Genomic DNA, 72089 nt, shown 5'->3' with positions numbered 1-72089 from the left:
TAGTATACAATATTTGAACATATATGCATATACTATAATTAAATATGATTTGATAGTAAAATAATCAAAAAATCAGGCATAATGTAAAAAAAAAAAAAAATGAAACAATTGTAAAATAACTAAATTTGATTAGTCGAAAGTTAGCCCACTCGATTCGGACCTCGTATGACCAAATTGTAAGCTAAGTTTACTAAATAGTTTGTTTATATTATAACATTGCTTTTAAGTAGGGAAAAAACTCTCGGGGAGAAGTTTTTGGGGACCATTAGATCCGGCACGTCTAGTTCGATGTGATGGACATGTTGGGACTGACCACACTCGGTTTGGACCTCGTATGCCCGATTTGGACACTTGATGCTTAAAAATGAACGAAGTGTAGTAAGTTCACCTTTACGCATATAATTTTCAATTGGCATGGATTTTTTGGGGACCGTCAGATCCGACATGTCCAGTTCAATGTGACAAACATGTCAGGACTGACTACGCTCAGTTTGGATCTTGTATACCCGATTTGGACACTTGAGTGCTTAAAATGAACTAAGTTTATTAAGTAGTTTGTTTCTATTCTAAACTTTGATTCTAAGTGAGGAAAAAGCTTTCGAGAAAGAGTTTTTGAGGACCATCAGATCTAGAATGTCTAGTTTGATGTGACGGACGTGTTGAGACTGAACACGCTCAGTTTGGATCTTGTATGCCCAATTTGGACAGTTGAGTGCTTAAAAATAAACTAAGTGTACTAAGTTAGCCTCTAAGCATATAATTTTCAATTGGAATGGAGTTTATGGGGACCGTCAGATCCAACATATCTCGTTTGATGTGACAGACGTGTCAGGATTGACAGAACTCAGTTTGGATCTCAAATGCCCGATTTGGACACATAGGTGGTTAAATTCAACTAAGTGTCAATTGGCATGGAGTTTTTAGGGACCGTCAGATCCTACACATCTAGTTCAATGTGATGGACGTGTCAAGATTGACCACACTCAGTTTGGACCTTGTGTGCCCGATTTGGACACCTGAGTGCTTAAGAATGAACTAAGTGTTCTTAGTTCACCTTTAAGTGTATAATTTTCAATTGGCATGGAGTTTATGGGTACCGTTAGATCTAGCACGTCTAGTTTGATGTGATGGACATGTTGGGACTAACCGAACTCAATTTGGACCTTGAATGCCCAAATTGGACACATGAGTGGTTAAATTCAACTAAGTGTACTAAGTTCGCCTCTAAGCATATAATTTTCAAATGGCATGGAGTTTTTGGGGACTATCAGATCTGACATGTTTAGTTTGATGTGATGGACATATCAAGACTGACCACGCTCAGTTTGGACCTCGTATGCCCAATTTGAAAACCTGAGACCTTAAAATGAACTAAGTTTACTAAGTAGTTTGTTTCCATTCTAACTTTGCTTATAACTAGAGAAAAAGCTTTCGGGTTGGAGTTTTTGGGGACCGTTAGATCCAAAACATCCAGTTCAATGTGACAGACATGTCGGTACTTACCACACTGGGTTTAAACCTTGTATGCCCAATCTGGACACTTGGGTGCTTACAAATGACTAAGTGTAGTAAGTAAGCCTTTAAGCATATAATTTTCAATTGGCATGGAGTTTTTTGGGACCGTCATATCCGACATGTCCAGTTTGATGTCATGGACGTGTTAGGACTGACCACGCTTAGTTTGGACCTCGTATGCCTGATTTGGACAATTGAGTGCTTAAAAATGAACTAAGTGTATTAAGTTCGCCTATAAGCATATAATTGTCAATTGGCATGGAGTTTATGGGGACTATCAGATCTGGCACATCCAGTTCAATGCGATGGATGTGTTAGTACTGACCGAACTCAGTTTGGACCTTGAATGCCTGATTTGGACACATGGGTAGTTAAATTCAACTACGTGTATTATGCTCGCCTCTAAGCGTATAATTTTCAATTGGCATGGAGTTTTTGGGGGTTGTCAGATCCGATACATCTAGTTTGATGTGACAGACATGTTGGGACTCACCACGCTCCGTTTGGACCTTGTAAGCATGATTTGGACAACTGAGTGCTTAGAAATGAACTAAGTGTACTAAGTTCGCTTCTAAGCGTATAATTTTCAATTGGTATAGAGTTTAAGGGGACCGTCAGATCCAACACCTCCAGTTTGATGTAATGGACATGTTGGACTAATCGAAATCAATTTAGACCTCGAATGCCCAAATTGGACACATGGTTGGTTAAATTCAACTAAGTGTACTACGTTTGCCTCTAAGCGTATAATTTTAAATTGGCTTGGAGTTTTTGAGGACCGTAAGATCTGGCATGTCCATTTCGATGTAGCAGATGCATTGGGATTGACTATGCATGGTTTGGACCTCGTATGCCCGATTTGGACACCTGAGTGCTTAAAATTGAACTAAATTTACTAAGTAGTTTGTTTCTACTCTAACTTTGCTTCTAAGTAAGGAAAAGCTTCCAGGGAGGATTTTTTAGGGACCGTTAGATCCAGAATGTCCATTTGATGTAACAAACGTGTCGGTACTGACCACGCTCTGTTTGGACCTCGTAGGCCCAATTTGGACACCCGAGTGCTTAAAAAAGAACTAAGTGTAGTAAGTTTGCCTTTAAGTGTATACTTTTCAATTGGTATGGAGTTTTTGGGGATCATTGGATCCAAAACATCTAGTTCGATGTGATGGATGTGTCACGACTGACCACACTTAATTTGGACCTCGTATGCTCGAATTGGACAGCTGAGTGCTTAAAAATGAACTAAGTGTACTAAGTTCGCCTCTAAGCATATAATTTCCAATTGGCATGGAGTTTATAGGGACTGTCAGATCCAGAATTTCCAATTCGATGTGACAGACGTGTCGATACTGACCAAACTCAGTTTGGACCTTGAATGCCTGCTTTGGACACATGGGTGGTTAAATTCAACTAAGTGTAATAAGTTTGCCTCTAAGCATATAATTTTCAATTGGCATGGACTTTTTGGGGATCATTAGATTCGGCATGTCCAATTTGATGTGATCGATGTTTCAAGACTGACCATCCTCAGTTTGGACCTCGTATGCCCGATTTGGACACCTGAGTGCTTAAAATGAACTAAGCGTACTAAGTTCGCCTCTAAGCATCTAATTTTAAATTGGCATGGAGTTTATGGGGACCGTCAAATTGGCACATCCAGTTTGATGTGATGGACGTGTTGGGACTAATCAAACTCAGTTTGGACCTTGAATGCCTGAATTGGACACATGGGTCGTTAAAATGAACTAAGTTTGCTAAGTAGTTTGTTTCTATTCTAACTTTGCTTCTAAGTTAGGAAAAAGATTCTATCAATTCATTGCATACACAATATATATAATAAAATATGAAAATATAACTGCATATTTACATTGTGTAATTTAGAACAACTTAATTTCAAAACTCCCAACACAAATTTTCCTACTGCACACTAAGTATACTTGATCTAATGAAAGGAGGAGGCACTCGCAACATCTGGACGAGATTGGCACAACATTTGTTCCATTTGTGCTTGCCAGTTCTTCATTGCTTCCATCTCCACTTAGACGATGGACACCTTTGATTTCCAAGTAGACACCTCTTCTTTAAGCTATTGGTTTTCCATTTCCACTGTTTGCACCCGGAGAACCATATCCTCCTTTTGAGATTGGGCTTCCCTATGCACTCAGTCAAGCTTGGAACGAGACACCATGGTTGAAGTAGATGCCAATGTTGGGGCAATCTATCCACTACCAAGACCATTCAACCAGCCCCCTGCGCGTTCCCCAAGCACCTACCTACAGATGTCCTCATCTGAAACTGGCTCAATCCCCTCTAAAACAGGTGCATTCTTCAGCTCAATCATCCTCGCCTATTTTCAGTCATGAAAATGTAGAAAATGAAGAAATAAGAATACAACTTTGACGTTTTGTATAAAATAATGAACTAAATAATATATTTGACGTACATGTTTCCTCTCCGCACCTGGGCACCACTCCCTCGATGGCCTCTGATGTGTCCTTTGATAAAGATCTGACATCGGCTCCAGGTTGCCAGTCTTGGGATCATGCTATATTATCATGTAAAACATAATTAATATTAATTAGGTTTGGTGTAATCATAAATAAAACTTGTCAGGTAATGATCAGACATATAAATATAGAAATGACCTTTCGATGCCTGACAAACAGCTTCGACCCACCGCAATGCGTCGTCTCTAGTTTGTTGTGGTTCTTACATTTTTCTTATAAATAGCCTATGAAAAAGAAAATAATGACTTTTCATTAATTAGCGACATCAATACGACAAAGCAATTATAATAATACAAACACATCACCTGATAGGCCTGGTCATGGAAATGGTGACACACCACCTCCCAATCATCCAAGGAGATCATATTGAATGGGTGAGCCTCTACCTGATCTCCCATTGCCCTAAAATGCTTGTGCATTTTAGTGCGAAAAATTTTCAACCGAGCGCACAACTAAGTGATCACCACCTTTTTGACATGGTCGACGCTGAAAATGTCCATATCAAACTTTACTTGTATATGAAATACATATAGAATGTTAGACATTTAATTGTGTAGTATATTAAAAGTGAAAGAAATGGTTTAGAGTTACTTACCAAGATGCGCTCGTGTATAACCAAGCGCTACGCCTCAGTCACATTTGGCCATCTAAAGCAGGTGACTGGAGCATATTGTTGGCATATAATGCCGATCTCCTATGTCCAACTCGTGCACCAATCATTTAGTGGGGCCGTGAAACCTGGAGGAATATCGATCCGGATTTGCCCTCCCCCCCATTCCTCTCTAAGTTTTTTTTCATGACCGTGTTCTTTGTTGCACCACGACCTGACCTCGTCGTCTGTGTCCCCGACGATGTCGCTGTTACAAGATGAGTTAATTTCGAACAATACCGTTATCATTAACGTGTACGGCCATAAATATATTATTTTAAATCAAATACTCATAACCTTACCAACGCTGCTCATCATGGTGGGCAACTCACCCTAGGTGTGATGCCTAACTGATGGATCAACATCCTCGGGCAGGGGTCCTGAGGGCTCAGACGATGTCGTATGAGGATCGATGTCCTCCGCCGGTCTCGAGGACATTGGATCATCCTCGGGGGACAATTTAGTCGAGCGCCTAGATGTAACTTGATGATGATGACCTCCTGGTGCCACGTCTGCAAAATAATACAAAGGTAAATATAACATGATTTGATATTAGATGAATGCATAATAAATATGTTTTTAGTTATTTACACATGTCACATACATGGTGACAACATAACATGCTTACCCCCCTATATGTCCTCAATATCGATATCATCCTCATTTTCTAATATGTCTTCCTCTTCACTAAAGACCTCGACCAAAGTTTCATCTTCCCCATCAATTTCATCATTGTCGATGAAGTCAATGTATTCATCAGATTCAAATCCAATGTCAGCAGTCCATACAAGTTCTGCTATGGCACCAACCCTACTCAATGATATAGGATCGGTTCCTTCCTGAGCAACGTTAACAACAGATTGCGTTGCTGCACTAACAAATGGCTCATCATCTTGGAAAGCATCCTCGCTAACACTCTTCTCTACATCTGCAACTTCTGTAATAGCATACAAACTTTGGGGAGGAATTTTTTTGGGTCACATGTCATTTACCCTTTAATTTTGTGTCCTTAAGGTAGAACACTTGTTCTGCATGCGTCACTAGCACATAAGGGTCGTTTTGATACCATGTCTTGCTAAAATTGACATTGGTAATGTAATGACCCAAAGAATAATGAAATTTAAATATTTAAGAGGAAGGGAAATGGAAATAGAAACAAAAGGAGGCAACAAACTTGCGTTCGTCGATGACATTGCACTTTGGGAGTAATAACTGAGGAAAATTATCAGGTCTTCGTCGATGAACACATGGGATTCATCGACGAGGGTATGAGAGGGCCACGTTGACGAAGACAAATTTCGTTGACGAGAAGATATTGAGAGAGGATTTTGGGGAAATCTGAAATTCGTTGACAAAGGTGCAGGTTCATTAACGAACTTACTATAGGACTTATCGACGAGGTGACGTGTGTCGTCAACGAATCCAGCCCTATAAATAACCCAAAACTCATATTTAAACACAGAAATTAAGAAAAATCACTCCCTCTCTCTCTTCCTTCGGTTTCTCTCACCTCTCTATTTGATTTCGGTTCTGTCGTTCGCCAGATCGACGATCTGAGGCCACCACGGCACTCCTAGGGGAGTTCTCTCCAAATCTGCCGGAGCGAATCATTGGTGGAAGTTAGTCGAAATTCATCCCTAAGTTGAGGTAAGGTTTTTTATTCCAAATTTGGTCTTACTGTAGTTATAGGAAATGATATTCATGTGAAAATATCAAAGTTTAGTTGTGCAAGTTAATGTTTTTAGGGAGTTGAACGAGGAACCCTACGAGTGTAGGACCGAAAATTTTACGGGGTTTCTTTCAGTGTCAGGTAAGGGAATAAACTAGAAGTTATTTTCCATGCAAATTATTATTATTTATCAGTAAATTTATTTTCAGGAAAGCATGTATTGTATTTGTATATTATGAAGGAAATGCACATTTGGGGAAAACACTACTATTATGTTGAAATGTATATATATGTATGAGATACCATAAATTATGATTTTAGAATATAATGTATGGTTTTATTCAGCAAATGTGTGGCATGAATATTACTTTACATGAGAAGTATTATGATACGACAATATTATGGATGAAGTATGTTTTTTAGAGATTATGAAAGAATACAGTACATTATGATTTTAAAGTACATAATAAATGATTCATTTATATAGAATGATATATATGAGATATTTAGCGCAAGGTCATGATTGATAGCCGGTGCGAGGCTGTGCTTTACGTATGATTTCATCGCGAGGCCATATTTATAAAATATTCTGCACGAGGTCGTATTTATGAAATATTCAGCGCGAGGTCGTATTTATGAAATGTTTGGCACGAGGCCGTATTTATGAAATTATAGAAATGCTATCAATCTAATTATGTTAAATGTTATATTATCATGTACTACATGTTATCAAAACCCTGATGTTAGTTTAGTTCAGTTTCAGGAGCACGATACCGTAGCTTGTAGATCAGATATCTATATTCAGATTAGTGCTAACCACCCCATGAGGAGTTGGGAGATAAATAGTTGGTGTGGCTTTCGGTGTAGAGTTGTAGACGTCCACCTGACAGTCCGAACCAGGGTGTGGCGGGCCCATCGTACTTACGAACATTTTTTACTTGGTAGTGGTCGGCCAGCCATTATTGGGTCCCGCCTTTGGCCTGCACAACCCATCATGGGGGGTAATACATGACATCAGCTAGCTATTCATCCTGAGTATGTTTTCAGTATTATTAGCTATACCAGACAGTTATGATCATTATGATGTATTAGAAATATGAAAGTATATGTTTTTGCAATTATTAAATGATGAATATTTTCTGGTATGAAGTTTGTACTGTACATCTATATTATCATTAAGTATTCATGTTGCCACACAACTGTATTTAGTTTATTTTTCCTTATTGAGAAGTGTCTCACCCCCGAACATTAAATGATTTTTAGGGAACCCAGAAAGACCGGCGGATCGAGGCCGCCATTGAGATAGAGTGGTATTACCCTGTTAGGAGGGTAAGTTCTTATCTAGGGGTGGGATATTCATATTGTAGGTCCTTAGACATAAGTGTATTTTTGGAAATTTTTGGAGACCGTATATATAAATACTTTGCTTTGGGAATACAGTTACCTCTAGTATTTTGTATTTTGTGGTAATGAGGTTGACGATTTATATTTACTACTGCCTAGGTTCCGTTGTGTATGACAAGTGTCCCTACTACCCACGGGTTCGGGTTGATTGTTTTATTTATTTTTCTTTTCTTATATGAGTACATAAGCAGGTCGTTATAGTTTGGTATCAGAGCCTAGGATACTAGGTTCTGTAGACTTTTAGAGTGCAACAGTAATAATACCAAAGAGTATAGGATAAGGGGATTTGAGGTCTAGTTTTGTAGTTTAGATGCAAGACTTCCGTGGTGGTTTGTGTGATTTTCTGGGATGATAATTTCGGGAAAGTCATGGTAAACTATCGTCGGGTTGGGTATCTAGGTTACAGGATTGAACCTTAAATTAAGATCAGGAGAGATGAATTAATTAGGAGAATATATTATATGAGTTGGATGATATGTATAGGGAAGGGGTTCTAAGTTAGGTTATTTATTTTTTAGGATGGACCCAGGTGGCAATAGTGCCCACGGTAGTGGGAATGAGGGTGCTGGACCCTTAGGCACTGCGGGCGGTGATTCAGATGCAGTTTTACGCAGCGTAGTACAACAAGTTATGGCCGAAATTTCTAGAAGTTCGAGGGAATAGGGTGGTCCATCAGCAGGCCACAGTAGCTCGATCGAGAAATTCATTAAGATGAATCCTCTGGCTTTTTTAAGGGGAACAGATCCTGCAGTCACTAAAAACTGGGTGTAGGAGATCAAGAAAATATTTGCAGTGCTATAGTGTTTAGAGTAGCAACGGGTTCTATTTGCTACCTACTGACTGATTGGGGAGACTAAGAGATGGTGGTCGGCGGTGAAACTTTTAGAGTAGTAGAGGACAATACCCATGGAGATGACATGGGAGCGGTTCAATAAGACATTCTTCGACAGGTATATTCCGGCTTCGTCCAAGGAAGCGAAGATTGAGGAGTTCTTGAGTTTGAAGTAGGGACAACAGACCGTACAGCAGTATGTGACGAGGTTCATTGAATTATCTCACTTTGCCCCGTACATTATACCAGAGGAAGCAAAGAAGGTACAATAGTTTGAGAGAGGCCTAAGGAGAGAAATTTATAAGTAGGTGTCGATACTGAAGTTGCATGATTTTTGCTGAGGTGGTGGATAGAGCCACTATAGCAGAGATTGGAGAGCGGTTAAAGGTTGAGGAGTAGAGGCAGAATAAGAGATCCGCACCTTCCGGTTCCTAGCAGGGAGTCGGCCGTGGTTCATGGAAGAGCGGTGGCTACTACGGAGATTGGAGGCAGGAGACCGAGAATCGCAATTTCTAGGGTGTGCAGTCATCTCTAGCTTGCCCGTCTTGCAGGCAAAGACACATAGGGGAGTGTCGTGCCGGGAGAGGTGTTTGTCATCAGTGTGGGGAGCCAGGACATATGATGAGGGACTGTCAGGCTCAGATTGGTGCTGCTCCTGCTCCTAGACCTACTCAAGGAGGCTACCAGGCACCACGTGGAGGCCAGTAGAGGAATATGGCTCCAACTAGGGTCTTTGCTCTAACGTTGGGTGATGCTGAGGCAGCCGACGACCTGGTGACAGGTACGATTAATATGTTTTCATTTAAATTTATTGCACTATTTGACTCAGGGGCTATGCACTCATTTGTATCTTTGGGATGTGTTAAATTGTGTGGGGCTAAAACACAGTTACTAGATATTAGATTGTTAGTAGCTACGCCGACTGGGTCAGCGGTGAGATGTAGTAGGGTACTCCGTGGTTGTCTAGTTGATGTTCAAGGGAGGAGGGAGGATTCTATTTGTTGATTTGGTAGTGCTAGACATGCATGGTTTTGATATTATTTTTTGCATGGATTGGCTAGTAGCTAATTTTGCCAGTATAGATTGTCATGCGAGAGAAGTAATTTTTAGACCACCAGGAAGACCAGAGTTCAAATTTACAGGGTCACAAGTGCAATCTCTACCTCAGATGGTTTCAGCTATTCAGGCGAGGAGACTGCTCTTGAGTGGTTGTTAGGGATTTGTGGCCTTCATGAAGGAAACAACAGGAAATGAAGTGAAGCTCACCAGTATACCAGTAGTAAAGGAGTTTACTGATGTGTTTCCAGATGAATTGCTGGGTTTGCCACCTGATCTTGAGGTAGATTTCCCCATTAATCTTATTCCAGGTATAGCGCCGATCTCTAAAACACCGTACCAAATGGCACCAGCAGAGTTATCCGAACTGAAAGATCAGTTGTAGGATTTGCTTGATAAGGGCTTCATATGACCTAGTGTATCTCTGTAGGGGGCTCTAGTGCTATTCGTGAAGAAGAAGGACGGGTCTATGAGGATGTGCATAGACTACAGAAAGATTAATAAAGTGACCATCAAGAACAAGTATCCTCTACCCCATATAGATAACTTGTTTGACCAGCTCTAGGGTACACGTGTATATTCTAAGATTGATCTCAGATCAGGCTACCATTAGGTAAAGGTGAGAGTAGAAGATGTATCGAAGACGGCTTTCAGGACTAGATATGGACATTACGAGTTCCTAGTTATGCCATTTGGCCTGACGAACGCTTCTGCGATATTTATGGATTTGATGAATAGGATCTTTCATCCATATTTAGACCAGTTTGTTGTTATTTTTATTGATGATGTACTGGTTTATTCGAGGAGCTATGAGAAGCACGAGATACATTTGAGACAGGTTTTGTAGATGCTTAGGGAGAAGACGTTGCATGCAAAGTTTTGTAAATGTGATTTTTGGCTTGAGAAAGTTGTGTTCTTGGGGCATGTTATTTCAAGAGACGAAATTTTTGTAGATCCCAGCAAGATTGATGCAGTAGTGAATTGGACTAGACCGAGGAATGTCCAAGAGATCAGGAGTTTCTTGGGGTTAGCTGGATATCATCGTCGTTTTGTCGAGGGGTTCTCGGCTTTATTAGGGCCTCTAACACAATTGACTAGGAAGAATGCCATATTTGAATGGGATGACAGCTGTGAGCAGAGTTTTCAGGAATTAAAGTAGAGACTGGTCACAACGCCAGTATTGATCATCTCGTATAGGGGTGAGGGTTATACTATCTACAGTGATGTGTCATTGAAGGGACTTGGTTGTGTATTGATGTAGCATGATAGAGTAGTAGCATATGTGTCTAGACAGTTGAAAGAATACGAAAAGAACTACCCTACCTATGATTTTGAATTGGCTGTAGTGGTACATGCATTGAAGATTTGGAAGCACTACCTGTACGGCGAGTAGTGTGAGATTTTCTCTAATCACAAGAGTTTAAAGTATTTCTTTACTCAGAAGGAATTGAATATGAGACAGAGAAGGTGTTTAGAGTTGATTAAAGATTTTTATTGTACCAACAATTATCACCAAGGAAAAGCAAATGCGGTAGCTAATGCGTTAAGCAGGAAGTCTACGAGACCAGCGATGGAAGTTATGGAGATTCAACATCCGATCATGATGGATCCAAAGAGACTAGGCATAGAGTTGGTAGAGAATGATCCTCCAGTATGTATCGCCAGTTTAGTAGTACAACATACTCTGTAGGAAAGAATTAAAGTTGCTTAGAAAGAAGACCCAGAATTAGTAAAGGTGATGGACAGAGTGCAGAGTTGTCAAGGGGAAGAATTCAGTATTGCAGACGACGGAACTTTGCGGTCCCATTCCAGATTATGTGTTCCAGCCGATACTGACATTAGGAAGACTATTTTGGAGGAGGCTTATGGATCTTTGTATACGGTTCATCCTAGCAGTACGAAAATGTACAGGGATCTACGAGAGTTTTATTGGTGGAGTGGTATGAAGAGAGAGATTGCTGAGTATGCAGCCCAGTGCTTGATGTGCCAGTAGGTAAAAGAAAAGAACCAGAGGTCGGAAGGTCAGTTGCAGCCACTATTTATCCCAGAGTGGAAGTGGGATCATATATCCATGGATTTTTTTGCAGGGTTGCCATCGACATCGCATGGACAAAATGCGATTTGGGTGATAGTAGATCGGTTGACTAAGACCGCCCATTTTCTTCCTATCAAGATCAACTATTCCCTCAGCCGTTTAGAGGAGATTTATGTCCAGGAAATAGTTCGTTCTCATGGGTTGCCAATATCCATAGTGTCAGATCGAGACCCATGTTTCACGTCACGGTTCTGGAGAAGTTTGCAGGAAGCTTTAGGGTCTTAACTATCGTTTAGCACGTCATTCCATCCTCAGTCAGACGGGCAGACTGAGAGGATGATACATATACTAGAAGATATGCTCCGAGCATGTGTTTTAGATTTTGGGGGGTAGTTGGACTCAGTTCATGCTGTTGGTATAGTTCGCATATAATAACAGCTTTCAGATCAGCATTTGTATGACACCATTTGAGGCACTGTACGGTAGGAGATGTCGATCTCCATTGTATTGGGACGAGATGGGTGAGCGGCAAGTTGTGGGGTCAGAGCTGGTACAACAAGCATACAATAAGGTTTGACTCATCAAGGATAGAATCAGTGCAGTTCAGAGCCAACATATGAGTTATGCCGATAATCGCCGTAGGAATTTAGAGTTCGATGTGGAAGATCATGTATTTTTTAATATAGCTCTGTTAAAAGAGGTTATGAGGTTTGGTAGGAAGGGTAAACTTAGCTCTAGGTTTATTGGTCCATTTGAGATTTTAGAGAAAGTGGGGCCGGTGGCCTATATGCTAGCTTTGCCACCTACACTATCCCGTATGCACGACGTATTCCACGTATCTATGTTGAGGAAATATGTCCCAAACCCTTCTCATATTATCAGTTATGATGAGTTAGAGCTCAATGATTCGCTAGTCTATGAGGAGGTTTAGAGCTCAATGATTTGCTAGTCTATGAGGAGGTACTAATGCAGATTCTGGACAGAAAGGAACAGGAACTACGTAATAAGAAGATTCCTCTAATAAAGGTTCAATGGAGGAATCATGCATTAGAAGAGGCTTCTTGGGAGCTTGAGGAACATATCAGACAGAAATACTAGCAATTATTCCAAGAAGTCCATACGTGATTAAGAAATGTGAGTAAATATGTAATGTTTCTTTTGCAGGTACATGTAATATTCTAATAGTAAGTGGTATTTTAGTTTTGGGGGAATTTTCTTTTGGTTTATGTAATCTCCCAAGACTTGAAATGTAACCACGGTATTCCTCTGCCATAAGTGAGGGCAAGTAATAAAATAAGTAGACCATTTTGCCTATTAAGGGATGATGAATTATATGGATAATAAATTTCGAGGACGAAATTTTATAAGGAGGGGAGAATGTAATGACCCGAAGAATAATGATATTTAAATATTTAGGAAGAAGGGAAATGGAAACAGAAATAGTAGGAGGTAGCAGACTTCATTGACGAACGCTTCGTGTTCATTAATGATGTTGCACTTTGGGAGTAATAACTGAGGAAATTTATCAGGTCCTCATCGACGAACACAGGGGATTCATTGACGAGGGTATAAGAGGGCCTCATCAATGTAGAAAAATTTCATCAGCGAGAAGATACCGAGAGAGGATTTTAAGGAAATCTAAAATTCGTCGACGAAGGTGCAGGTTTGTTGACAAACTTACTATAGGACTCGTTGACGAGGTGACGTGTCTTGTCGATGAGGTGACGTGTCTCGTCGACGAATCCAGCCCTATAAATAACCCAAAACCCGGATTTAAATGCATAAATTAATAAAAATCATTCCCTCTCTCTCTCTCTCCCTTCGATTTCTCTCACCTCTCTCTTCGATTTCGGCACCGTTGTTCGCCAGATCGACGATCTGAGGCCACCACAACGCTCCTGGGGGAGTTCTCTCCAAATTTGCCGGAGCTGATCGTTGGTGAAAGCTAGTCGAAATTCATCCTTGAGTTGAGGTAAGACTTTTTATACCAAATTTGGTCTTACTGTAGTTATAGGAAATGATATTCATGTGAAAATACCGAAATTTAATTCTGTGAGTTATTGTTTTCAGGAAGTTGAAAGGGGAACCCTACGAGTGTAGGACCGGAAATTCTAGGGGGTTTCTTTCAGTATCAGGTAAGGGAATAAACTAAAACAGTTATTTTCAATGCAAATTATTATTATTTATCAGTAAATTTATTTTCAGGAAAGCATGTATTATATCTGTATATTATGAAGGAAATGCACATTTAGGGAAAACACTGTTATTATGTTAAAATGTATATATGTATGAGATGCCAGAAATTATGATTTTAGAATATAATGTATGGTTTTATACAGAAAATGTGTAGCATGAATATTACTTTACGTGAGAAGTATTATGATATGACAATGTTATGGATGAAGTATGTTTTTCAGAGATTATGAAAGAATACAGTACATTATGATTTTAAAGTACATAATAAATTATTTATTTATTCCGAATTATATGTATGAGATATTTGACATAAGGCCGTGATTGATAGCTGGCGCAGGGACGTGCTTTATGTATGATTTTGGCGTGAGGCTGTGTTTAAATATTTGACGTGAGGCCATATTTATGAAATATTCGATGCGAGGTCATATTTATGAAATGTTCCGTGCGAGGCCGTATTTATGAAATTATAGAAATGTATCAATCTATTTATGTTAAATGTTATATTATCATGCACTATATGTTATCATAACTTGGATGTTAGTTTAGTTCAGTTCAGGAGCACGATACCCGTAGCTTATAGATCAGATATCTATGTTCAGATTGATGCTAAACACCCCACGAGGACTACTACGAAGACAGAATGAGTTCCCCTCCAAGACACGGGGGTCTGGGGGCAACGCCCCCCAAGACAGTATGGCTTATCCAATGTGAATGGTGGGAACGATATGTCAAAGATGGCCACTAATGTCAAAGACGACCACTAATGTCAAAGATAGTCACTAATGTTAAAGTAGACCACTAATGTCAAAGTCAGCCATGGTAGGTGAGCTACCACCACCTACCATGGTAGGTGAGCCACTCATGTGCTTCTTCCACAGACTAGAGGATATAAATAAGACTCCCTCGCCGAAGCACTATACACATCTCGATTGCAAAATTGTGTCCTCTTTTGCTTTTCTATTTGTTGTCCTTTCACCATTAAAACTCATTTAGTGAGTACATAGTTGGACAGATTGTTGTAATCCGATTGTTGTAATAAAATTTTATGTTATCTCTTCAATCATTTCTTTAAAGCAGGTCTTGGTGTTGTTATTCTACATTTTTATCAGAGCTAAAGGCTACTAAGAAGAAACAACTATAATTGTTGAGACGTTGCAATGGTAGGAACTTCATCTTCCATTACTGCATCTCCACCAGCACTTTAGATACGTCCACTGGCATTCACAGAAGGAAAGGTAGACGACACGAACTACACTTTATGGAAGTTCAAGATGAGTGTTATTCTAGATTAATATGAACTACTTGATACAACTCAAGGTATGGATCCAGAACTGATTGGCATGCCTGATCCCATTAATCCTAAGGTAATCATCCCTCCAGATGTTGCCCTCATCAAAGCATGGAAAAGGCAGAATGTAGATGCACTTTGTGTTATTGTCACAAGTGTATCCAATTTTGTACTTATGTTGATCCAGCATACATCCAAGGCTGCAGATGCTTGGAATGGTCTAAAGAATCAATATGAAACAAGGAACCAGACACACATTCAGAACTTGGAAAATCAACTTGTTGCAGAAAATTAACATGACAGAGAATTGGCAGAAATATTCATCACCAGAATATAAAATCTATGTGATCAGTTGGCAGCAGTGGGCATAGCAAAGACCAGTGAGGAGTTAGCTCGAAGATGTATTCGAGTGCTACCATCAAAATATGATAATCTGGTAACTGCTCTTAACATGCAGATTAGAACTTCTACACTAACTTTTGAGGAATTTTGTGCTTTATTGCTAGAGGAGGAGATGAGGCTGAGAACCAGAGAAAATGAAAGTAGTAGTGCTTTCACCGTGTAGATCAAATGCAAGGACAATAATGTTGAAAAGAAGAAGGGAAAAAACAAAAAGAGATTTTCTAGTACGTGCTACTACTGCAACAAAAAAAGGCATGCAGCCAAGGATTGCAGAAAACATATCCACGATGAAAAGAACAACACGTTGAAGCCTACGTGGAATGTTAGACAGGTAGCAAATTGTGCTGAATCAGAATTAGGTCTTTTTATGATTACAGAAGAAATGTGCTCAACTGCTCAAACAGTACCAGGAGATTGCTCATGGGTACTTGATACACATGGATGACCACCAACTTGACCCAAAAGCTTAAGCCTATTGTGTCTTGGGCTACACCATGCATATAAGCACTCATCAAATACTCACTTTTTCTAATGTGGGACAAACTTCACAAGTGGAATTCTCAACATAAACAAGAAGTTTCCAACATGAATTTAGGAATATTTTCATATTTTTGTAGGAGATTTGACATATATGTTTTATTTAATTTTGAATTATTTATATTTGTAAAATTTCATATAATCTTAGATGGTGTCAACCATGTTCCACGTACCAAAGCATGCACCCAGCTAATAACAACGGACAATTATAATAGTATGAGTAGATTCTTTGGTTCCTTGTTTATATTTTTTCTTTGGGGGCGGGAGGTAAAGTGACTGGGAGAAGCATCTGATGGGCATCGGTGTTACGCAAACGCTTCTGTAGGTGCGTACTTGTTCTCCGAAGTCACGTTATTCGAGTGATGCAGAGAGCAAAAAGGAAGATAATAGAATGCCCACTGCCCTGATCAACAGCGAAAGAAGAAGAGAGGAAGGGGCCAGGAAACTGGCACACTGGTGCAGCACCAGTACTGCGACTTATCAGTTCATTTAAATTCGGGGAGCAACTAGCATGAGCGAGAGCAAGCAGGCAATTCATTAAGAAGATGAAGTAATTAATTCAAGATTGAAATTAATGGGTGTATTGCTTTCGCGTGGTAAGAAAAAGAGCGGCGACGACTCATTCTGGAGCGGAAACAACATCAATAGTAATAGAAGTAGCAGTAGTGCTGGAATTGGAAGCAGCAGCGGAAGCATGAGAAAAATAAGAAGCATGGCCCAACCACACAACACCGACAAGAACAAGAGCAAGCAGTCTTCTTCTTCCTCTGTAATCAGCAGCAAGAACAACAAGTACTCTTTCATTCCAGATTACTTCACTACCCTTGACCAGGTACTACTGCTTACTCCATCTATCAATCTCTTCTTCTTTCTTCCTCTTCCTCTTCCCTTCCCTCTCTTTCTTTCTATTCCTTTGCTTTTGTCATAACCTGACAAGTACCAACACACACATTTTCCCTCTCGTTAATTTCCATGAATTTCAAACTAAACAAAGCTTGCGTGCATTTAGTTTAGGAATTTAATTTTAGGCAGTAAATATATGACATAAACGCTCCTCTATGAAATATCATCGCACTGTTTCAGTTATTTTCTAATTTGCTGCAAACCCTAACTTATTAATTAATTGGGGATCATGTTTAATTGATCCATGTTGTTGAATGTTGGTGGCCTCAATTCATTCTCACCTAACACTCCACCCCCTCAACCTCCAACAAACCGCAATGATTGAAGTCCTACTCTGTTTGCTTGTCACACCCATTCGGGCCCATCTCAAGAAGCATTTTTCTTAGCCACTACTAAATACTAAAGTCAATGTCGAGTGTGGGTAATAATAATTGATTCTTGGTTAGCCAAATAGAGGCGAGGAATGAGGAGGGCACATCTTTTTTGGAGTGGGGCTTTTCTAAGCATAATGTATGGTCGGTCGTGGTTCCCCTCCGGCTAATGGAAAAAAGAAAAGAGCAAGTGGGTGTGGGGAACACACCACGTCTCTTTTTCTTCTTGAAACTAGTTAAAGTTGCAACCAAGGGTATAATCGGTTCATATCAAAAATCGATTTTCTAAAACCAAAACGGAACCAATGATCCGTTCACGGATAAACCAGTTTTTTATGATTTGATTCGATTTCCACTCTATTTTTAAATACAAAATTTATGTTCTTAAAGATAGGAGACTCGGCAAATGAAAAATATTTGCAAGCCTCAGAGAGTCCCGAACATCGCATACGCGGAAGCTTTGTATATCATGTTGTCCTTTTAAAGAGTCGAACCCCAAATCTTGCCCACTGAACTGTAGACAAGTTAAATAAATGCCCCCTAACCAATGGGCTAATGGAAGGCCTAGATGGAGCTTTATAGGAGGGGGAGGGAGCTTCAATTCTTCCTTCTACAGATGCGGGACAAAAGTCTATTTTTGTAAAATTCAAAATCAAAATACTTATCATTTCAGCTTTTGGTAAATTTTGTACACCCTTCTATACAAAAGAAGAGACCTTATTGGTTGCTTGTTTATCAAGAGAAGCAAGGTTTACAAGGCCTAATTCAACATCCCGTTATTAAAGTTTGAAGTTTTTATTTTATAAATTTTAGGTTCAATTCCTAAAACGACTGAAATTGGAAACTAATTATCTCTGATGATGACATGCAAATACAATATAATTCTTTATTTAATAAATAAATAAAATGGGCATGCTATGGATTTAGTACTGGGCTCTCAATTGTTGAAAGTCCATGAACAATCACTAATATTTAATTCATTAACTAATGCCACGCAAGGGCAATACATTAAAAGAAAGGACTACGAAAATTATTAGACTCGTTGGTATATTTCTACCCTCCAAAAAAGTTGACATAATTTGATTTTCTTTTGAAATGGTATTAGACTCGTTGGTATATTTCTACCCTCCAAAAAAGTTGACATAATTTGATTTTCTTTTGAAATGGTTTGATACGAAGCATCCAAAACATTTCCATGAAATGACTTTTTCACGGATCTAATTCCTAAAAATAAGATGTTTGCCTCATGAATATAATTTTGTTTGGCTATTTTTTTTTAAAAATTCTTAAGAATGTGCACAGGATTCTCATGTCAATGTTTGGTTGATGGGAATTCTTGTAACTATTTTAAGAAGATGAATATTATACATTTTACATGTGTGTAATGAACATATGAAACACAATCGTACTTTTCAATACAAAACCTACTAAGTATATTTACTTAATTAAATTTGTATCTTAAATTATTCAATAATTATACATTTAAACCATTTAACACTTAATAATTGATTAACCCAATAATTTAGAGCAATATAATGTTTAAATATTACGTATTATATCAATTCTTTTATAAAGCAATAACAATATTATTTTTATTTAATAAATTAAAATTTTAATTGAAATGTTATTTAACATAATTAACATTTTTAATATTGTTTAAATAAAATTTTAAATAACATTTTTATTAATATTTTTAATTAACTAATTAACTAATATTTATATTAACTAATATTTTTAACTGCCATGTTAATAATATATTTCTATCTAGAGCCCCTACTTATGACCTTTATCCCAATGCTTGTCGACTTTCCATGCATCATATGGTTAATTACTCAACTTCGGCGTTACATCTCGGGGATGTGCGAAAAGATGTTAGTTAATTTCTTATGCAAAAACCTGTCAACCTCCGCATTACATCTTGGGGTTGCACAATAAAATGTTAGTTAAATTTCTATGCAAAAACATTTTAATTATGGAATTTATGGGATCATAATGTCAATCCTTGTTTGATGTGTAGGGATAGTTTTTCCTATTGCACAAGGGATACCCTATGGAATAGGAGGTCAAAGTCATAGAGATTATAGAAACTCATAGTGGGGAGGAGAAACAAAGGAGGTGAGCAGACTTAGATTAGAAGAGATAAGGAGAAGATAAAGAAACTAAAGAAAGAGGATAATAAGAGAGAAAGAGAGGGATACAATGGCGCTAAGCTAGGCCGATTGTATTAGCATTGGGTTGTTTAATACCTTAAGTTGAAGGCAACTTACAAGATTATCATCAACACTATTTATGCTTATCACTAGTCAACCATTAAAACTAGAAACAATCTCTAAGTTTGCACAAAATCTTAAAAATTGAAATTCCTATCCTAAATTAACATCAATTTGAAAAGCTTCCTAACCTAGAAAGCCCCTCTACATTAGCATTTATTGTGTCTTTGATCATAATAATTGCTTTTGTTCCAAATGATTTGCATGAATCAAGACCCTATACCTTCGTTTGGTTTTTGAGAGCATCCAAGATCTCTCTCCTAGGTTGACGCTCTCTATTCAAGGAAACCCTAATTACCTAATGACAAGGTGACATTTGTTTCACTGGGTGACTATGTCTAATATCTTGAGGTTGCACTCATAACTATTCTAGTTTGGGAAGGCCCTATATCCTAATGTTTAGTCAACTTTCCATGTGTCATATGGTTGATTATTTGGCTTGTCATGACTCGAAATTTCTGCAATTTTTTTTTAATGCCATAACTTCACAATCCATTTAATACACATATGTAGTGGAATCGTAATCATCAAAGACGAAATATAATACCAGAGTTCTAATACTATCATATACACATAAGTCACTTTCCAAAACATTATTACAATCTCAGGTGTATAGAAACCTCTCCGCCTGCAAAAACAATTCTCACCAGTACTCATTTTGAACACACTCTCTGTGCCTTGCCCTGGAGTGCTAAGCTTGATCCTCTTAAGGTCCTGAAATGTTGGAATAAATATCGGGGTAAGACACCTCTCTGTAAGACGGGATAGGTTATTATTAGTGTGTGGCAACATGAGTTTTAATATAATAGAACACATTTATTTAATCATTAATTCAACTAAGAAATGTTTAAAAACTATACTCACGCATATACATATACTTTGATAACATATACTTTTCTCAAACATGTTCAAGTTCAGTAAAATGTCTTCATGTAACAAAAACAACATATACTCCATCAAGAACCTCCCCCGTAGGGTTTCACTGGCTAACGTCATGCTTCCCCCCATGATAGGGTCGTGCAGCCTGAAGGTTGGACTTAACCAAGGCTAGCCACCACCAGGCCAAGTCAACTTCAATATATATTTGTAGTACGATTGGCCTACCGCAATTGGTCCAGACCTAGGGCGGTCAACATCTCTCCGCAGGCCCAATCGACTGTCAATCACCTACACTACCATCCCAAATCATTGTGATTGCACTCACTCCTTTAATACTATAGCTACGGTACCGTGCTCTTTACATCAATCGTCCATCAGGGTTCTTAATTCATATATATATTTCCATTTACATAGTGTTATATAATATCAATATAACGAACTTCTCATATCCTGCCAACGTTATATTGGTATAGATATAATAAAGAATATAACAAACTCCTCATATCCTGCCAACGTTATATTCATAACCAACAATATAATGAACTCCTCATATCCTGCCAACGTTATATTGCGGTTTCCATAAAATTCATGAAACATACAATATAACGAACTCCTCATATCCTGCCAACATTATATTGTAGCTTTCCATAATATTCATAAAATCAGACAATATAACAAACTCATCATATCCTGCCAATGTTATAATATCATTTTCATATCCAACAATATAATAAATTCCTCATAACCTGCTAATGTTATATTGTGATCTTCAAAAAAAAAAAAAAAGAACAATATCAAAATCTCATTTTCATAAATCAGTAAACAGTCAGGCAAATCACCTCTTGTATAAAACCATCTTTCTTAGTTTTCGATATAAATCAGCAATGAATTAAAACACATCTTAGTATAAAATTATCATTCTTAGTTTTCTATATAAATCAACAATCAGTTGAAACACATTTCGATATAAAATCATCATTTTTAGCTTCAGTATAAATCACATATCATACTCAGCGATATCGCCATCATATCGTAACTGGTAAAATCATCATATTTATCCAATCCATAAAAACATCATCCTCATGCCACAGAATTTTTGTTTGTTAAATTATAAGATTATATCTACCTAGAAAAATATCGATTTTTCTGAAACATCATTTCCCACATGCATAGATAATCAGAAAAACATTTATATAACATTTCCAAAAATTCCTAACATAACCTATCCCCTTACCCGTTTACTGAGAACATGCTTGCAAGTTTCCTAGATCAACGGCCGTGGCATTCGCACAAACCCCTGTATTCACATGCCTAAGTTTAATCAGCTCAACCCTGAAATTATAATTATCTAACATTCCTAGACCCACACACTCCATTAACCCATTAAACCTTATAACAACAACATAATCAACTCCCTTGCCTCAGCTTTGGAGTGGTGCTTAGGATCCTCAAAACACAATTCTGCTCTGATTAAACTAACGAGGATTGACCCTAGAACCCCGTAGTGGTGTCCGGTCATTGATTTGGGTGAGTTTTGAGGGAGGAAATGAAGAGAGAGAGAGAGGGAGAGGAATCCCGTAGCTAGTGAGAGAGAGAGAAACAATTTTAAGAAGATGGATAGAAACCAAGGAAAAGGGGGAAAAAGAAAACAAAACAGAGCAATTAGAAGGCAAAAATTGGGTATAACCCAGAAACAAGGAAAACCACCCTTCCAACATCATCATAGACTCATAGTAGAGTTAGTAGGGAAAGAGAAGGAAGCTGCAACTTCCCCTATAAAACCACCAAAATTGATCTAGGTGAAGGGGATAAAGGTAGCTAACCCTTAAGGAGGAAAATGCAAGTAATCCAAACTAGGAAAAACTCAAAAACCTTAATATTTATGTATCAAATAGGATTTTTTCAGTTGACTTGACAATTGGAGGGTTTCTTTAGTCTTGGACTTTGCCAACCCTTATTGGAAGTACTAGACTAAAACCATTGTTAGAGTCTATGTTAACAATTTAGGTCATCTATGGTAATATTTTGTTAGAGTCATGTTGTGCTTACATTCTTAAGTGGAATAACAAATGAAAAGTAGTTCGGGAAGGCATGCATGAACACCCTTGGTGTTTTTTTGTCTTAGTGAGCCTTCAAGGCAAGAAGGCTCTTTGTTCCAACTTCCTTTAAGGCATGTTTTTCTTACTCAATAATAGTTCTAAACCATGCCTTGGACACCATCGTTTCAAAGCAGAAAACAAACCAAATATTGATTGGGCTTAGCCTCGAAATGAAGATAAAGTATTTGAAGTGCAAGGGAACTCATTTTGCCTCAGAACCGAAAAAGACAAAGGTCGAGTAAGTAACTTGCTTCCAACCAATATTTGAAATAGAGAATACAACCATAGAAAAACATAGTTATAAGTCCATGGAAACAACTTAGAACATATATGAAGCACAAAAAGGAAGGAGACACCTTCCTAAAAAGAGATAATGGAGGAATCATTGTTCATTAGCTTTTGAATATGCATCCTTGAGTTATATGATTCCAATATGAGTCCTAGACCCCTTTGAGTACATTTTAAGTTTGATGATATTACATAAAGCATCAAATGCTATCATGGGATGGGCATTCGCAACCACTCTCAAGAAATGTGCTTGGTTGTCGTATTCAAGCCTCAAGCCTTGATCCATCTCTTTGTTCTAGTAGTTTAACCTCCAATTAATTTATGGGTGATGTTGTGAGTGGCTGATGCATGAGAAAATTAAACTTCTCTTAACCTTAATTATAGAGAATTGATAGAGACCCAAAGAATTTTTACAAAAGTACCTTAAAGATTTCTATTTTGAAGCAATGGAAGTATCTAACCTAGGCCAAGTGATTGTTGCCACCCTAATGTATGCGAGCATGGATTTTAGGTTTTGGATTTGGGTTTGTGTGAATTTAGATAAACATAAAATTGTATTGCATCTGACAACTTGTATTTAGATTTTCATGAATTTAGAGAAACATAGCTAATATTATATTGAATTTCATTCAAATCCATTTAAATTCAATTCCAAGTGCCAAAACCCAAGCTCCCAAATACTACCTTAATCATTCTGTCAAGAGGATTTTTTCACTAGCTTAAGCATTAGATAAGTTTGCCGACTGGTGCCAAAACACCCCTTTTTGTTGTTGCCTTGAAGATGTCGAAGAATTTTGGAGGAGTACCAAATTAAACCCTAGTCTAGAATCTATATTAACAAAAAACAAATCAAGTCTGGAAACAAAATTAAAAAAAAGTTTCTTTGACCTCAAACCATGGCTAACATCATATTTTGGACCACACGCTTGAATCTTGGTGGATCTTCTGTGATATTGGCTTGACATAATGTTGTAAAGAAATCAAAGCATTGAGTAACAATCTCCTAGCGCATGGTTCGATAGATTTGCAAAAGTAATAAAGAATCAAGGATATCGACAAGGGTAATCAGATCACACCCTATTCTTCCAACGGCCTAAAAGGGGTAAGAGAACAATTCTAATAGTGTATGTTGATGATATAACCCTAACTGGGGATGATATTGTAGAGATGGAAAGATTGAAGAAAGTTCTAGTTATTGAATTTGAAATTAAAGATTTGGGACAAATGCGGTACTTCTTGGGCATGGAAGTAGCTAGAACGAAAAAAGGTAGTAGTGTCTCTCTGGGAAAGTATATTACTAATCTCCTAATTGAAATTGGCATGCTTGGATGTAAACCTAGTGAAACCCTGATTGAAGCAGTAAAGAAGGTCGAAGACTGTGGAATACCAGTTGAAAAGGAGAGGTATCAGAGATTGGTTCGTAAGCTAATCTACCTATCACATACTAGACCAGATATTGCATTTGCTGTCAGTGTGGTAAGCCAACACATGCATTTACCAAAAGAAGCTCATTTAGATATTGTGTACAAGATCCTTCGATATCTCAAGGGCTCCTTGGGCAAAGGACTCTTCTTCAAGAAATGTGAAAGTAAGGAAGTAAAGATCTTTACAGATGCAGATTGGGTAGGATCAGTAGAAGATCCACCACCGGTTATTGCACATTCTTCTGGGGAAATTTGGTAACTTGGAGAAGCAAAAAACAGAATGTAGTGGCTCGTAGTAGTGCCGAAGCTAAGTTCAGGGCAGTTGCTCAAGGAATATGTGAAGGACTGTGATTACAAAAACTCTTGGAAGAACTACAGGCCCTAGTAAAATTTCTTATCAAACTCTATTGTGACAACAAAGCAGCCATTAGTATCTCTCTCAATCCGGTTCAACATGACAAGACTAAACATGTGGAAGTGGACCGACACTTTATCAAAGAAAAAGTTGAAGGAACTATCTGTATGACTTATGTACCTACTAAGGAACAAACTGCAGATATCTTTACTAAAAGGCTGGCACGATAGAACTTTGATGATCTCATTAGCAAGTTAGAGATGATTAATATCTATGATCCAACTTGAGGGGAAGTGTTAAAATCCCAAGTATCTTTGTGAATAATGAATAAATTAGGAAAGTGAGTAAATGTAGAAGATTTTATATTATTCTGTAGGGGGATTATTTCCTTGTTTAGAATAGGTGATTGTACTATATAATGTAAGATTGGGATGTACAGAAAGTGCAGAATTCAAGAAATACAGAAATTATATTCTGTTTTCAAACCTCCATTGCTTCAAAGGAGTAGTGGGGAAATGAACCACTGAGCCAAACTGCCAAAGGTCTGGTTTCTAGAGTTCATAATGTACATGGGATACAGAGAGTGTCTATTTAACTTTCTTGGGCGGTTCAGATTAGTCTACCGTGAACCAGAAAGATAATTACATGCTCTTCAGTGTATGATCTTTTTGTCTACAACTCATAATCAACCACATCTCCGGTCACTGTCATGCTAATGTTTGAGACAAAAATTTTGAAAGCTGAAATTTATATGCATTAATGATAATTTTGAAGCATGTCTAGTCATCATTTTGCTGTTCAGTCACTTCTTTTATTCAGCATGGAGCTTTTTGATAAATGATGTCACTTGAGGTCAATTCTAAATTTCTAAAAACTATATGCATTCATAATCAAAATATGGTACAAGAAGTTTGTACACTTAACCAAATGCTTGGTATGTAAGAATGGAATGGAATCTAAATGCTTACCCAGTTTCCATATGTTCATTCACTTTTTATTCCTTTCTGTTCTGGTCCCATTCCATCTAAACCAATCATCACAGAATAATTTTACAAGATATTGACATTATTGGCTGCCTCATATTCCTTGTTGAACACTCAAGTGTTCTTTGCTGTTGTGATAGCTTGTAGAGTGCAACTCTTTACACTCATTGGTGATAATAGTGGCTTCACTGATTTAGTTGCAGAAAAATTTTGCTTCCTAATTTGAGCATTGCAGTTGTCATTAACTGTTCCCTTCACATACTTATTGGAAAATATTTCTTGAAGTTTTGAACGAGTCTTCTCCTTTCCCAGGTTACAGAAGCCTTGAGAGGAGCAGGTCTAGAATCATCGAATCTTATCATTGGAATTGATTTCACTAAGAGCAATGAATGGGCAGGTTTGTTGAAACAGGAAACAAATTCTGTCACACATTTGAGTTACAGAACTTATCCATTTTAAATTTATGATAAAGGAATACGTCTTAAATTCCAAGTCATTTGGGCATTGATATATGTATTGCCCTATCTAATATGCTACAGAAAGGTCCTCTCCAATCAATTAGGATGAACAGGCATTATATACTTTTTATGAGTTAGCAAAATATACTGTACACTGAGTCTTTTTCTGTTCTTAATACATTTTTCTCTGATTTCTTTGCATGTTGTTGTTTACTTTCTCATTATGTTTAATTATCATGCATTTTTGGAAATGATGCCATTAGTCCAACCAAACCTATTATGATGTAACAACCACTAGACTGACAGGATGGATTGACATCAGATGTTTGTTGTATTATTATTTCATTCTGTAAACTGTTCTATATTGGTATTGCATTTTGTGGAAGCCAATGTGGTGATGTTGTCATACATTTTCCTCTCTATTTCTATGATAGGGGAGTTTTTGTTCTTTTTACATTTTCCTATCCTTTCATTGCATTTTTCTTTCTTTACTTCATATGTTTACTTACCATGCATTTTCTGAAAATGATGCCGTGCATTGAAACATTTAAACTCAATATTATGTGACAGCTCCTCAACCAAGAAGATTGACATTGAATTTCCATGGTCAAATAGTGTTATATAGTCTGTAAACAGTTCTCTTGGATTTGTATTGGGTGGAAGCCAATGTGCTGATGTTTTTATTGAAGGCAAGACATCATTCAGTAATAGGAGCCTGCATGCCATTGGCCATACTCCTAATCCATATGAGGAAGCCATTTCAATTATTGGAAAGACATTGGCGCCCTTTGATGAAGACAACTTAATTCCTTGTTTTGGCTTTGGTGATGGTAAGTCGTAATCCTCCAAAACCAGAAGATTTTGGACTATTTTGTTCATATTTTTTTCCTTCTGTTTTGATGATTGATTGTTTCTTTTCTAATAGCTGGTTTGAATTTTTCATTATAGCCACTACCCATGATCAAGAAGTGTTTAGCTTTCATACTGATCATTCACTTTGCCATGGATTTGAAGAAGTTCTAGCCTGCTACAAAAAGATAGTTCCAAATTTGCAACTGTCAGGTTGATCATTCATCTCGTTTTATCTAAGATATTTGGTTTATTTGATCAGTAACTAATTATTTTGATTTTGCTGCTAATGTCTTAAATAATGTTCTGACTCAAGATAACCTATTTGTTCCTATAATGTTTTTTATTATCCCAAGAGTCATGGCTACAGAAACTTCATACATATATGTGCTTGTTTTTAAGGTCCAACTTCGTATGGACCAGTGATTGAAGCTGCAATAGACATTGTGGAAAATAGTAATGGGCAGTACCATGTTTTGGTTATCATAGCAGACGGCCAGGTAATTCCTGAAACCTTTTACCTATTTCACTCTCACTCTCTCATATACACACACAAGAACACCCACAGCTATGCATTGCGATGTTGATGACACTTTGATTTTACCAATATTTGCTGCATCTTGAAGGTGACAAGAAGTGTCAATACAAGTGAAAGAGAACTTAGCCCTCAAGAAGAGAGAACAATTAGTGCAATTGTCAATGCGAGGTATGAACTTTGAAATTAATGGATTTTTTATATCATCCTGTATTATGATTCCATGAAAAGGCCATGACTGGGCGGCCTTGGACAGGTGTGCTGGATACAGTTTAACACTTGTGTTATGTTTGGGGGGTTGGAGTTGTGCCTTGGATTTGAACAAAGTGCAGGTCAAAATTGTACTGAGATTAATCAAAATTCACACAAACTGTATCCAAGTCCCGAAATCATTTCTCCAAACAGGACCTTAGCATTTTTGCACAAAAATGGCTGTTATCAAAATTCAACCCATCCATTTGTACTATACAGTCCTTGGATTTTACTGCTGCAGGAAACAGCGGCCCCTTACCTAAATGTGGAATCTTTATAGGAAGTTCTTCCTTCCTTGTCCACGAAGAGTGTCACTAATGCAATAATCCATCTGGTTTCCTGCATTGTTAATTTTTATTCTCTCTTACTGATAAACCTTTAAGGTGCTACTGTGCTACAAGCATTAAATTGTCAACTCAAAAATTATAGTAGATAAATTACACTCGCACATGCGCCCGTGTATCTGATGCTCCAAGCTATTGAAAAGGAGAAATATTACCATATTGACATGGTTGCTTAATCAGTTAATTGAAAATTCCAAAATCTATAAATCTAATGATGTTACTCTCCTATTTTTTTTTTAAAAAAAACTATTGGCAGTCATCCTTCTTGTGCAAGGCTTTTATCAGACTGGATAACTAACTGGAATGGACAATGGATGTACCAGCACAGAACTGTTCATCGTCACAAAGAAGAAATTTATTCACAGGAAAGACTTTGGAACTGACAAGTTCTATCTTTTTTTTCCCCCCTTTTTAATGACCAGTTCATGTCCACTCTCGATTGTTCTTGTTGGTGTCGGTGATGGACCCTGGGAAGATATGAAAACATTTGATGATAAGATACCTGCTCGTGTATTTGATAACTTTCAGGTATTGTCCCAGTAGAGCATCTCTCGACCTTTATTGTCCTTTTTGGTGGGTTAGAATTCAACCGGCAATGGTTTTGCCTAATTGTTTTCCTATTCTGTGCAGTTTGTTAACTTCACCGATATTATGTCTAAAAACACAACTTCTTCTGGGAAAGAGACAGCTTTCGCTCTTGCTGCTCTCATGGAGATCCCCATCCAGTATAAAGCATGCCGTGAACTCAGTTTACTTGGGTAGGAACCAATCATGTTGTTATTTCCCTGTTATGTAACAAGCTACAACTACTCGGTGTAAAGTCAATTCTACTTTAAACAATAAGAAAAATTTCCTATCTTCACATTGGCCTTATGGAGAAAGGCATGGAATTGAATATGCACTTTGTGTATATGTGCGTTAATATATGCATCTATACGCACACATGCACTCGAAAGATTTATTTGCAACGAGTTTACTTCTTGGGATCCATGATAAATAATTTAATTAATTTATGTCAGTCTTAGTATTGGGTTTAGTTATGAGTCCAGTTTCTTAGCAATGATTTTAATTCTAAGAAATGGAACGGCCCTAATAATATTGCTAATCTAAATTACATCTTATTGTATTAGTGTCTCTATGGATGAGTCTTGGCCCAATGGTAAAGGTGCTACACCCAAACCTTCGGGTCAGAACTTTTTATTTACAGAACAGAAACAGCCTTTTGGAAGGGCAGCATACATTCTGCACTTGCTATTCTTTCTTTCTTGCTATATACTGGTGTATGTATAATGTATGCTTATTCATACTTATTGTGTTGGAAAAAAGACACACGACAGGGAAAGCCAAAAAAGTAGTTCCACGCCATCCTCCCATTCCTTACACTCACCGTTCTTTACCGGCCAGCGAACCAAGCAATCTTTCAACATCTGTGGCAGATGAAAGAAACCAGGTAACAATGACTACGTGGTACTATTCTTACATCTAAATGGAGAACCTTGTCATTCTCACAATAGCAAGACTGCCAGTCCAAACCAATCTTAACTTTCATTTGATACAGATGAGAAAATATTATGTGAACTGAAATTGTACAGCTGAGAAAAAAATGTTTGCTGATCAATCATATCTACTAGTTGTTTTCTGATGGCAATTGAATTTTCCCTGAATGTTTTACTTTGAATATAGGTCTGCCCTATATGCTTGACCAGTGGAAAGGACATGGCATTTAACTGTGGGCATATGGTAAGTTGCAACAGAACTGCAGCAATATTAATCAAATATTGGATTTCTGTTCTCTAGCTGCTTAATTTTCCATGCATTATAGTTAATCATGACTTAGTGAGACTTTTTTTATTTGCAGACCTGTAGAGAATGTGGGTCAAGATTGTCAAATTGTCCCATATGCCGCCAGCAAATTGGCAGCCGTATCAGACTATATACTGGGTAGTTGCAGCAGTTGGACAAAAATGAGCAGAGGTTATATATATATATATATATATATATATAACTTTACCTTGTGCTTTAGGTGTGAGTATCACCAATGTAAGTAGCTACTGAGAAATGTCTTTATGATGAACTGCTGTGAACTGCTTGTTTTATATATGCATGTTTCTATCTTCCAATATATATGTAGTTTCTCACCGTTGAATTAAATTTTTTTTTTTTGTTCATTTTATGTTTGTTTCAGAATTCAAGCATGGATAGTGTCAATTTGTAATTATACAGCTTCAAGATTCACAGTGCCAGTGGATGGCTATGGTTTTAATACAAACAAGTTGTATTGAAATGAGACGTTTGTAGTTATACATTGACTTGACGAAGCATTAAAGTTGAAAGTCCGGAGATAAAAAATAGACGGATAATCCTATGAATTATACATGACCCAAGACAACAACCCATGCAGAAAATGAAAACAACTGAGCAATGTTGAGAAATATATGACCCTAGATGACGTGCCTTTGGAAAAAAAATGAAAAAAAAAAAAAAAAAAAATTCCAAGGAAGAAGAAAGAAAATGAGTAATCTTGTGGGATTATAAAAAAGGAGTTAAAAAAATTTAACTTTGAGTGTTTGGTTATGTTGTAGTATGTGACTCATAGTTTGAGTGGAACACATGTACAAAGAAAATATGATTTGGAAAAATAGAGAAGGTGGGTTGCAAAAAAAACCATCAACGACTTGCAGAGTTGCATTGATGGAGTCAGGCTCAGGAAGAAATGGTCGACAGTTTGGTAGAGATCATTGACGACTACATCGACGGTTTGGTCTCAAGAAGAAAGCATCGACATTTTGTCTGAAATCGTCGATAGTTTCAGTCTCAGTAAGAAACCATCGACAGTTTGTCTGAAATCGTTGATGGTTTTGCGTGGCATTGTTTTTAAATTTTGAATCGAGAAGTTGAATAGGTTGGGGTTTCGGGGGGAAAACCTCTAGGGGTTGATATAGGAGTATTTAGGGAACTTTCTAACTACTTTGCACACAAGGGGTTAACATATGCGGTAACCCTAATTTCGAAGATATTGAAAATTATAGCCACTACAAAACATAAGGTTATTAGTGACGGTTTGAAACCATCACTAATAATCTCAAACCGTCACTAATACTTATTAGTGACGGTTTAGGGACGATTTAGAATTCGTCACTAAAACGACGGTGACAACTATTTATCAGTGACAGTTTTTGAAGCCACCATTAATAAGCTAACTTTTGGTGATGGTTTTACAACCGTCACTAATCTAGTGGTACTATTAGTGACGGTAGTAGAACGGTCACTAATACTTTAAAAAATTAATTTTTTAAAATCATCAATTAATTCTTGTAAAAACTTGTAATTACATTTCAACACACATAATATTGAACCAGAATTATTGAAAAAATCATAAATTGTTCAAAATTCATGTACAAATTGTTCGGAAACTTCATATACATGATCAATTCAAATTAAAAAATATATATATAGAAAAAAAAAAAGAGCTACATCTGACTGCAGTGCTCCACATCATCCTCAACCTCGTGTGACAGCCTGCAGACTTTACAAAGTAATATTATACAAAAAATTTGTATATAATTTTTGAATATAAATGTACGTACTATAAGTAAAAATGATTTTATAAAAAAGTATCAGACATAGTTAAACAAAAAAATGATACAATTTTAAATAGGTAAGTTTAATCAGTCGAAATTGACCTCACTTTGTGGCTACCTCATATGCTCGACTTGGACACCTGAGTGCTTAAATCCACTAAATTTATTAAGTTTGTTCGTGTTCTAACTTTTCTTCTAAGTGCACAAAAAGCTCTTGAGGAAGAGTTTTTGGGCACTGTCAGCTCTAACACGTTGAGTTCAATGTCACGGACGTGTCGGGACTGAACCCACTCGGTTTGGACCTTGTATGCTCGAGCTGGACACCTGAGTGCTTAAATCCACTAAGTTTGCTAAGTTGGTTTGTATTCTAACTTTGCTTCTACGTGCGCAAAAAGTTTTCGAGGACGAATTTGTCAGCTTTGGCATGTCTAGCTCAATGTGACGGACGTCTCAGGACTAACCTCACTCAGTTTGGACCTTGAATACCTGAATTGGACACTTGAGTGCTTAAAATTAACTAAGTTTACTAAACTCACCTCTAAGTGCATAATTTTCAATCGGGAAGGAGTTTTTGGGTTCTGTCAATTCCAGCACATCGAGCTCAATGTCACAGACGTGTCGGGACTCACCCCACTTAGTTTGGACCTAGTATGCCTAACTTGGACACCTGAGTGCTTAAATTTACCAAGTTTGTTAAGTTTGTTTGTATTCTAACTTTATTTCCAAGTGCGCAAAAAGCTCCTAGGAAGGATTTTTTAGCCACCGTCAGCTCCGGCATGTCCAGCTCAATGTGACGGAGGTTTCAAGACTGACCTCACTCAATTTGGACCTCGTATGTCCAAATTGGACACTTGAGTGCTTAAAATCAACTAAGTTAGCTAAGTTCGCTTCCAAGCACATAATTTTCAATCGGGGAGGAGTTTTTGGGTACCGTCAACTTCGACACATTGAGCTCAATGTCATGGACGCATCGAGATTGACCACCTTTGGTTTGGATCTCGTGTGCCAGACTTGGATACATGAGTGCGTAAATCCACTAAGTTTGCCAAGTTTATTTGTATTCTAATTTTCCTTCTAATTACGCAAAAAGCTCTCAGGGAAGAATTTTTGGGCACCGTCAGCTTCGACACATCGAACTTAATGTGACAGGCGTGTCAGGACTAATCCCACTTAGTTTGGATCTCGTATGCTCGAATTGGATACCTAAGTGCTTAAAATCAACTGAGTTTACTAAGTTTGCCTCTAAGCTTATAATTTTCAATCAAGTAGAAGTTTTTAGGAACCGTTTGCTCCGGCGTGTCGAGCTCAATGTCATGGACGTGTCAGAATTGACCACACTTGGTTTGGATCTCGTATGCTCGACTTGGACACCTGAGTGCTTAAATCCATTAAATTTGCTAAGTTTGTTTGTATTCTAACTTTACTTTTAAGTGTGCAAAAAGCTACTGGGGATGAGTGTTTGGGCACCGTCAGCTCTGGCACATCCAGCTCAATGTGATGGATGTGTCGGGACTGACCCCACTTGGTATAGAACTCATATGCCTGACTTGGATACCTGAGTGCTTAAATTAACTAAGTTTGCAAAGTTTGGTTGTATTCTAACTTTGCTTCTAGTTCATTTGTGACAAAAAAAAAAAAAGCATATTTCACGTTTTGGACACCTAGAACCCCATTTTTGACTTATAACTATTTTCCTAACTATCTTTGTTGCCATTCTTACTCACTCCTGAACCTCCTTTTACATCTTAAGCTTTAAGAAAAGCTAAAGAAAAGGAACCTTTGAGAACTAACTATAGAAAACGTTGCTACGATTACTTTTAATAAAGCCAACATTCCCACTTTCATGATCGCCTAAATCAACCCAAGTTGCATAAAGTTTAGAAACTTTTCTTCTCCTTAACCTAGCTTTAGTACCCGTACTATTTCCCTCCTTATCAACACCTCTTCTTTTCTTATTTGTTTATTCAAAAAGACAACTTCTCTTTCCAATATTATTGTCATCAACAACCTCAGCTTCTTCTTCTTCCTCCTCCTCCCCTATCTTCCTTCTCCTTTTGTATAGTTCTTTGAAAATTAGGACTTATCTTAGCCTCGTTCTCTTCGCTATTGGCAAGGTAATTGGGCGTTTAACTCAAGCTTTACGGTTTATATTTTTAATTAAATGCCTAAAATTATCCAATATTTTAATAAAGTGCCAAAATCATCATTCTTAAACTTTATTGCACTATTTATGAAGTTTTGGTAATTTTTGGTCGCAGGAAAATTCCCGAGAATCAAAACCGACACCTGTTCGTATTTTATGCATAACTTTTCCGTCAGAGCTCCGATTGAGACGATTCAAATTTCTAGAGAAAGAGGAAAGGATCATCTACAACTTTCATGTTTTGAGTTTTGTGAGCTACGGGCTTCAGAAGAGCAAAATTTGTGACGAACCGAGAAAAAATAAAATGAGAAAAAATATATATATTTGAATGGGTTATTGATGTGACCCGGCCACGGGTTGTTCCTCGCTGGGTCCTAGGGCACCGCCCTCCTCCTTTAAATTCTTTTCTTTTTCTTCCCTGCAAGGAGGCTGCTTCCATCTTCTCTTCTCCTTCTTCTTTCTCTGTTTTTTTTCCTTAAGCTTTTCTATTCCATCTTCTCTTCTCCTTCTTCTGTCTTCTTTCTCTGTTTTTTTTCTTTCCTGTCTTCTGACTTCTCAACTACTCCAGCCCGACCTCCAGCCCTTCTCAGCCAATACCACAGCCGCACTGCAGCCATTCACTCGACTGCAACAGTTTCTTCAACCGAGAACACACAGCAGCAGTAGCCGCGGCTTCACCATACCAGATTTCCGAAGCCACAGCAACCCATGAGCATCCAACACCAGCAACACAGCAGTCCCGCGCCCTTCTCCAGTCTTCCAGCAGAATACCAGCACAGAGCACAGCTGCACAGCTCCAACACAGCCTCCTTCGGATCCTCCTCTGCAATCACCCTCTGTTTTGCTCTCTCTCCTCTTTCTTCTTTTCTTTTCTTCCGTTTAATTTCAATTACAACTTAATGCTTTGTTTTTTTTATTTGTTTAGTTATTTATTAAATTCGTGAAGAGTTTATTTGAATATTGTTCAATTGGTTTTAATTTCTTTTGAAGTTTAATTCTCTTTTTGTTTACTTATCTTGTTTTTAATTCAAGTTATTATTATATTTAAATTAGTGGCTTTTTATCATTCTTTCAATTTAAATTCCGTTTTACTTCTTGAAAAATAGTAATAAAGAAAAAGAAAAAAATTATAAAATATAAAAAAGGAAAAAAAAACTTCAAAACAAGATTATCATTGTAGTGGTTAATTATTTATTAATGTTTTTTTATTGTTTTCGGTGGTAGATTTAATTATTGTTCGAGTCATTTAGTTAATTTTATTAAGGTTTGGTTTGGTTATTAAAAAGAAAAAAAAAGAGAAAAAAAATATTGTTTTTGTTTTGAAGTTTCCCAAGTTTTAGTTTTTTTTTTTGTAGCTCGGTTTATTTACGGTCAGATTTATCAAAGTTTGCATTTTTATTGTGTTTCGTTAAATTTAGGTTTTTATTTGTGTTTTTTTTTTATTTTTTATTTTGGTTCGAGTTCTTGCTTTGTGTTAAGGTCTTGGTTTTTAGTGTGTGCGTTTGAATCTAATTGAGTTTCCTTGCCTGTGTGTTTTTAATTCCATGTTCAAAATTATCATCTTCAATTAGCGCGTGTTTTGATGTTTCCTTAAGTAGGATAGGATTTCCATTCTTGCTTTTTAATTTAGTGAATGTTAGTTTTAGGGTTTAAATTGCGTGTTATTTAATTTGTCAAGAGTGAAATTGAACAATCTTGAAATCCCGAATCTGAACTGAGTTCAGTACATTTTTAATTTCGATTGGAAGAACGTAAAATCTGAAATTAAAACGCATTCCCTGAGGAGACGATCTAACCCTTGGGCTTAATATTACATGACATAACTCCTATACTTGGGATAGCTTTCGAGCTGCTCATTTTTCGAGTGAGTCAAGTTTTTGGCGCCGTTGCCGGGGAATTGCCAGTTTTAATTTCGAATTTTGCATTTTTCCAATTATTTTTTGCTTTTCTTTTATTAAATAAAAAAAATGAAAAAAAAATGAAAATTGAAAAATTGAAAACAAATTGTCTGTTGCCGTGTTAGTGAATTTCTATTGGCGATTGTGATGTTTGATGCCCTGAGTTCGAGATAATTCGAATCGATTGTGTAGACTTTCACCTAGCACTAGTAAGGATACACATAGCACTGAGTTTGACTATTCACCTGTTAGTCCTGTGAGTGATTCTGAATTTGAGCTGAATAATCTGTTTGGCAATTATTTTGAAGAAGCTATGGCTGCACATGCACCACGTACACTTGAAGATTTTCTACAGCCTGCACGCACATCTACACCTTCATGCATTGTGTTGCCCCAGGATGCACCGAATTTCACTTTTAAGCATGACATGTTATCTGTGATTCCCCAATTTCACGGGATGGACTCTGAGAGTCCATACCAACACTTGACAGACTTTGAGATGGTTTGCACCACTTTTATTAATAGGGCTGGAACTGATGAATACATTAAATTGCGTTTGTTTCCCTTTTCTCTGAAAGACAGGGCAAAAATCTGGTTTAATTCTTTGCGCCCTAACTCTATTACTAGCTGGGCTGAAATGCAGCGTGAGTTCTTACATAAGTTTTTTCCTCTTCAGAGAACTCAGTACCTGCAGGAGCAGATCAGTCAGTTCATGCAAAAAGATGGTGAGACATTCCAAATATGTTGGGAGAGATTCAAGGACTTGATGAACATATGCCCGCACCATGGTTTCGAATCGTGGAGGTTGGTGAATTATTTTTTTACTGCTTTAACCCCTGTATGCAAACAATTTGTCCAGTCTATGTGCAATGAGATGTTCTTCCATAAGGAACCCGACGAGGGCTTATCATTTTTAGACTATCTCGCTGAGAGTGCCCAGCAGTGGAACGCACGACCAGAACGGGTGCCGATAGCTGCCCAACCTATCCGAGCAATCAGTGGCGGGGGCAGATATGAGGTTAAAGAGGACACTAGCTTACAGGCCCTTGTAGATGCGTTATCTAAAAAATTGGAAGTCATGGAATCCGAAAAGTCGAAAGCTGAGATTTGCACGATTTGTGAGACTTCAGACCACAGACCTCAGGATTGTCAATTCTTACCTGTGTTGTAAGAAAGCAGATCTGATCAAGTGTCATCGGCAAATTGGGTTAACAAGACGCAGAATCAGCCGCTCTCAAACACTTACAACCCGGGGTGGCGGAATCATCCAAACCTCTAATGGAGAAATGATCAACCGGGTCCATCATCTTCACGATATCAGCAAGCACCTCAATCATATGCACCGCCTCTGCAACCGACATACAATCCAGTCGTAGCTCCTCCACCGCAGTATTAACCGAAACAGTTTTCTCAGAGCTATGCACCACTAGGATTCCAACCAGCGTTAGTCCCCATTCCAGTAAAAAAAGCTTCAGATGATAGTGTAGCGCAGGTGGCAACCATGCTCCAGCAATTCATGCAAATGCAAGTTACGACCAATGGAGAACTGAAAGATGTCGTAAGCAAGATGAATACATAGCTTAATACCCTGGAAAAAAGAAAATTCCCTGCACAGCCTCAGCCTAATCCCCAGGTATATAGACAGCCACAACAGTCAGTGCACACTGTTTCAGGGGATACGTTTGAGTCAGCAAAAGCAGTTATTACTTTGCGAAGTGGAAAGGAAGTTCCCCGTCCTGAAATGGCCACTGACCAACAAACAACAACGCCGATACCTAAGGTGACAAATGAGACAGATAAAGGAAAAGAAAAATCAGACGAGGCCAGCTCAAGTTTAACAAAGTCAAATAATAAAGAGGATGAGCCAGTTAAGGAATACCAACCTGTGGTACCATACCCTCAGCGTTTGACATTTAGCCAAAAGAACAAGTATCATACGGAGATTCAAGAGATATTCAAGCAGGTAAAAATAAATATTCCACTTTTAGATGCCATACAACAGATCCCTGCATATGCAAAATTCCTGAAAGACCTTTGCACCGTAAAAAGGAAACTGAACGTGAAGAAAAAGGCTTTCTTAACTGAGCAGGTTAGTGCATTGATTCTTAGTCAGACTCCACAGAAACTTAGAGATCCTGGCTCCCCCACGATACCTATTATGATTGGTGAATCTCGTATCGGGAGAGCTCTACTTGACCTAGGGAGTAGTGTGAATCTACTTCTGTCTTCATTATATGACCAGCTGGGTTTAGGTGAATTGAAGAGAACTACTATGATGCTACAGTTGGCAGACAGATCTGTAAAGGCTCCACGAGGTATTGTTGAGGATGTTTTGGTTCAGGTTGACAAATTTTACTATCCCGTGGATTTCGTTGTTTTAGATATGCAGCAGCCTGCTTCCACCATTTATCAGGCTCCTGTCATTTTAGGGCGGCCATTCCTTGCTACTTCAAACGCTCTGATTAACTGTTGGAGTGGAGTCCTGAAGCTCACATTTGAGAACATGACACTGGAAATGAATGTTTTTAATGCTCATAGGATGTCAAGTGGGTGTGATGACGCAGATACTCATGCAGTCGATGTGATAGATGACTTAGACACTTCAGAGCTACTGTCGGTACTCGATGTCGATGCCGCACTTGAAAATGACTCTTTTGCGCAGTTTGAAGGGATTGATGAATTATTACTAGAATCAGAGGAGCAGATCCTAGATAGTGGTCCTCATATGTTTGATGTGAGTTATACAAGTAGTTGGCGTAAGCCTACATTTGAGGCCATTGACCTACCAGAAATTCTGAAGTCATCCGCAAAAGAAATTCCAACCCTTGAGTTGAAACCATTGCCTACTGAGCTGAAATATGCTTTCTTGGGTCCAGTAGATGGCACATTCCCTGTGGTAATTTCTTCACACCTTACTCATGAATAGGAAACTAAATTATTGCAGGTACTTCAAGAGCATCGAGGAGCGATTGGATGGACCATTGTTGACATCAAGGGTATCGACCCTTCCATTTGCACTCATAACATCTTCCTCGAAGGAGATGCTAAACCAGTTCGAGATGCACAGAGGAGGCTGAATCCAGCCATGAAAGAGGTGGTAAAAGACGAAGTGCTGAAATTATTAGCTGCAGACATCATCTATCCAATCTCCGACAGCAAATGGGTAAGCCCAACACAGGTAGTTCCAAAAAAATCTGGTTTGACTGTCATTGAAAATGCTAATGGAGAATTGATCCCATCTAGGAAAGTAACGGGTTGGAGAATGTGCATTGATTATCGTAAATCGAATTCGGCTAGCCGAAAAGATCATTTCTCGTTACCTTTCCTAGATCAGATATTAGAGAAAGTAGCTAGTAATTCTTTTTATTGTTTCTTGGATGGATTTTCTGGTTACTATCAAATTGCCGTAGCACCTGAGGACCAAGAGAAGACTACCTTCACTTGTCCCTTTGGCACCTTTGCTTTCCGCAGAATGCCATTCGGTCTATGCAATGCCCCTGCTACTTTCCAACGCTGTATGATGAGTATTTTCTTTGATATGTTAGATGATATGTGCGGAATTTTTATGGATGACTTTTCTGTGTTCGATAAGTCTTTTGATTATTGTTTGACACATTTAATTGCGATTTTGAAAAGATGTGAGGAAAAGAATTTACTTCTAAACTGGGAAAAATGTCAATTTATGGTACGTAGTGGTTTAGTACTTGGACATTTGGTTTCTGAGCGTGGTATAGAAGTTGACAGGGCCAAGGTAGAGTTGATTTCTCAGTTACCTATCCCTAAGACAGTCCGGGATATTCGCTCCTTCCTTGGTTATGCCGGGTTCTATAGACATTTTATTGAGGGTTTCAGTAGTATTGCTAAACCATTATGTACCTTGTTGCAAAATGAAATTGAATTTTTGTGGACTGATGATTGTCAACAGGCCTTTGAAACACTAAAGCGACATTTGACTATTGCGCCTATCATGCAACCTCCTCGGTGGGACTTGCCATTTGAGATCATGACCGACGCTAGCGACTACGCTCTTGGTGCTGTTCTAGGTCAACGAATTGATAACAAGCCGTCAGTTATTTATTATGCCAGTCTTTGAATGATGCTCAGAGAAATTATACTACCACTGAGAAGGAATTGCTAGCTGTTGTTTTTGCTTTAGAAAAATTTCGCTCTTATGTTATTGGTGTACCTGTCATTATTTTTACTGACCACTCTGCTTTGAAATATTTATTAGCAAAGAAGGACGCAAAGCCCAGATTGATCAGGTGGATTCTACTCCTCCAGGAATTCGATATCACCATACGCGATAAAAAGGGCGTGGAAAACGTTGTACTTGACCATCTTTCTCGATTGCAGCTACCCGAGGTACTGGTGTCCCCTCCCTTGAATGACGAATTTCCTGATGAACGTCTCTTTGCTGTGTCACGCGCTCCATGGTTCGCCGACATTGTGAATTATCTCGTCACCGACCAGATGCCAGACCATTGGCTCACCCAAGACAAGCGTAAGTTCCTAGCTGAGGTAAGACATTATTATTTTGATAATCTATACCTATTCAAATATTGTTCTGACCAATTAGTGCGTAGATGTGTTCCAGATGATGAATTTAATTTTGTGATGCATTTTTGCCATGGTGGGATATGTAGAGGCCGCTTTGCTGTTAAGAAAACTGTTTCAAAAATATTACAAAGTGGACTCTACTGGCCCACCATGTTTAAAGATGTTGAAAATTTTTGTAAAGCATGTGAGGCCTGTCAAAAATTAGGAAAAATTACTGTCAAGAATGAAATGCCTATGTCCCCCATATTGACTCTTGAGATTTTTGATTGTTGGGGTATTGATTTTATGGGACCTTTCCCTATTTCTTTTGGGCATTCTTACATTTTGGTCGCTGTGGACTATGTTTCTAAATGGGTGGAGGCAATACCTTGTCGAACTAATGACCACAAGGTTGTCATACGTTTTCTCAAAGAGTTATTTGCACGCTTTGGCATGCCCAAGGCAATCATTAGTGATGGAGGGTCCCATTTCTGTAACAAACCTTTTGAAAAACTCATGCAAAAATATAGTGTAACCCACAAAGTCTCTGCCCCTTACCACCCTCAGACCAATGGTCAAACTGAATTGGCCAATAGAGAGATCAAAACGATATTTGAGAAAACTGTGCGTCGTAACCATAAGGACTGGTCAGAAAAACTTGTTGACGCACTTTGGGCCTACCGTACAGCTTTCAAGACAAACTTAGGGATGTCTCCCTACAGGTTAGTATATGGTAAGGCGTGTCATTTACCTGTTGAAATTCAGCATCGTGCGTTATGGGCTATCAAATAGATTAACCTTTCACTTGATGATGCCACAGGTTTAAGAAAATTGCAGGTATGCGAGCTTGAAGAATCTCGAAGGGACGCTTATGATAATGCTCGTTTGGCTAAGGAGCGGATGAAGTTGCTATATGATAGGAACATCAAAGAAAAACAACTTTTTCCTTCTCAACAAGTGCTACTCTATGACTTACGACTGCATGTGTTTCCTGGGAAATTGAAATCTCGATGGGGTGGTCCATATATTGTTGAAAAAGTTCATTCTCATGGTGCAGTACAGATTGTAAATCCGACGAATGGCACCCATTTCACAGTCAATGGACAGCGCCTAAAGCCTTTCATGACCCCATTCGATGTCGACAAAGAGGTCTTGCTTCTGCAAGACCCTAGGGGAGTCCTCTGACCTTTCTATGCTACTGTTTTATTTTTATTTTTATTTATTTATTTTTGTTTATTTGTTTTAGTTGTGTTTTTCCCTTTTCTTTCTTATTACATTAGTCAGTAGTACTGTTCCATTAGTTGTTTATAGTGTACAATTTTATTTCCCTTGCGCTTTCACATTGAGGACAATGTTTCACTTTAGTTGGGGGGGATGAGCATTTGCATGTGACACTGTGCACGTACACGTACTGGGTTTTAAAAAAAAAAAAAAAAAACAAAAAACAAAAAACAAAAAAAAAAAAAAATCAAAAAGAGAGAGAAAGAAAGGAGGAGCACTGAGGAATTACATTGCACTATGTCATGCTTAACACTTTGTATACCCTTCGCATACTTGCATATAACTTATGAATGACACACTTGAGTCAATCATGTGTAGTTTCTCTTTATATGATCTTATGACTCCATGAAGAACTGATTGGTAGTACATTCGTGTTAATGTGGCTATATAATTTCATGTATTTACACGGCATCTCATGAGGTTGAATACACACTCACGTGATTCATTGCACTTAGGGTTTCCTGTGAGCATTGAGAGAACACCCGTGGAGACTATGACACCTTGTGAGATATCCTTGAGCTATTTATCGTCCTTTTGAGCGTTAATATCAAATCAGAGTTCATAGAACTCAATTCTCTTTTTTTGGATGATTCCTTGTACACTAGTCTTTATTTTTGATTTGCTAGCCTAGAGGTGACACCTAGTGGGGAGATAGAAACCTAGGTCTTGTAGCCTACTCAAAATGTGAAGGCTGAGCCACCCCTAGAGATAGACTTAATTCATGAACTCCTATTCGAGCTCAATTCCCATTGATGGTATGAAGATTACAAAAGAAGTGTTATGATTGTCCTTATTGCCCAAGAAAAGACAAAAAATAAAGAATGAGCAGAAAAAAGAATAAGCAATACACATGCGCATGAGATGAAACGCTAATGCTTGATCCACATACATATCACAAAGAATCAAGGACATGACACATATTTTTCACGTATGAAAATTCTTCAACCGATTAATGCCTCAGATGAATTCATGACAAGTTTGTGAATAAGTTGATCTAGGGTGGTCTCAGTTGGATATGGCGAGTAGGTGAGAAGATGCTAGGGTGAAGGACCCGACACCTCATAGATAGGCTAGATCTTTTCCAGACTAGTCCACTCCATATACTTAACGTTGTTCATTTTAATATGTGGGATGTTTGATCGCGACACTCCTCCTCACATATGATGAGTGAACCCATTTTCTTTGAGTGTTCTTGAGGGTATACCAGTTAGGCCGAGTCAAAGCGACCGTTCTGTAGGTGTCCACTGGCGTCCTAGGTGTACTGAGTCACACACATTACACACACCTCGAGAGTTTACCTGTTTATACTTGAACTTATATGATTGTATTAACTCTGAATGTGCCACTGATTAACTTTATGTGAGTACACTACTCTCAAATCACATATAAACGATGAAACTTGCATGAGTGACGTGCTTTGGAGTTGTGTATACTGAATATGAACGAGCTTGTGTGAAATTCAGTTATGTTCTTGTATGTGAAGTGGTATAATATTGTCACATGTGCATTGATTTCATGATTATTGGAGTTTGTAGTTGTAGACACCACCGTAAGATTCATTCACGCCATTTGCTAGAGACTAGCAAAACGTTAGTTGGGGGGTGTGATTACGCATCAAAACTGCGTAATTGGACGTTTAACTCAGGCTTTACGGTTTATATTTTTAATTAAATGCCTAAAATTGTCCAATATTTTAATAAAGTGCCAAAATCATCATTCTTGAACTTTATTACACTATTTATGAAGTTTTGGTAATTTTTTGTCGTAGGAAAATTCCCGGGAATCAAAACCGACACCTGTTCGTATTTTATGCATAACTTTTCCGTCTGAGCTCCAATTGAGACGATTCAAATTTCTAGAGAAAGAGGAAAGGATCATCTACAACTTTCATGTTTTGAGTTTTGTGAGATACAGGCTCCAGAAGAGCAGAATTTGCGACGAACCGAGAACAAATAAAATAAAAAAAATATATATATTTGAATGGGTTATTGATGTGACCCGGCCATGCATGGTAGTATTTGTTGTAACTCTTGTATTTCTATTTCACACATGCTTATTGAGCAATAGTTAAGCAAATTTCATGTGCATACTAGTTCATAAGAGTATATAGAATCTCATTAAGTCATAAGTTTAATACTCATGGTTTTCAAAGACAAAACAAAGAGTTTGACAAAAATATCCTATACTCAAATGTATTTTCATAAGGGACAAGTTTTAAATGATATTAGTATTCAAATCTTTCATATACTTGGTTCTGGTTAAGTTTGAACCAAGATTAAGCACCTAAGCAAAGAAACAGGGCAAACCGTTGATGGTTTGGCCAAGTGCTTTGACAGTTTCAGGTAGTAAGCTAAATGAATTTTGGACAAGAGGAAACCGTCGATGGTTTAGGGAACTCCATCAATGGTTTGCATTGGATTCTAAACCTAATAGGCATAAAATGACTAGTTTTTAAAGTATTTTATTATTTTAAATGCCTAACGGACATATAACGGTTAGTTTGTCCATTTTCCTATAAATACAAGCCCAAAGACTTATTTAATGATTGATTAAGTGATTAACATCTTTAGAATATCATTCACAAGTACTTTGCATTTAGTTCATCATCTCATGTGTTCAAAATCTCTCTTGCTTTCTAATCTTGTGTTGATTCATTAGTTGAGAGATTTGTGTGAGGTTTGTATTGTATTAGATATCAGCTCATTCAAGGATCATTGTCTTTGTAATTCATTCTTATCTTATAAGGGTTCTTTTTGAACCAAGTGTTAAAGGGATTGGTTTCCTTAGTTTGGGCTCATTGTGACCAATAAGGATTGGTTCTCGTGTGAAGGTTCTTGGTGAATCGGATTGTAAGGGTTCTTGGTGAACTTTACTGAAAGGCTCTGGGTGAGCGAAAGCAATTTGTTCATGTGTGTAAAGGCTTCTTTTGTCAGTGAAGGAGGTTGATAGTGGATTGTGGAATCCTTGAGAGTGTCTCAAGGCGTGGACATAGGCAAGGGGCTGAACCATGTTAATATTGTTTATCAAACTTCTCTTCCTTATACTCTTTTATTTATATCTTGTGCATGATTTATATTATTTATATTGTGATATAATTTCTTGCATCTTGCTAAGATTTATATTTTGTGGTGGAAAGCTAAAATCTGCTAAAGAGTCCATTCACCCTCCTCTAAACTCGACTCTAGGGCCAACATGTTAGTAAATTTTGGTTCTATTCTAATGGGAAATAATTCTTAATGCAAAATTGTTGGAATAGGGAACATCAGAATTAAAATGTTTGATGGTGTTGTGGGATGGGTTCCTAAAATACGCAACTTTAGGCCTATATTTTCCTATGCGATGTTCTTATTTACTTTGTAATTATCCTTTCTTATCATTTTTCGGAGTTACACATGGTGTGTTTGATGTTTCAAGAAATTGAAGCTTAACTCAAGGAGTTAAGCAGCGGATTCAAAGCTATCAACTTGGAAGCACAAGGCTCGACCATGTGCTCAACTAGGTCTCTAAGGCCTTGATTCAGCTACAGCAGCATGTCCTTGATCGACCATGTGATGTGACCAAGAAATCACAAGGAGCAACCTGGTCAAGATAAAAGACTCCAAAAAGCTGGTCAACAAGCAAGATTCATGAAGACCCTCGACCAGGACGTGACCAGGAGACCTTGGACGTGCGACCTGGTCAATGATTCCATCAATTGAACAAAGAAGTAATTGAAAATTTTCTAAAATGGTTCGACCAGGGGCTACCAAGAGAACTTGGGGTGCGACTAGGTCAACTGTTATCGAGTTTAGAAATTAACTACGCGAGATGTTTGCTGAAAGTTTCTTGATTTGAATTTCTATGCATGTAAACCCTAAGGGGCATAAAATCAAACTTCAAAAAGTTGATTAGGGTTCCCCTTTTGTTCCCCTTTGGTTCCTCTTTGGTTCTTTGAGTCCCACGAGTTCCGTTGGGTGCCATTTAGAGTAGTTTTCTTTTAATTGTCAATTTGCATTGCTTTGTTAATTTCGAATTGCAAGTTCACTTGTATTTCATTCTTGCTTTGTATTTCAATTCTGATTTTCAATAAAAGTTATGCTTTCAATTTCATTCTTCAATACCATGTCTTTATGTTTGATTTCATGCACAATGAGTAGCTAATTTACTTAGTTCTATAGTTGTGATGAAACCTTAGGTAAGAACAGTATAGCTAGGATTCAGTTAATTGTGCACAATAGGGTACGGTTGCTAGAAAGGAATTAGTGTTCGCTAGATAGGGTATACCCCATTCTTTTGATCGTGCTCTAGATGATTGGTATGAACTCGGCTATGTTATGTTACTCAAGTGGATTAATTGACTGTTGAAACCCTGGTATAGGTAATTGACCGAACATAGTTATTGTGAATTAACTAGGGTGGATTCTTAACCAAGGAATTGCTTTTCCAAAAGAATTTCAATTCAATTTTAATTGCTTTCATAGTTTAATATAAAAACCAAAATCAATCTTTTATTCTTGTTCTAATGTAGTAAACTAGGTTAACTTGGTAAAGCGTTGCACTGAGTCCTAGAGATCGACACTCGACTTACTCATTGTTCTACTGAACTTGGGATTAGTTAGGTTATAAATTTTATCTTTGGTAGTTAAGGATCCAAGCCTTGGAGAGCCTACCAAAATTTGGCGTTGTTGCTGGGGACTTAGTTACTGTAGAGAGTCAAACCTTAGTGTAGTTTACTACGTGATTTTTTTTAATTTTTTTTATATTCTTGTTTGCTGTTTAAAGTCTTGATTTTTTGTACTAAAGAGTTGTATGCAAGGTTTGAGATCTTTGGATCCAGAATTAGTACCTATAGACCATAAGATTAAGAGATCTCGTAGGTCGGTTAGGAAATCTACTTCTAGTCCAGAGTTAGCCTTGTCCTACGAACCTAAAGTCATGGTTGAATGCCAACCGGTTCCCGCTTTCCATAATCAGAACCAAAACCTGGAATCTCTTGCTCCCCATTGACTTGCGGTAGAGGAGGAACCTCTTTGGCCCCTTAGGAACTATTTCACTCCTAATGCATACACCTCGCTATCTTGAATTCGAATCCCAGATGTTGAGGTGGCGCAATTTGAAATCAAGACCTCAACCTTAGGATATTTCCATTCTCTTTAAAGGATAAAACCAAATATTGGCTGAATTCTTTAAAGCCGAACTCGGTGACCACCTGGGTCATTATGTAGCTCGAAATTCTCAAAAAGTACTTCTCCATAGGGAAGACTAATCAGCTTAGGCAGACGATCACAAGTTTCTCATAGATAGACGGTGAGCAATTTTTTGAGACGTGGGAGCGTTTTAGGGACCTTTTGCGTATCATCAAGTCTCTAAGTGGCAATTAGTTCAAACATTCTATGAGGGGATAGCTGAGCGTGATAGATCTATAGTCGATGCAACATGTGGAGGTACTTTCCTCACAAAGCATGAGAATGAGGCTTAGACTTTCTTTGAGACTCTCATCGAGAATTCTCAGCAACATATTGTTGTTGCTCGTAGACCTTACCAACTTTCTTCTTTGTATTCTAAGGGAGTTTATGAGTTAGCAGTCGGCCATGACCTTGCACCCACTTTGCACACCATTGTTAAGAAACTTGATCAGGTCTTGTTTTTAGGACAACCACCTCAGTCGGTGGCGTGCACAGTGTTGTGCGCTATATGCTCCAATCCCTCTTATACCTACTATACTTGCCCTCATGTGCCTCCCACACCTGATTTTGTGCAAGAAGACGTTAAATCCACTCAAAATTGGTACGACATGCCGGCCAATGATCTATACTCCAATAAGTATAATCGTGGGTGGAGCAGACATCCTAACTTCTTCTAGAGGCCACAAGCTCCGAGTTTTTCAGCCCCAATACCTTAGCAAGCACCAAATGCTCCACCTCCTCGATCATTTCAAAATTCAAATAAGCAAAATCCTCTCATGCATTCACCCCGTGAACTAGCTTATCAACCACCACCTCCTCAGCAACCTCAATATGATCACTCTTCAAGGGACGGTATTGAAAACCCTTAAGGGTATTGAAGCTGATCATCAGGTTGATCGACAATTACTCCATTCCCAGTCTTAGCCCATAGCGAAGCTAAAGGCCCCCATGGTCCAACTAGCTACATCTTTGAGTAGGCGGGTTAAGGGTAAGTTGCCTAGTCAGCCCCTCGTTAACCCAAAAGGCTAATATGGGGTAAAGAGTGAGTCGCCTGCTAATCATTCAACATATCATGAGCAAGCCCAAGTCGTGACCATCCTTAGGAGTGTTAGGGAGGTAGATAACGTGGTCGGAGAGAAGTCGGACGAAAGTAAGGGTAAGGAGAAGATGAGGGTAGAGCTCAATGTTGAACCATGTATTCCCTCCTCCAATCTAGTGAATAATCCCATAAAGCTTGCCTCCTCTGATGATGGAACATTGCCCCATTATGTCCTTGTAGTGCCATATCATGTAGCTCTTTAGTCACACTCCAAATCTAAGAAGAAAGCAAATGTAGAGTCCATGATGGACACATTTAAGCAAGTTAAGGTTAATCTTCCTCTCTTAGACACAATTAAGCAAGTGCACGCTTATGCTAATTCCTTAAGGACCTATGCACCAAAAGGCACAAATCTCGAGTGCATATGAACAAAAGAGTTACGTTAACCAAGAGTGTGAGCTCCATTCTGTTACGTCACGTTCCCTCAAAGCTTAAGGACCCTAGCGCTGCCGCCATCTCATGTGTAATTGGCGATTACTCTATCGGTAGGGCTTTTTTGGGTTTGGGAGCAAGTGTGAACCTACTTCCCTACTCGGTCTACAAACATTTTTTTCTAGGAGAGCTTAAACGTACCCCGGTCATTTTGAGCTTCGCTGACCGATCTGTGAAAGTACACCGAGGTGTTGTTGAGGATATCCTAGTGAAGGTCGATACATTCTATTTTCCAGTTGACTTTGTTGTCTTAGATATGGAACCTACCGACTCGGCCAAGAAACAGATCCTTATCCTCTTGGGTCGATCATTCTTAGTCACGGCTAATACATGCGTCCAATGTAGGACTGGTGTTATGGATATATCCTTTGGCAACATGAAGCTCAGGCTGAATGTGTTCTGTGCCTCCCAGCAAGCATCTTATGACGTCCCATGCAAAGATGTGGATATGGTCGACGAGTGTGTTGAGGAAGTTGCCCCCTCGACTCTTTTTAGGGATCCCCTTGAGGCTAGGCTTCAATTTGATCGGTCTTCCATCTTAGGTCTAGAGGACCCGTGTGAGCATGCTTTTGTTGTCTGTAATTTGGCCTTTAGCTTAAAGAAAAGGCCCTATAAATCTAAGTTCAAAACCCTTCGTACTCTCTCTAGCATTCCAGAACGTCCTTTCATCAAAGCCCCTTCATCCCTTGAGTTGAAGCCCCTTCCGGCTTCCCTCAAGTATGTCTTCTTAGGGCCCCACGAGACCCTTCCCATGATCATTTCATCTAGCTTGACTAGTTCACAGGAGTCTCGACTCATTCATGTCTTACAAAAATATATAAGAGCATAGGGTGGTGAGTGGTGGACCTTAGGGGTATAGATCCATTTGTTTGTATGTATCGGATTCACCTTGATCCAAATGTGAAACCTATTTGTGAGATGCAACGAAGGTTAAACCCCAATGTGAAGGAGGTGGTGTTGAAGGAAGTTGTAAAATGCCTAAATGCTGGGAGAATATTTCCTACTTCTGATAGTGAGTTTGTGAGCCCCATGCAAGTGGTTCCCAAGAAATTGGGAATCACAATTATTGAAAATGATAAGGGTGAAGCTATCCCCACTTGTGTCACTAGTGGGTGATGGGTGTGCATTGATTACTAGAAACTTAATAACCTCACCCATAAGGACCACTTCCCATTACCATTCATTGATCAAATCCTAAAGAGGCTGGCGGTCTAGAACTTCTATTACTTTTTGGAAAAATATTCTGGGTATAATCAGGTTGTGGTCCACCCAGATGATCAGGAGAAGACTTCCTTCACCTGCCCATTCGGGACCTTTGCCTATAGGAGGATGCCTTTCGAGCTATGCAATGCACTCGCGACCTTTCAACGGTGCATGCTCGCCATTTTTCTGACATGGATGAAAAATTCCTTGAGGTCTTCAGGGATGATTTTTCTGTGTTCGGATCCTCCTTTGATGCATGCTTGGAGAACCTGTCTAAAGTTCTCGAGAGATGTGTGGACACAAACTCAGAGTTAAGCTGGAAAAGGAGCCATTTTATGATTCAAGAGGGCATAGTGTTGAGGCATATTATTTTTTCTAGGGGGATTGAAGTAGATAAGGACAAGGTAGAGTTTATTTCAAAACTCCCCCTACTTCTATTAAAAGAGTTAGGTTGTTCCTAGGACACGTTGGTTTCTATTGACGATTCATCAAGGACTTTAGCAAAATCTCTTGGCCCTTGACCAACTTGTTATTCAAAGATGCATCATTTGAGTTTGATAAAGATTGTCTTACTACATTTGAAACCCTTAGGACTCTACTTTCCTCCACCTTAATCATACAACCACTCGATTGGTCTCTCCCTTTCAAGATCATATGCGATGCGTCAAATTATGTTGCAGGGTTTGTGTTTGGGCAACAAGCTGACAAATTACCCCACGTGATTCACTACACGAGTAAGACTTTTCAAGGACCTCAATTGAATTACACTACCATCGAGAACGAGCTCCTAGCGGTAGTATTCTGCTCTTATCTCCTAGGGTAGAAGGTTTTTGTATATTTTGATCATGCCACTTTGTGGCACCTTCTTATGAATAAAGAAACAAAACCTAGGCCGATTAGGTGGGTTCTCCTCCTACAAGAGTTTGATTATGAGATTCGGGATAAGAAAGGGACTAAAAATCACGTAGTTTATCATTTGTCCGGCATTCTAGTTGAGGGGTCTACCAGCCACTATCTAGTTCATGATTCCTTTCTTAATAAGCAACTCTTTGCAGTGTCTTCCCGACTCCCATGGTTTGCTGTGATTGCGAACTACTTAGCCACAGGAACCATTCCTTATGATTGGACACAGCGGGAGAAAGACAAGTTCTTCTCCCAAGTGTGCCATTACATATGGGAAGACCCATACCTTTTCAAAATCTGCTTGGATTCAATCATTCGACGATGTGTTCCCGAGAGTGAGTACCTCCATATACTTTAATTCTATCATACCTTAAAGTACGGTGGTCACTTTAGTGGGAAGAAAACGGAAACCAAAGAGCTTCAAAGAGGATTCTTTTGGCCCACACTTTTTTGAGATGCTCTGGAGTTTTGGACAGTATGATTGTGGTGTCAGTAGACCGGGAATATCTCCCGGCGTGACATAATGCCTTTGAACCCCATTCTAGTGGTCGAGCTCTTTGATGTGTAGGGGATCAACTTTATGGGTCCATTCCCTCCTTCTAATGGGTATAAGCACATACTTGTGGTGGTGGATTATGTTTCGAAGTGGGTAGAGGTGGGCGCGATTAGGACCAATGACCATCGAGTGGTCATTAAATTTCTTAAGGTTCTTTTTAGTCACTTCGATTGCACCCAAGCTATCATTAGCGATGAGGGAACTCATTTTCTCAATCATCATTTTGTGGCACTCCTTTTAAAATATTCCATCACTCACAAAGTAGCAACACCATGCCATTCGTAGACTAATGGACAAGTTGAGGTTTCGAACCATGAGATCAAAAACATCCTTGAGAAAACTGTGAGGTTGGATAGAAAAGATTAGTTGTCTCGTGTAATAACCCCAAAAATGGAAAAATGGCTATACAAGATTAGTGGGGTGATTTCAAAAAATAAAAAATAATAAAATAATAATAAAAAATTTTAAAAATTAAATTAATTAAAAATAAATAAATAAATAAATAAATAAATTGAATTTTTTTATTTTTATTAAATAAATATATTATTAATTAAATATATTATTAATTAAATATATTATTAATTAAATATTATATTATTATTATTATTATTATTATTATTATTATTATTATTATTATTATTATATCTCATCCTGAAGCTTAAAGAAGCTTAAGGATTTCATTTCTTCTTCAAAACCTGCGCAGAGATCCAACCCCCCTTTAACTTCTCTTTCTCTCCTCTCATTCTCTCTCCCTATCTCCTCATTTTCATGGCAGATTCTTGTTTGATCGGAAATTGGAAGATACCGCTGGACTCCATTTTCCACTGCCGTCATTTCTACTAGAGCGGATTGGGGGTAGGAGTGGAGTAGGCATATCTCCTAGGGTAAGTTAATTTCCTTTTATTTCTTTTTTTTTTTTTCAATTTCTTACAAATTATAGGCCCAATTGACGATCGGACACCACCACGAGAATCTAAGGATAATTCTCTACAAGTCTAGCGGAGTGGAATTCTCGTGGGGTCGTCGGGGGCATAACTCCAAATTTGGGATAAGAGGGTTATTAAGGGGTTTATTATCATTTAATTAGTATTAATTTAGAAATGTTAGAATATTGATATGAAGTTGAAGTAGGATTTTTAAAATTTAGGGCCCGAGTGAGCGCCACGGGTGTAATTTCGGGACCCGCAGGCATAATTTAGGAAATTAAGTAGGGGTGTTAAATATTAGTTTAAATGTTAATTTGGGGTGTATGGAGTTGACGGAAGGTTAGATGAGTATTATTTTAGGAAAATGAGTTAATTAATCTGGGGAAAATACAAATTTTAGGATTTGAGTTTTAGGAGCCAAGGGTGTAGGATCTGGGTGTTAACGAGACTCTCAGTAAGGCAGATAAGGGGAATAAATTATAGCAGCATTTTTAGAATTACTGTTTAAATTAATATGTGAAAATGAGCATATGGTATTTTTCCTGAAAGTTATTATGATATAAATATTAGATAAATTGTGTGGCATTTGAGTAATATTAATTTGTGATGTTTTGGAGTGAAATTAATATATTATGAATATTAGATGAAAATTGCGTGGCACATGACATGTGTTGAAAAATGTGAAATATAACAATGAGTATTTTCTGAGAAAATATTGAAATGAAAATGATTGATGTGATTAGTGGAAAATAATGAAATGTGGTATTTATATGTGAGTAGAAATGATTTGCATGAAAAATGAGATTTTGCGAATTATTGATACGAGTATTTTGAGAAATGTTGAAATACGTGAAACAAGATATATATTATTATGAGATGATGAAATGTGCACAGAAAATGATGAGAATATTTATATTGAACGGAATTGAGATATACTGAAATATGATTGATGAAATGTCAATATCGCATAATGATTGCGGATATGTGGTAGTGAACCCTAATGGATAGTTGTGATATTGGGCACGATATTGTTGCTAGTGGTGTAGTGCAACCACATGGACTCTTGGAGCATGTGGCGTGACAGTTGATTGTGCCATTTTGTAGGGTTTTTGGGCCCCTTGAGTCCGAATCAGGGCTATAGGCGGCTAGTCATACTATAGATGCGATATGTGATATGATATTTTGATCTAACCAGGTTGGCCAACTGTGGTTAGATTCAGCCTTCGGGCTGCACAACGTTGACCATGGGGGGAAGTATGACGTGGAAAGAAAGATCCTCATGGGGGTTATGAGTTACATACACGATGTTGGTATTTGATACCAAAGATACTCATGATTCGGAAAGTAAAATGGAAACGGAAAGTGAAAGAATGACGAAATTGGCTAAAATGAGAAATGAAAGAAATAATACAAATTGTGAAATAGAAAATGGTAAAATTGAGAAATGGAACTATATGAGTGAATAACATAAATAATTGAGGTAAAGTGAAACTTTTCACCTGAGGGCTTACTGAGTAAGGTGAGTGCCCTGATAGGTATCAGATGTGGCCATTCTAGGCAGCATAACGTGTTAGGGCAGAGAGAAGATACCTGTATGGGCGGATAATCTTCCTATTCTTAGGAACTTCAGGGGTAAATATGTGTTGGAAATGAATAAACTTGAAAAATGGTTTTAAAGCTTATAAAATATTGCATTGTATATCTATATGAATATGAGAATATATTTATCAGTGTATTTTTATTAAATGAAATGTTGATTTGAAAAGTAAACTGTGTTATAACTGAACTCATATGGTCACACGTTGTAAATAATTTATTCCTTCTTATTGAGAGGTTTCTCACCTGAATTATCTAAATATTTCAAGGAACAGGGATAGGCCAGGTGATAGAGGTTCGTGACCATTGGGAGCTGAGACCCTAACACACAGGGTGAGTTTTTGGACTAGAGGAGGTGTAATTCCCCTAGTGTTGAGTTGTTCTTGAGTCTGTGATGGTGATGTTTATATACATGTATGTTGATACTTTGGGGATTGTATTCTGACTGATATATATATATATATATATATATATATATATATATATATATATATATATTATCTTTCGTTGTTAGGTTGTACAATTGAAATAACTGTTTACTTGGTACCCAATGCGGGTCGGCTCATATGAATGGTAATAGGGTTGTTGACGTGGTTGATTTATGGATGTTGTTGATGACGAGTGACTATTTATTTATTATTGTAAAAAATTTTACGAAAATCGGGGTGTCACAGTTTGGTATCAGAACCTAGGTTGCTAGGTTCTGTAGACTTTAGTAGATAGCGGAATACAATACCAGAGTATAAGAGTGGATTTTGAGGAAACTAGGAGACAGGTAGATTGGAATGTGCTTTAGTGATTGTTTGAGGATGAGCTGAGAATTTAGGGTTCTATCTTGCGGCCTAGAGGCAGGAGTACCGGGGTTGTTTCTGTGTTTTTCCTGGGGTGACGATTTCAAGGAAATCATGGATACTATCGCTGGATCTTGTTTTTAAGTGACAGGACTGAATCTTAAATAGAGATTAAGGATGTGAAGATAAATGGTCATAGAAGGGTAATTTATGAATTATAACAGTGTATTGGTTGTGTGATAGTAATCGTATGCTGAGATTAGTTGCTTCCTTTGCAGGATGAATCCATAGAACAATAATACAAGTGCGGGAGGTGATGGAGTAGAACCTTCCAGTATGGGTGATGAAGACCCTGGCGCAGTGTTGCATAGCGTCACTCAGCAGGTGATGGCTGAGATGGCCAGGAGCTCGGCGGAGCGGAGTTGCACGATCGAGCAGTTTACGCGTATGCGACCCTTTTCTTTTGCTGGACGAGCGGATCCATTGGTAGCAGAGAACTAGGTTCAGGACATAGAGGATATACTGACAGTCCTCTCATGTACAGACAAGCAGAGGGTGTTATTTGCCACATTTAAGTTGACCAGGGAAGCAAAGCGCTGGTGGAGGTCGGTGAGGCTATTGGAAGAGCAGAGGCCCAACCCTATAGCGATGATGTGGAGTCGTTTTAGGGAGATTTTCTTCGAGCGGTACTTTCCCACTACAGTCAGGAGTGCAAAGGCATTGGAGTTTCTATATCTGACACAGGGGTTTATAACGGTGCAACAGTATGCAAAGAGATTCGTTGAGCTATCCTGGTTCGCCCCGTATCTGGTGCTAGATAAGGAGAGGAAGGTGAGGAAGTTTGAGGAGGGATTGAGGTAGAATCTGTATGAGCAGGTGGTAGGCTTCCCAGCTCAGACTTTCTTAGAGATAATGAACAGGGTTGCGGTGATTGAGAGTGGCCTACAGAAAGGCGCAGCAGCACAGAGCCAAAAGAAGTGGCCCGTGCCTTCTGATTTTCAAGTAGGGTCTAGTTAAGGGCCATGGAGGAGATATGATAGTAAATGAGGACAATGATAGGGAGGAGGAGATCAAGTAGTACAGGGTAGACAAATGCCTCCTCCTTGTCCCAGATGTTTGAGGAGGCACCTTGGAGAGTGCCGAGCGAGGGAGGTTGTCTGTTATTAGTGCCACCAGCCTGGGCATATCGCAAGGAACTGTCACGCATCGCCAACTGTAGCAGCTTCTCCTCGACCATATAGAGGACGCTACCAGGCACCTCGAGGTGGACAATAGAGGAGTACTTCTTTAGTACAAGTTTATGCACTGACGTCGGGAGATGCTAAGGTGGTATGAGATGTGGTGACAGGTACTGTTTCAATACTTTTATTTAAAGCTACTATTTTGTTTGATTATGGGGCGACTCATTCCTTTATCTCCCGAGAATATGTGAAGTTGTGTGGGTTTGAACCTCAGCAATTAGATAATAGTTTGTTTGTTGCTACGCCGACTGGGGTTGTAGGGATATGCAGAAAGGTACTCAAAGACTATCCAGTGGGTATTCAGGGGAGGCCTTTGTCAGTTAATCTGGTGCTTCTAGATATGCATGGGTTTGAGGTAATCTTGGGAATGGACTGGCTAGCTGCCCACTATGCCAGAATTGATTGTCACCAGAGAGAGGTAGTGTTCAAACCTCCAGAGGGACAGGAGTACAGGTTCGTGGGATCACGTGTGCGTACCTCACCTCAGTTACTATCTGCTATTCAGGCATGTAGATTTCTATTAGAAGGTTGTCAGGGATATTTAGCCTGTGTGAAGGCAATATCAGAAGTGGAGCTAAGGGTGGAGGATATCCCAGTGGTGAGGGATTTTCCTGATGTATTTCTGGAGAATTTGCCAGGACTACCTCTTGATTGTAAGGTAGAGTTTGTTATTTATTTGGCTTTGGGGACAGCGCCAATTTCGAAGGCGCCATATAGAATGGCACCGATAGAGCTGAAAGAATTGAAAGAACAGTTGTAGGAACTATTAGATAAGGGGTTTATTCGACCCAGTGTGTCACCCTAGGGAGCACCGATTTTTTTTGTGAGGAAGAAGGATGGGTCGATGAGGTTTTGCATTGACTACAGGGAAATAAATAAGGTAACTATCAAGAATAAATACCTGCTCTTACATATCGATGATTTGTTTGACCAGTTACAGGGGACACAGATCTTTTCGAAGATAGACTTACGCTCTGGGTACCATCAGGTGAAAGTCAAGGCTGAAGATGTTCCGAAGACGGCATTTTGAACACGGTATGGACACTATTAATTTCTGGTTATGCCGTTTGGGTTGACGAATGCTCCTGTAGTGTTTATGGATTTGATGAACATGGTTTTTCACCAGTATTTGGGTCAGTTTGTGGTAGTATTTATTGATGATATACTAGTGTATTCAAAGAGCCTAGAGGAGCATATGAGTATAGTGCTTCAGGTGTTGCGAGAGAAGAAACTATATGCGAAGCTTAAGAAGTGCGAGTTTTGGCTAGAACAGGTTACCTTCCTTGGACACGTTATATCTAGGGGTAGTATTTTTGTTGATCCGAGTAAGATTGAGGCGGTAGTAGATTGGGTACGACCAAAGACTATGCACTAGATCAGGAGTTTCCTGGGATTGGCTGGGTACTACCGTAGGTTTGTTGAGGGCTTCTCTAGACTTTCAGGCCCATTGACCAGGAAAGGCTAATGTGGTCGCTGATGCTTTGAGCCAAAAATCAGTGGATTCATCTTTGTCTGCAGTGGAGATTCAGCATCCGATCCGTATGGATCTAGAGAGGCTCGGTGTGGAGCTGGTAGAGGGCAATCACCAGGCTTTTATTGCTGACTTGGTTTTGCAGCCGACTCTATAGGAGAGAATTAAAGTAGCTCAAAGGAATGATGCAAAACTAGTATAGCTTATAGGGAAGGTACAAGATGGTCAGGAAACAGAGTTCAGCATCTCAGATGATGGAGCCTTGAGGTTTCGTACCAGGTTATGCATTCCTGCCAACCCTGAGATCAAGAAGGTTATTCTGGAGGAAGCACATTGATCCCTGTATACTGTACATCCAAGTTGAACTAAAATGTATAGGGATCTTCGAGAGTCCTTTTGGTGGAGCAACATGAAGAGGGAGATAGCCCAGTATATGGATCAATGTTTGACATGCCAGCAAGTGAAAGCTGAGCATCAGAGACCAGCGGGATCATTGCAGCCACTCCACATTTCTGAGTGGAAGTCGGAGCATATAGTGATGGATTTCGTCACAAGATTGCTGCCGGCGTTGCATGGACATGACACTATCTGGGTAGTGGTGGAACGACTGATAAAGGCTATCCACCTTTTGCCGATCAGAGTTAGCTGCTCCATGGATAGATTGACTGAGTTATATATCTAGGACATAGTTAAGCTCCATGGTGTCCCAATGTCCATAGTTTCAGATAGAGACCCACGGTTCACATATCGTTTTTGGAAGAGTCTACAAGGGGCCATGGGTTCTCAGTTGTTGTTTAGCACAACTTTTCATCCTCAGGCAGATGGGCAGATGGAGAGGACAATACAGATTCTGGAGGATATGTTGCGTGCATGTGTGCTGGACTTTGGAGGTCATTGGATGCAATATTTGCCACTGGTTGAGTTTGCGTATAAGAACAGCTACCAAGCTAGCATTGGAATGACACCGTATGAGGCGTTGTATGGTAGGAGGTGCCAATCCCAGTTATACTGGGATAAGATTGGGGAGAAATAGATATTGGGACTAGAGCTGAAACAACAGACTCAGGATAAAGTCCGACTCATCAGAGATAGGATCTGAACAGCATAGAGCCGGCAGAAGAGTTATGCTGATACTCGCTAGCGAGAATTGGAGTTTAATGCGGGAGATCACGTGGTCGTGAAGGTGGCATCGATGAAAGGTGTTATGAGGTTCAGGAGGATGGGTAAGCTAAGCCCTAAGTATATTAGACCATTCGAGGTTCTTGAAAGAGTTGGTCTAATGGCCTATTGATTGGCGTTACCACCGGTCCTATCTAGGATCCATGACGTATTCCATGTTTTTATGTTGAGAAAATACGTCCCAGACCCCTCCCATATGATCTGCTATAAAGCACTGGAGTTGGGAGACACTTTAGCTTATGAGGAAGTGCCATTGCAGATTCTTTACTGGAAGGAGCAGGAGCTACGTACGAAGAAGATTCCACTAGTAAAAGTTTTATGGCGCAATCATGCAGTTGAGAAGGCTTCCTAGGAACTAAAGGATCAGATGTGCCAGAGATATCCATACTTATTCAGTGGAGTTTAGAATTGAGCCAGTTAGAATAAAAGGAATAATATTGTGTACTTTTATTTGTATAGTGTAACGTAGGATAAATAGGGTTTTTAATTTTGAACGTGAATAGCTTTGGGAAATTTTTGAATAGTTGTAATCTCCCAGAACCCTCGTTGTAACCATGATATTCCTCCGCTATAAGTGAGGCTAATTAATAAAAATGGAAGTGTTTTCTCTAATGATGGGAAGCAGACGAATAGCGAATTTCGAGGAAGAAATTTTTACGAGGGCAGAATGTAAAAACCCCAAAAATGGAAAATGGCTATACAAGATTAGTGGGGTGATTTCAAAATAATAATAATAATAATAAGAATAAAAAAATAAAAAAATTTAAATTAATTATAAATAAATAAATTTTATTTTATTTATTAATTAAAAAAATTATTATTATTAATTAAATATTATATTATATTATATTATATTTATTATTATTATTATATCTCATCCTGAAGCTTAAAGAAGCTTCAGGATTTCATTTCTTCTTCAAAACCTGCGCAGAGATCCAGCCCCCCCTGAACTTCTCTTTCTCTCATTTCGTTCTTTTTTCCTCTTTTCTTCTCGTCCGATTAGAAATTGGAATATACCGCTGGACTCCATTCTTCATTGCCGTCATTTCTACTAGAGCGGATTTGTGGTAGGAGCGGCGTAGGCGTATCTCCTAGAGTAAACTAATTTCCCATTTTTTTCTCAATTTCTTGCAAATTATAGGTCCAATCGACGATCAGACACCACCATAAGAATTTATGGATAATTGTCTGCAAGTCTAACAGAGCGGAATTCTCGTGGGGTTGTTGAGGGCATAACTCCAAATTTGGGATAAGGGGGTTATTAAGGGGCTTATTATCATTTAATTAGTATTAATTTAGAAATGCTAGAATATTGAACATCTGAAGTTGAAGTAGAATTTTTGGAATTTAGGGCCTGGGTGAGCGCCGCGGGTGTAATTTCAGGACCTGCAGGCATAATTCAGGAAATTAAGTGGGGGTGTTAAATATTAGTTTAAATGTTAATTTGGGCTATATGGAGTCTAGGGAAGGTTAGATGAGTATTATTTTAGGAAAATGAGTTAATTAACCTGGAAAAAATGCAAATTTCAAGATTTGAGTTTCGGGAGCCAAGGGCGTAGGATCTGGATGTTAACAAAACTCTCAGTAAGCCACATAAGGGGAATAAATTATAGCAACATTTTTAGAATTACTGCTTAAATTAATATGTGAAAATGAGCATATGATATTTTTCCTGAAAGTTATTATGATATAAATATTAGATAAATTGTGTGGCATTTGAGTAATATTAAATTGTGATGTTTTGGAGTGTGAAATTAATATATTATGAATATTAAATGAAAACTGTGTGACACATGACATGTGTTGAAAAATGTGAAATATAACGATGAGTATTTTCTGAGAAAATATTGAAATGAGAATGATTGATGTGATTAGTGGAAAATAATGAAATGTGGTATTTATATGTGAGTAGAAATGATTTGCATGAAAAATGAGATTTTGCGAATTACTGATATGAGTATTTTGAGAAATATTGAAATACGTGAAACACGATATATATTATTATGAGATGATGAAATGTGCACAGAAAATGATGAGAATATTTATATTAAACTGAATTGAGATATACTAAAATATGATTGATGAAATGCCAATACCGCATAATGATTGTCGATATGTGGTAATGAACCCTGATGGATGGTTATGATATTGTGCATGGTATCGTTGCTAGTGGTGTAGTGCAACCATACGGACTCTTGAAGCATGTGGCGTGATAGTCGACTGTGCCTTTTTGTAGGGTTGTTGGGCCCTCTGAGTTTGGATTGGGGCTATAGGCCGGCCAGTCGTACTATAGACGCGATATGTGATATGATAGATCTAACCGGGTCGGACAACCGCGGTTAGATCTAGCCTTCGGGTCGCACTACCTTGACCATGGAGGGAAGCATGACATGGAAAGAAAGATCCTCAGGATGGCCATGAGTTACATACACGATGTTGGTATTTGATACCAAGGATACTCATGAGCCGAAAAGTAAATGGAAATAGAAGGTGAAAGAATGACAAAATTGGTTAAAATTAGAAATGAAAGAAATAATGGAAATTGTGAAATAGAGAATGGTAAAATTGAGAAATGGAACTGTGTGAGTTAATAACATAAATAATTGAGGCGAAGTGAAACTCTCCGCCTGAGGGCTTATTGAGTAAGCTGAGTGCCCTAATAGTTATCAGATGTGGCCATTCTAGGCAACATAACGTGTTAGGGCAGAGGGAAGCTACTTGTATGGGCGGGTAATATTCTCTATTCTCAGGAACTTCGCGGGTAAATATGTGTTGGAAATGAATAAACTTGAGAAATGGTTTTAAAACTTATAAAAACTTGTGTTGTATATATATATATATGAATATGAGAATATGTTTATCAATGTATTTTTCTGAGATGAAATGTTGATTTGAAAAGTAAACTGTATTATAACTAAACTCATATGGCCACACACTGTAAATAATTTATTCCTTCTTACTGAGATGTATCTCACCCAAATTATCTAAATTTTTTAGGCAACAGAGATAGGTTAGGTGATAAAGCTCCGTGACCATTGGGAGCTAAGACCCTGACACACAGGATAAGTTTTTGGACTAGGGAAGGTGTAATACCCTAGTGTTGAGTTGTTCTTGAGTCTGTGATGGTGATGTTTGTATACATGTATGTTGATACTTTGGGGATTGTATTTTGACTGGTATGTATATACTGTCTTTCGATGTTAGGTTGTATAATTGAAATAACTGTTTACTCGGTACCCAATGCGAGTCGAGTCATATGAATGGTTATAGGGTTGTTGACGTGGCCAATTTATGGATGTTGTTGATGATGAGTGACTATTTATTTATTATTGTAAAAAATTTTAAGAAAATCGGGGTGACACAAAGAGCTAGACAATCCACTGTGGGCATATAGAACGACCTACATGACCCCTATCTGTATGTCCCCATAATCGTTGGTCTATGGTAAGGCTTGTCACCTCCCAGTTGAGTTAGAGCATCGGGCCTACTGGGCAATTAAAAAGTTCAATTTCGACATGGCCACTACTAGTTCTCATCACCGCCTCCAACTCAATGAGTGGGAGGAGGTCCAAAATAACTTGTACGAAAATGTCAAGATCTATAAAGATAGGATAAAAGCTTTTCATGACAAACACATTGTCTTGAAAATTTTTTGACCTTACCAAAAAGTATGGGTTTTCAATTCGAGGCTGAAATTATTCCCGGGTAAGCTGCGGTCTAGATGGCATGGTCACTATATCGTGAGCTGTGTGTTTCCACATGGTGCGGTTGAAATTGAGGATCTAGAGACCACCACCCTTTTTAAGGTCAATGGTCAGCGTCTAAAGCAATTTTTGGAGGGGATTAGTGAGGGACTCGTAGAGGAAATCTCTATTAGTGACTCGATGTATCCGACTTGAGCATTCATTGCCTCTAGCTGAAGAAGGTAAACTTAGCGCTTCTGGGAGGTAACCCAAGTATTTTTATTGTTCCTTGTTTCTTTAGGTTGTACATTGTAGGATGTGTTAGAATCTAGAGTCATTAGTTTAGGTCTTAACTTTTGTGTCATAGTCGACCAAGGTGCGACTAGGGCTTCTCTAGGCGCGACTTGGTCCGTATCCCATGGCCTTTCAATAGGGAACACAGAATAGGTTGACCATCATGCAACCATCCCTCCCACCAGGTGCGACCTGCTCGTCACTATGTGTTCCTAGTGACCATCAATTTCCAGAATAGGTCGACCAGCGTGTGACCTTCAATCCATTCTGGCGCAACCTAGTCAACAGTTTCTTTTCCACACTAACTTGGGGGTCGACCATTGGCTCAACTAGGCCCAACCTAGCGTGACCTGGTCGAGCGTGTTAAAAATGATTGAACATAGCTCCAATCTTTGATTTTATTGCCTTTTTTGTCTATTTGCCTTGTGTATTGATATTTCTTTCTTGTATTCTGGTTTTATGATGGGTGCGTTCATGTGCAAGTACACTTGTTTTGCCTTTCGTCACCGTGCAGTGCTTCCTTCCCCTGCCTTTCAAGTGTTTTCTTTCTTTACTTTAGTGGGGACACTGAAATCTTAAGTTGGGTGTCGTATGGTTAGGAAGGCACTACATGTTGAATTTAGCGCACATATAGGACATATTTTTAAAATTTCAGAGAACAATATATGCAGTAATCCATGTTAACACAACTTATGCCCTTTAAATAGTTTTAAATAGCATTTTTGTTACAACTTCATGTTGTATCAGTTAAATGACTTTATTATGATCACTAACGATGAAGTGAGTTGTTCATGCATATTTTCAAGAGGTGTAGTGAGTTTTCCGTTTTTGGGCAACTTGATGAGAGTTAATTGTTAGTTCATTAGTTTTAATGTTGTTATATAAGTTTTGGTATTTACATGGTGTATTACAAGGCTTAGTCACACTTACACATGATTCGTTTCACTTAGATTTCCTTGTGAAAACTAAGAGAGCAACTGTGGCGACTATGACACCTTGTAAGGATTTTGTTGAGCCTTTAATTTTTTATTTTTTTTTAGAGTTATGTACATGCACTTTGTGTTCATGAAACTCAAACATTGTTCTTAGGATACTCTTTTTATGCTAGTTTCTTTATTTGATTTGCTAGCCTAGAGGTGATGTCTAGTGGGGGAGATATAAACCTAGGTCTTATAGCTTACTCAAGATGTGAATATTAAGCCAACCCTAAAGATGAAAATAATTCATGAATTCTCTTTTCTTCCTTTAGTTCCCTATAGGTAGCATGAAGACAATATAAAGTTGTATTGATTGACCTTGCTAGCCATGAAAGAGAAAAAACAAAGAAAAGAAAATTGATGAGTAGAAAAGAAAAAAAAAAAAGAGAAAATGAGAAAAAAAATGTATAGATATATGCTCCAAAAAAGCAAAATAAAGAATAAAAAATAAAATGGCCAAGCTAGGGACATCACATTCCTGCAAGTATCAAGTGTCTTCTGGTGCTCTAACGCATATGGATGGATTCATGCATGGTTTATGAATTGCCAATCTAGGATGACCTTGGTAGGATGTGGCGAGTAGGTGAGAAGGCGATAGGGTGAAGGACCAAACAGCTCGATATTAGGCTGGATTCCATTCTCTTGAGACTAGTTCACTCCATTTTCTTCTTTGGTTCTTCAATATATGTGAGATATTTGACCATGCATGTTTTTTCTCACATACGAGAGTGACCCTATTTCCACAAGTGTTTTTAAGAGCATACCATTGAGGCTGAGTCAAGACAATCGTTCTGTAGGTGTGCTATGATTATCCGAGTGAAATGAGTCATTCACTTTACTCGTGTCTTGTGATTATGCTTGTTTATACTAATATTCATAAGATGATATTAACTTTGAATATGAATTGCTAATTGATTCTTTGTGGGTTATGATTTCTTGACGACTATATCTTGTTAAGACACGTATAGGTGATTTCCTTTGAAGTTGTCTTTATAATGGAGTTATTTGTAGAGGAGCATGTTTATAATTATGCTATATGTTTGTATGTGAAGTGGTATAGCTATGTTACTTGTTTGAGCTTTTAATTGTTATTCACTGGATAGGTGTTTGTGGGTATTGCCCTAGAAACCCTCACAAGACTATAACTCATCCACTAGGGCCACCTAGGGGTTTAAAGCCTTTTTGCATATGGTAAATGCAATCGTGTTTCCCACGAAAAAGTAGGTAGTTAGGAATTTATTTATCTTTTATAGGTTTTTCATAGTTTTTCTTTGCATGAGGGTTAGCAAAGTGTAAGTTGGGGGTTGTGATGTGTTCCTAAAATATGCTATTTTAGGCCTCCATTTACTTATACGATGTTCTTATTTACTTTGTAATTATCCTTTATTATCAGTGTTCAGAGTTACACATGGTGTGTTTGATGTTTCAGGAAATTGGAGCTTAAATCAAGGAGTTAAGTAGTGCAAGGAGTCAAAGTTATCAACTTGGAAGCACAAGGCTCGACCAAGTGCTCAACTAGGTCTCTAAGACCTTGATTCAGCTACAGCAACATGTCCCTGATCCACCATGTGGTGCAACCAAGCAGTCACAAGGGGCGACCTAGTCAAGATAAAAGACTCCCAAGTGCTAGTCAACAAGTAAGATTTACAGAGACCCTCGACCAAGACACAGCTAGGAGACCTTTGACATGTGACCAGGTCGATGATGCCATCAACTGAACAAAGAAATAATTGAAGATTTTCGCGAATGGCTTGACCAGGGTGTGACTAGGAGAACCTAGGGTGTGATTAGGTCAACTGTTATCGAGTTCAGAAATATACTGCACGAGATTTTTGGCAAAAGTTTCCTGATTTGAATTTTTGTGCGTGTAAACCCTGAAGGGTATAAAATCAAATTTCGAATAGAAGATTAGAGTTCCCCTTTGGTTCCTCTTTGTTCCCCTTTGGTTCCTCTTTGGTCCCTTGAGTCCCTTGAGTTCCATTGGGTGCCATTTAGGGTAATTTTATTTTAATCATCAATTTACATTGCTTTGTTAATTTCGAATTGCAAGTTCAATTGTATTTCATTCCTGCTTTGTATTTCAGTTCTGAATTTCAATAAAAGTTATGCTTTCAGTTTCATTCTTCAATACCTTGTCTTTATGTTTGATTTCATGCACAATGAGTAGCCAATTTACGTAGTTCTATAGTTGTGATGAAACCCTTGGCAAGAACAACATAGCTAGGATTTAGTCAACTATGCATAATAGGGTACGATTTTTAGAAAGGAACCCATGTTCGCTCGATAGGGTATACCCCATTCTCCTAATCATGCTCCGAATGATTGGTGTGAACCCCGCTACGCTATGCTACTTGAGTGGATTACTTGACTATGGAAACCCTAGTATGGATAATTGACCGAACATAGTTATCGCAAATTAACTAGGGTGGATTCATAACCAGGGAATTGCTTTTCCATAAGAATTTCAATTCAATTTTAATTGCTTTCGTAGTTTAATAGAAAAACCAAAATCAATTTTTTTTTTCCAGCGTAGTAAACTAGGTTAACTTGGTTTCCATTACACTTAGTCCCTAAGATCGACACCTGACTTACTCATTGTTCAACTGAACTTGGGATTAGTTAGGTTATAAATTTTATCTTTGGTAGTTATGGACCCAAGTCTTGGTGAGCCTACCTTTGTGAGAACGTAATGTGATGTTAGGCATATATCAAATCTACGGAAGAATATTATTTCATTAGGAACTTTAGATTGTAACGAGTTTAGTTACAAGTCTGTAACTAGGGAAATAAAGGTGAGTAAAGGTGTCTTAACTGTGATGAAAGGGTAGAAGTTAGCAAGGAATATTTATAAACTTCTAGGTACCACAGTCGTAGGCGAGCCATAGCTACAGAGTCTAAGCTAGATAATATTGCCTTGTGGCATATGTGGTTATGACATATGGGTGAGCATGGGATGATGGAGCTTCATAAGAGAAATTTTTTGAAGGGTGTCAAAACATGTAAATTGAATTTCTTTAGGTATTGTGTTCTTGGGAAATAGAATAGGGTGTAGTTCAAGACAACCACACACAAAACAGAGGGAATTCTCGACTATATTCATTCAAATGTTTGGGGGCCGGTAAAGGTCGCATCACGGGGAGGACATATGTACTTCGTGAGTTTTATTGATGCTTACTCACGAAAGGTCTGGGTGTACTTCATACGGCACAAGTCAGTGACGTTTGCCAAGTTCAAATTGTGGAAAGCTAAAAAGTAATACTAGATCGGGAGGAAAATTAAATGCCTTAGAGACAATGGAACTGAGCACACTAATTCCAGGTTCATGGAGTTGTGCGAGCAACATGGCATAAGGAGACACTTCACCGTACACAAAACACGAAAATACAATGGTGTGGCGGAAAGGATGAACAAAATTATAGTTGAAGGAGCTCGGTGTCTCAGGTTGAATGTAGGGCTTGTAAAGAACTTATCGATAGGGGTAGTAAATATGGCATGTTTCTTGACTAACATATCACCAAGGGCATCACTGGATGGGAAAGTTGTAGAGGAGGTGTGGATAGGTAGCACAGTAGACTACTCTATTTCGAGAGCATTTGGATATGTTGGCCTTACTAGGCTTAACATCCTGTTTTAATGCTAACAAACAAATGAAACTTAACATATTTGGTCGAGTCATGATATTTTAGGAATCACAAGGATCAAGTATGAAAATGCAAGCTTATACTTCAAAAAAGGATGATCATATGAAGCTTAAATGACATGGATTCAAAGAATAAAGTGTTGACTTTTTGAGTCCGATTCCTGTTTTGATAATGACAAACCATAGTATCCCACTTGTGTAACTGAGTGTGAACAGGTTTATATTTCTGTAAGTACAAGTGATGAATGCAAAATGGAAGCCGTAAAGAGCACTGAGAAGAACACCAATTGGCGTATTCCATGGAACATTAAGGAGCAGAAGACACGAAGACTTTATCTATTTTCTGGGTTGTAATAGTAATTAGGGTTGAATGTGCATACATCTTACATGATTTAAAATTGAAGCTCTACCTAACCTTAGATTGACCATAGGATGTCCAAATAACATGAAAAACTATTTTCATAAAATGTCTAACTTATACAAAGGTTTTTAAATGGTTTTAAATTTAAAAGAAGGCAAAAACTAAATTTTTCAAAGGGGTCGGTCAACCGGCCGGTCGGCTAAATGTTAGAAATGAGTAATTTTCTCACTCAATTCAATCTCATATCAAACTATGTTCAACACGAAAATTGTGTAATTTTCCCTTTCTTTTCGTTTGATACCAAGAAAGTCCAAATTGGAGTTACAGAGAAAAAGTTATGGTTAAAACACTGAAACATGTCTATAACAAAAAAACTCCCTTCATATTTCTTAATTATCATTGGTGGGCATTTTTATAAAATTAAAACTCATTATATTAAAATGTGTTCAACATAAAAGTTGTGGAATTTTCTCTTACCTTTCTATTGATATCAAGGAAACCCAATTTGGAGTTGTATAGAAAAAGTTATGGTCAAAACACTAAACAGTATCCGTGTAGAAAAGTCGAGGCCGGTCGACCGAACCTTCACTACGGTCGACCGAAACTCGTGGATTTCAAGCCTCGGTCGACCGTACCTTGAGCTTGGTCGACCGAACTTCTCGGGAAAGTGTCCCAACGGCCAAAAAATGGCTAGTTTTCAAAATAAAAATATATTTTAAGGTCCCAACGGTTATATAACGGTCACAAGGGGGTTTTTCTTATAAATACAACCCCAAAACACTTGAAAATTGTTGGAGAATCCCTTTGTTAATTTAGTTTATCATTTTTTGATTCTCCCACACTTATATGCCCCATTTGTTCTTTAAATTCTCATTTTTCTCCTACTCTTCTTTTACTTGAAAATCATTTTGGGAGAAAATATTCTTGGGGGTTTTATTTGAAGAGGCTTGAGCATATATCATATACATATATATATTGCTTGATGGCCTTCTTCTTTCATTTGTGATACATTTTCAAAGATTAAATTTCTCCCATATTCTTTTATTTGGAAAAATATTTTTTGAAGAAATTTCTTGTGAATAATGTCTTGAAGGCTTGGGCTAATATTCTTGCTCATATATTTTGCTTGAATGCCTTCTTGGGATTTATTTTACTAAGTTCAATCATTTTGAAGAAAACCCTAATATTCTCCTACTCTTATCTTGAAATACATTTGTTGGAGAATTTCTTTGGGTTATACAAGGGGGAGCCTTGAGCATATATCAATGTAATATATACTTGCTTGAGAGGCTTCTCCTTTTATTTTATAAAGGTCAATCATTTTGATAGCAAAATCCTACTTTCTCATACTTTTCTTGAAGTATATTTTTGGAGAAACTCTTTGGGTTATTTAAGAGCTTTGAGCATATATTCATTAATATATATTGGCTTGAAAAGCTTCTTGAAAAAAAAAAGGCTAAATCATATATTCATTTTTGCTTGATAACCTTTATGATTTGAATTTGAAAAGGTCAATCATTTTAGAAAAGAAAATCATTTTCCAAACTCTCAAGTTTTACTTGAAAAATATTTTGAGAGAAAACCCATACTCTACATGAGCTTCATTTCAAAATCATATGAGAGTGCATATTAGACTTTAATGTTGTACATCCTTGCTTAGTTTAGAAGCATTTGTTTGTACGCAAATTCTATTAAATATATTTATATTCCAGGCGTGGCCTGAAGAGGGAGACTAGCCCTGAAATAGTCCCGGATTGGCTTATACCCGGTTAGGAAAGTTATGTGCACCATCCTGGTAAGGCGTGACGGTTGGGTTCAACCCGTTAATTGAACTGGGGAGTCTCAGCCCCGTAAATGAGATCGGTTCGGTTCAGCCCGAAATTGAACTGGGGAGTCTCAGCCCCGCAAGTGAGACTAGTTTGGCTCAGCTTAGTAATTGAGCAGGGGTTTTCCTCACCCCGTAAGGAGAGGATGTAAAAGGCTTTTGCTCCGCCCAATTAAGTGAGCATGTTATAGTGGAATCCTTAGGGATAAGCCCAAGGCGGGGATGTAGGTTGGTTTGGCCGAATCTCGATAACAAATCTGGTGTCGTTCTCTCTCTATCAAATTTAAATTCCTACACTTTAATTTTAGCATGTGTATGAATGTTTATTTAATGTCAAAATTATTCTCATGCACACATTTAATTTAAATAAGATACTACACACGTGTATGTTTGCTTTTATTATTAAACTCGATTTACATACATGTATATATATATATATACTGAATGGGATATAAACTGTGGTGAATCGGTGAAACATTTAAATTAGCTGAGAATTTTTTAAAACCCAATTCACCCCCCCTCTTGGGATCACACCAAAGCTAACATAAAGCTTGAAGATCGTGAGAACATGGATATTAAAGAGAACTCGATGAAAAAGCTCAAAGTATTTTAAAGCTTGAAGACAAGTAGTAGACCAAAGCATGAAGACTTAAGTGTTTAAGAATGATAAATGGCTTAGAAGTCTTTATGTAAGTACTTTAATGTTTAAATATCTTTTGAAATATTGTTGAAGCTCTTTAGGGGGTATTTATGGACTTAGAGACCTATTTTAAAACCCTAGAAAATGTTTTATGAAAGGTCAAAGCAAGAGAACAAAACTAATTTTGAAAACTAAAAATGAAAAACCAGGAAAATAGATTGGTTAACAGACTGACCAGAACACCCTAGAATGGCTCAGCTGACTGACACAAGCAATATGTTGAAAACCTGCCCAGATGGCTGACCACTATGAACTAGGATCAATCAGATGGCTGACAAGAATGCAACAGTTAAATAAACTACCCAGCTGACTCATCAAATGAACTAGCCATACTCAACCAACTGACAATGTCTAGCCGACTGACATTTTTTGAACGTGGTTCAAACACCTGACTAACAATTTAATGAATTTAATTTTTGGCAGATAGAAGGGTCTCAGCCACTGTCCAGCCGATTGACCCTCTGAAATATACTACCCAGTTGCTTGTCCAGTCGACTGACTCCACGGGATTTCAAATTTTTAAACTTCAACGGGAAAATTTCTAAAAATCAGTTTTTCAATTATGAACGTTATAAAAACTTGGTGGACACTCCAAGTAACTCGGGGAACAAGGAAACTAATCCTAAAAAGCCTATAAATACTTACTTAATTCCAAGAAACTAATAACCAAGCAATCACACAGCACACTTGCATTAAAACTCTCAATCTCTCTCATAGTTCTCTATTGCTCATACTCTTTCTGGGGGGAAATCATCTGAATTGCTGCTGAAACATCAATGTATGGTTCTCATCCTGAGTTTTATCTATCAAAAAAGAACCCTGGGTGATCTCTACACTTGAGTTTCAATTCTATTTCATATTGGTATTTAAATTGTTGAAGTACATAGTGCTAAATTTGTACTAATCTACTCTGTTTTGAGAGTGTTCTTGTTCGCAGCTACTCTTTTGTATTCTTGTAGTATTCTTGACGATTCCAAGGTGTTTGGATCATTGGCTAAGTGTGGGGATATCGCTTTGAGAGGCGGGCTCTAGCCTAATTGAAGTAGTGACCGAGTGAGGGGATATCACTTGGAGAGGCGGGCTCTAGCCTACTAAAGGAGTGTGTAAAGGGTGTTGTTCCGCCTGGCAAAGGAACTAGTTTTAGTGAATCCTTTGGTGGTTTTCCAAAGGCAAGGACATAGGCTGGGTATAAGCCAAACCTCGTAAAGCCATGGTCTCACTCTCTCTTTCCCTTGCTATTTATTTTTAGCACATATAAATTGCGTGGAGGACTTAATTTCTTAATCATATATACTACGTAAATTTTGAAATTAAGTAAACTTAAGGTCTAGTTTTGATTTGGGTTGCGGAAAATGAAAGGGAGTACGTTGGTTAATCCATACTTTGCGGAAATCATAAGGGAGTATGTTAATTGGTTAACACCCAAAGATAAATTAACTAAGAGTTTATTTGAATTTTGAATTTTGGGAAAAGTGTGGATGTTTTGTTGAAAATCATTTTGAGAAAGAAAATTCATTACCATAGGGCTTGAATCAAACTTTCATATTTACAAGGCTGCAAACAAACTAAAGCTGGATCTTATATCTTTGGATATTATGGTTGATTGGAAAATTGATTGGCTTGGTTGATTGATTGGTTACTTGATTTTACTTGTGTTGTGGTTGTAAATTGAATTTTTTTTTGTTTGTTTTAAGTATTCATTGTGTATTTGATAATTCAATAAGAAGTTAAAGAATTCATTAAAAGAATTAAAAGAGGTTAAGGATTCTTAAAAAGAATTAAAAGAATATTTTTAAATCCAATTCACCCCCTCTTGGGATTACACCTTAATTTTCAGGATATTTAGTTTGTGTGCACATTTCAAGTGAGGAGAATTCGAAGCTTTATGCAAAGTCTAGATGGTGTATCTTTTTGGGGTATTATAAAGGTTTGAAAGGGTTCAAGTTGTGGGATCCAAAGGCAAACAAGGTGGTGATAAGTAAAGATGTAGTTTTGATGAGAAAGCCATGTTGTAGTGCACTTAGGAGGAAGAAGACGAAGAAGAAGAGAAACAGGCACCAGAAAACTGCAACAGTAATGAGCATATGGTGCCGATGGAGTTAAAGACTCATGGTAGAGATGAAAATATTCAGAATGTAGGGAGTTCTACCTTGGGAAACCAGTAGTTTTACAATATAGCTATAGATAGACCCAAATGCACTATCAGGCCACTTGATAGGTATGAATTTGATGATTTGGTTTCTTATGCACTCATTACTAGTAGCAAGGATCCTACTACTTTTCAAGAGGCGGTGCATAGCCAATAGAAAAGTATATGGATGGGTGCTATAGTGGAGGAGATGAAGCCACTGCATAAGAACCAGAGTTGGTGGAGCTTCTAAAAGGGAAGAAAGCGATTGGATGCAAATCGGTGTATAGGAAGAAAGAAGCGGTGTTAGAAAAAGAAGGAGAGAAGTTCAAGGCTTGGTTATTAGAAAAGGGTTACTTACAGAGGAAAGGAGTAGATTA

The 72089-nt window shown here is 38.1% G+C and overlaps 2 protein-coding genes and 1 non-coding gene across 4 annotated transcripts; 2 read left to right on the top strand and 1 right to left on the bottom strand.

The window, feature by feature from the left end:
- Positions 1–16261: 16261 nt before the first annotated feature.
- Positions 16262–30384, top strand: LOC131144942 (E3 ubiquitin-protein ligase RGLG4). 2 transcript variants are annotated; one of them, XR_009133933.1, is made up of 12 exons: positions 16262–16922; positions 25975–26059; positions 26810–26950; positions 27069–27182; positions 27372–27469; positions 27596–27675; positions 28523–28628; positions 28731–28858; positions 29427–29550; positions 29784–29840; positions 29959–30140; positions 30286–30384. XR_009133933.1 is itself a non-coding variant. In XM_058093928.1 (11 exons), the coding sequence occupies exons 1-11, from the start codon at positions 16665–16667 to the stop codon at positions 30043–30045; spliced, it is 1278 nt and encodes a 425-aa protein (XP_057949911.1). In that variant the 5' UTR covers positions 16262–16664; the 3' UTR covers positions 30046–30384. The 2 variants fall into 2 exon arrangements, 1 of the variants encoding a protein (XP_057949911.1); XM_058093928.1 differs by having other exon boundaries at positions 29959–30384.
- Positions 30385–36408: 6024 nt separating this feature from the next.
- LOC131145300 (small nucleolar RNA R71) lies at positions 36409–36514 on the bottom strand. The gene has a single exon (XR_009134083.1). It is a non-coding gene; the product is annotated as a small nucleolar RNA R71 (small nucleolar RNA).
- Positions 36515–38825: 2311 nt separating this feature from the next.
- LOC131143831 (uncharacterized) lies at positions 38826–49351 on the top strand (the record flags this gene model as incomplete). Its single annotated transcript, XM_058092200.1, has 3 exons — positions 38826–39576; positions 48361–48952; positions 49165–49351. Coding segments are annotated over 3 exons (1530 nt in total), but the record flags the coding sequence as incomplete, so codon positions are not given.
- Between the last annotated feature and the right edge of the window lie 22738 nt (positions 49352–72089).

This window comes from Malania oleifera, chromosome 12 (genome assembly GCF_029873635.1).
Source record: "Malania oleifera isolate guangnan ecotype guangnan chromosome 12, ASM2987363v1, whole genome shotgun sequence".
NCBI lineage: Eukaryota > Viridiplantae > Streptophyta > Magnoliopsida > Santalales > Ximeniaceae > Malania > Malania oleifera.
Note: the sequence above shows the minus strand (reverse complement) of the source record. Positions and strands in the feature narration are given on the sequence as shown.

Coding starts and splice junctions, on each gene's coding strand:
- LOC131144942 (XM_058093928.1), top strand. CDS start 16,665: ATGGGTGTATTGCTTTCGCGTGGTAAGAAAAAGAGCGGCGACGACTCA. Junction 16,923..25,974: donor ACTTCACTACCCTTGACCAG/GTACTACTGCTT, acceptor CTCCTTTCCCAG/GTTACAGAAGCCTTGAGAGG. Junction 26,951..27,068: donor TTGTTTTGGCTTTGGTGATG/GTAAGTCGTAAT, acceptor TTTTCATTATAG/CCACTACCCATGATCAAGAA.